This window comes from Lineus longissimus, chromosome 2 (genome assembly GCF_910592395.1).
Source record: "Lineus longissimus chromosome 2, tnLinLong1.2, whole genome shotgun sequence".
Classification (NCBI taxonomy): domain Eukaryota; kingdom Metazoa; phylum Nemertea; class Pilidiophora; order Heteronemertea; family Lineidae; genus Lineus; species Lineus longissimus.
The window spans coordinates 8296250-8347190 of NC_088309.1; the positions used below are offsets into that span (position 1 = coordinate 8296250).

Sequence of the window (50941 nt, forward strand, 5' to 3'; positions counted from 1 at the left end):
AGACAATGGCACAACCACCTGGCCATCCCTGTCCATGCCATATCCTGAATATTGGGCAGCCAGTCAGATCATTTCAGCCAATGCATGTGTCTAATAGACGATCATTCGATTCCCTCAATAAGGGGCATTGGGGAGACCGACAAGCCATCCTCAAAAAGACTGTTGGGCACAGGGAAAGGAGACATGTGACATTTGATTGTAATCTTAACTTGCTCTATTCGAGTTATGAGTGAATCAAAGACTTCTGTCCCAGAACTGTGCAGATTAGTCGCCCACCTGAAGATGACCAATTTGACACAGTTATGTACAAATTATCGCAGATACTGGTTTCAGAAAGCCATCAAGGTACTGAAGACAACGCAAGATGTCCATATGAATATGTCTATTTATTGTAATCTGTATTATAAGGTAAGTAATGTGTATGATAAACTAATGAACATCAGCACCTCTCGCGGATCTAAATACATTCGAAGAACAACACAATCAAATAATTTGGAAGTGAAATGACATAAATAAGAAGCTATTTATTCTTGAATTAAAGTAATAACGTGTCAGATTCTTTTAGGATGGCAATAGGCTAGGACATGTGTAAAATGTAACTACACTGTCTTTATTCTTATAAATATATTTTCGTCCTTACCCTGAGGACTTCCTCCCTACACCAACTGAAAGAGGTCGCTCTGTCTGACTGAAAACTTTCGGATTTTCGAATTTGACTGTAGGTGTCGGGCAGTTGGAGGCTCCACCCTGCCTCTGTTCATGACTGGTTTTTTTCTGGATGAGGATGGTCTTCCTCCATCCATTTTCAGATATGAAAATCCTAGAGGAAATCTTACGCCATCAGAGTAATCTTCGTTATTCAATCCACCTGGGAATTCTTCATTACAAGAACAAAACATTTACAAGGTAAATACAGTCTGCTTGTGACAAACAAACTTCTACATAGCACAATCAATAGTCTATATATTTTAACAATCATCCCTTTAATTTTACTGACCTTTAAAGCTAATTGCAACTTTTAATCATGCACTTTTATACTGTAAATAAAAACAATCTGCTTAATTAGTTAATAACCCAATACTAACTATAGAACGACTCTCCAAATGAAGATATATGGCTCCTCTGATTCGAATAAAGCTCAAACCACAAACTTTGGTAACATCTATTTTTGCAAATTGCATACTTTCTGTAAAATAACTTTAATTTTAATGATTTTTATTCAAGTGGCTTACAAAATTTCTTTCCCCTTTCCAACCCAAAAAATTGTGAGGAAAATAAAATATGCACGATGCTCAAAGTAAAAATAGATTTGACAAGAACATGAAGAAAGCTTCTGATCATAAGGTGTATATTTCTGCATCAGGGTTGCCCCAGCAAGAGTATATATATTCAAACTCCTATACACGTAAAATGAGGATTTGATTTTATCTTTATAGCTTTACAGATCATGCTGATGTTGGTCAACATTACAAAACAAGGTTCCATACTGGTTTATGTGACAAATGGAAGGAGTCTTTAGAGACAAAGAAATTACGCAATCATACAATATGGCGGGCCATCTTCTATCTTATTACATAATACGTGGCCAAGAGAGAACATGGAAAATAAACATCATAAATATGTCTTAAGAATCAACCACCTACACTTAGAACTAAAATATAAATACACTTGCACAAAGCCTCAAAGAAAATTCAATGCCCAAATAGTGCACGACTACAAAATGAAACACAAATTCATCAGTCTTCAGCAAACAACTTGTTTGCTTGATATTTGATAGAAATATGAGAGAAAATGAAATCTAAACTACCAACGGCAAGGTTTTCAATCAGTGCTGCACTCGAATGGAGGAATACAGTTTATTGTTCCTTCTCTACATCACACCAGAATCTTGAATCATTACACAATATGACAACGCAACTCCTGAGAAAATGTAGCCATATAGCTATAGGAATCAAAGAGGTGCAGATAATACCATGTTCTTCTGAGCTTGGAACATTTCAGATGGAAGATGGTTGTCCATTGCCAATATTTCATCACATCGGACCTTAAACGTTACTGATCACAAAACCATGAAAAAATAAGTAATTTTGCAGTGAGAGAAGACACAGCTTATTAGGTATACCTTTCCGAATCTCAAATATCATCATCAAAATGTTATTTCCATACTTAGCCTATATGACTAGGTTGGCGAGGTTTTAAGTGGACGAATGGGCCAGCAGCAGAAAAAATCCTGACGGAAAAATTCCGACTCCAAGTCCAAGGAATACAAGGACATTCCTATCAATGAGGTAGACAAACATTTATCAACAAACTGCTCCCAATGTAATAGACAGGAATATGCAAAGCAGTTTATCTAACAATAATTTGGCGGCTACTCATAGTCGAGGTAGGTTTGACCTGGAAAAACGGCAAGTGAATCTTATTCATAATCATATACTATACAGAGTGCACAATACAGAAGTGCTCAAAAACTATCTCGAATTTGGTAAAAATTGAATTTGACAAAACATTCAAGAACTTGAATCTTATAGTCTATGGAATATGCATAAAGTTCTTTATAATTATAAAGCACTATTTACTGCTGATAGGATATAACGATATAAAATAATATGAAGTTAAAGCTAAGCATATTGCATGTTAAAGCTAACGTCAACTGTGTTCAAGGACAACGACTAACTACATGTGACACTGTTTAACCTTCTCCGGTGCGAGTTCCAAGAATTCACCATTCACCATTCACCACTGTTATTTTTACTTTCTTCCACAACACCATAGTCAAATAAAATAATCTCAAAAGTCTTTTTAAACCAGATTTTTGCATTTGGAAATTCGGGCTAACTACATTGGTACCCCACATGAAAGATGGTTACACAAGGATAAAATTGTACTGGACTATTGGAATACAATTTAGAAAAATCTAGGAGTCTGGTCATCCTGTCCAGAGCCAAGCGTACTATCATATCCAAAGCCTATTCATTTGCATACTGAATCTGGTTCTACAGTTTATACATAACACATGCATTGCAGCACATGATAAATTATCAATATACATAATACAGATTTCATTCAAACATATAGGAGGAACTCTAAATGATGATAACAAACAATAAGAAACATGCTAAATACAATTTGGTCTTGCTTTCAGCAGTATATGAAATCTATACAATTGTAATGTGTAGGGCCTTGGGGGGGGGTCATTCTCGATGACAAGTGGGAGCATCCCTGTACCAGAAAATGTGTGACACACAGGGGTGTTTTGACCCGCATATGACAAATAGACCCAATCTTTCAGTAAGCACCTGATTTTCAGCTGGCGGTTACTCAAACACCAAACTCGGTCATACACTGCTGAAGATACATAAAAATCAGTATACAAATGTATGGGGTTGTGTATACAAAGGTATACCACTACCAGCGATTGGGGGTGGAATGAAAAATATGCCAGAAAAAAGGTGCTATTGTACCTGCTTGAGAGGGCCTATCAAAAACTCTGGCTGCAAGGATGCTCTGCACATGTAATTGAGAGTGCCCAGTTGCACCACCCCTGGATTCATGCCTGTGTTTTTAATATTGCACTGATGTACACCATGTCCATACGATGCATTTCCTGGTGAACAGGCATATAAGAGAAAGCCAATTAGACCCCTCAACAAAAAAATCTCAATAACCATGATCAAGGTTTCAATTATAACAACCTTCAAATAATTCAATAACACTTACATATGAACTCCCTTTCATTTAAATAATTCAAAATGTGTCTTTAAGGCTGAAGTTGTACCAGAAAAAAATGGAACTCATATGGAAACTTCCAAGGCAATAGTAATTGATTTGTTTGTATTCTTATTGACAATGGAAACAATAATCATTTCAAGATCAAATTCTGGTCAAAAATGCCCTTAGCACAATAATACAATATGAAATATATTGCCACTTGCTCATAAATAAATACATTTTAAATACATTTCTTAGCTTAAATGTAATTGTAACAAGAATTTAACAGCGCCAAATCATAATCGGCATAGTTTTACAGAGCACAGAATGGCATTAATTGAAGTGCATTAAAGCACCCCGCAAACAAGGGTATTTTGTCACAGAGACATGCCATAATTATCACCATGTGAAAAAATCTCTCATCTGCAGGTGCTGTCAACAAGATGCGGCCAACTTGCGATAAAGATCACACAAGGAGCAAATGTTTTTTCCGAAGATAAACTATCTTTTTTTACTTATCACAGTGACAATTATTGCAGGTTCCTGCAACAAAAATCTCCATTTAAGGGCACTTTAGACCTTGCACAATGGCACAAATCAGGGTTGCTTAACCATACTCTGCCTATGGTAACTAAATTCTTTGTTTTCAATTCCCTCAACAAATTACACCATGTATACCAGTATCAGCTACGAATGGGACTTGGCCAACGGAAATCATTACAATCAAAGTCAAGTGTCTCCGAACAATGGCTACAGTCGCAACACCCTAAAATCCTACAAAGATTCAAAGACTATAAGAAAAAATTTGAATGAAATTACATGGCAACATAGAAATCTAGACATAATGTGTATATTAAAATTTGGTCTACATATTCTACCTAAAGTGTAGCTTTTAAAGGGGGCAGTTAATGGCATCTGTTAAAATTTACCACTAATGGTAAGTTTAGAGAACAAAGTGGTAACTTCATGTCATCACCCATTACACTTGGTTCGGCATGAGGTCAATTGGAAAAAGCCAGCCCTTCCCCTCGAGTTCTATTTCCGGTGCTCGAGTTCTCAAGTATGTGAACAACGACAGGGCTACATGTAGCTCAGCCAGCTTTCACTCAGTTTACCTTAACCTACTACAATGTACTCGAAACTTTTTTTTAGATAAATTGTATTTGAATGCATACAGGGCTATTTTGCCTCCTCGACTGTCATACCAGTTTCAGCAGCAGGTGGACCAGGGTGCTTCTGGGAGATGTGAATATCAAGATTTTTACGAGTGACCGCCTGGTAAGAACAATGGAGGCATGGAAACACCTTCTGACGCTCATGCATCGACAAATGAACTTTGTGCTGAGTTGCCGTTTTGCTACGGTGCGGACATTTTGGGCAGGCGAAGACTTTCTCTTTTAAATGCTTGTGTTGTATATGGCCGCGAAGAGATGAGGAATACTTGAAGCTTTTGTTGCAGAATTTACAATTGTGACCACCCTCTTCGTGAACGCTGATGTGCTCGCGCAGGGCTTGCTTCGAAGGGAATTTCCGGTCGCAGATCCCACAGTTGATCTTACTCAACTCATCTGGGAGAGGTCGGTCGTGTTTGTAGTACATATGGAACGGCATGTAACGCTTGTTCGCAGTGGTGAAATCACACTCAGAGCATCCATGCATCAACGGGTTTACTTGAACTTTTTTTGGAGTTTGATCCTTCTCTTCCCTGACATTTTTTGGCAGACCCAGCATTTTGAATTTGTTTTCGCAACTCAGAGTATGTTGGCGACACAACTCTATATTTGGGTACCTGGATGCACAATAACAGCAGACATACGCTAACTTCGGCTTGCCACCATGAGACGATATTGTGGTTGCTATACCATCAAGGGGGCCCATTTCCTGACTTGCTGCATCTTGAGAATCGGTTTCTTTTTTCAGAAGCATCGAATCATTCAAGTCCGATTCTTCATTAGTCTCTTTCATACTGTAAATACGATTTTCACCACGCACTGCGTCGTACCGGCCATGCTGAATAAAATCGGCGGCCTTACTGCCATTCATCTCTCCCGTATGTCGCGTTTCTATATGCTTCGCACAAGTTAACTCAGATGGAAATCGCCAACCGCAAATGGAACAGAGGTGCGAGAAAGGACCCTGTTGCTTCTTCTCCAAACTATTCTTTCTTTTCAGGAAAGCAAGAGGCTTCTCATCCTCATCATCATCTGATGCATCTGGGTAACCCGGCTGTGGATTAATCTCATCATGGACGTTCAGCAGTTTACTGATAAAGTCCCCTACATCGGCACCGTCAGTTTTAACCTCATCGGCCTGAATCTGATCAAGAATCGAATCCAAATTTTCATAGTCCTGAGTACCGGTAACACTGTCGTCACCAGTTTCTTCCGATTTTAGTTCCGGTTTGACTTCATCGGATGACCCCTCATCCATGGCCTCACCACAACCGTCACCATCACCATCATTATCATCAGCATCCTCATCAATTACCAAATTATCATCCATGCACTCTCCCTGAGAATCTTCTCCATCCAACTCATCCTGAACCATACTTTTATTATCAAGATTACGTGACTTAGTGTTTAACTTTTCACCCTTATTGTCCCCAACTTTACGGGCTGCGACACGATTAAGTACATGCATACCAGAGGATGCTGTTGTTGTTGTTGTTGTTGCTGCTGCTCCATCCTCCATCATTTTCTGAACAGACACACTGTAACTGCAAGGCACGCGCTTGTTCAGGTTATGCTGCTCGATGAATTTCTCACACAGCATACGAACCTTGGTCATCTTCAGGAGTTTGGCCGTTTGCGCTACATCGTGAACTGTGGTGTCCTCAAGTTTCAACAGGCCGCTGTACATGTAGGTCAGGATACATTTCATGGCATTCTTCTTCACGGGCAGGTGAATAGTGATAACAGCTGAAAAAGACATATATTGTTAATCAGATACAAATTGTGACCAAAGACCGGATTTTTTTGGTGATTTCCTTCAGGGAACGCAGTGAAGCCAGGTTGACAATGATGGTGGGCGACGGTAAAAAAACAACAAACTACTTACTGTTACTTCATCAGCTGAGTACAATGACCATTGGCATAATAGAAAGATGTAGCTAATACTTCGAATCATTGCTGTGTTGCATGGAAAGAGATTCCATGGTGCTTATAATTTCCATTTTGAAGAGATCTTTTAAGGAAAAAACCACAACCAGAATAAGTCTTCTTTATACCAACCATCAGGAAGGGAAGCCAAGAGAGAAGTGAAGTATGGACTACAAGCAGCAACAACCAGTTTATGTGCCTGAAAATTAAATAATACAAACTTCAATCTTCATCAGAGACATAGTCACAACCATAAAAATCATGAAAGACAAAGTCACAACCAAAATAAACCCAGTAAATATCGCAGACAATTCACCTTAAACTTTAATACCTTAAAACTGTCTCTTCTGTCTTATCATCACAATTGCTGAAGATCATCACTGCAAGGAACATAGTCACAACCATACCACAGAGACAAAGGAACAGCCAAAGACAGACTTCCTCCAATTACCTCAAGTGTGTCTTCCTCATTTTTTATCATCACAGTTGTGAATACTTTCTGGTACAGAATCTCTCCAGGGTAGGAGCTCACCAAAGACATAGTCACAACCATAAGAATTACAAAAAGACTACTGACCTCAATTGTCTCCTCCTCAACTTTTATCATTACATCTGTGTACATCTTCTGCTTCCAGAATCTCTCAAGGTCTTTAAATATTCGATCCATGTGACTCACGTCTTTCCACGTAGTAGAGATTGGCTCGCGTTGCTGGGCAGCTTGCTGAGCGGCAATCAGTTTCTCAACGCTCTCAATTGGAAGAACCCCACCAGCTACGCTCTCAATTTTACAAATCTGAAAAATTTTGGAAGGTTATTTTCTGACAAAGTATCACTGCCAGTTGAGTACACTGCAATAACGAGATTGACAAATGGACTGTTTGGACAAGAGATTGACATTTTCATTACTTCAATAAAAAGGGAAAATGATATCCTTTTTTGAAACAGTTTCTCATCTGATAGACTGATGGACGGGAGGTCTGGCATGTCTGGAGCATGTTAAATCTTATTTCTATTCAAGGAAGGTGTCACTGCATGATTATCTTTATGTCTTTAAAAGTTCAATGAAGTTGATGCCAACATCCTCCCTTGCTTACACTGACCTGATCGAACTTTAAAATGTTATGTTTTCACCTGGGAATTGGGGAACCTGGCATGCTGAAACACCAAGATTGTAACTGCCAAAAACTATGTCTTACACTTTGCTCTGGGTTAGTCACAACTCGCTTCTCATGCAGAAGTTGTGCCACTGTCCTGTATCCTCCTGGAGTAAGGATAGTAGTTGCCACATTTCCTCTTACGTCTGTCGGCTGCTGAATCTGGATAGATGTTGTACCCGACTTTTCTGGACTGGTGACCTTTGATGCTCTAGATATCGAAAATGCTGTAGCAGGATTTGGCACATTTAACTGGACATGGGAACCAACTGAGTAGACTGTTCCCGTCTTCGAAGACGATGAGGTTTTATTGCATGTATTGGTATGGGCTATTCCACCAGCTGACAAACCAGTTGTAGAGGTGGCACTGTTCTTGACAGCAGCTGCACTTGATACTCCCATACCTTGCTCAATTTTGATAGTGACGGGCACTAGGCTAGCATTGCTTGTCTCCACAACTGAGGACATTTGGAGGCCTCCATCATCATCCGTCTTTGATATCAACGAATTGGCAATATTCACATCTGTACGGTGTAATAACGAGTTTGGTGACGTACCAAACGGCAGGCCTTTCCTCACTTTAGCTTTCACTGGGCTTACCTGCTGTGGGAGGTCAAGCAGGCCTTCAAGAGGAGAAGTCAGGACCTCTGTTGGAGGCATTCGGAAATATTCATCACTTTTAGAACTAAGCCTCCCCATTTCTGTTTTGAAGTCATTATCAGAGCGCCTCTTTCGTCTTTTGGGGGTAACATTATCCCCCTCTTGCACAAGGTTCAGAGAAAGTGTCGGGGTATACGAAGCACTGTGTGGAATATTGCTTTTTTTTCCTCCCACAAAATGGGCACTGCAGATTCTTGTGTGTGGGGTGGGTAACCAGTCCGATCCCCGGCCGATTGCGTCCAACCAGGCCTGATAACGTTCATGGGACTTTAGGGGAATTGAATAGAACGAAAGTCCAGATTTGTCCTCACGTCGGTTCCCACACCCAGGGACACAGCAGTAGTCTTTATGGCCCATTTTTTTATAATGAAATTGGGAAATATCACAAGCTGTGGGGGTTCACCGCCATCTTGAATTCTCAATCTGCTTTGTTTGGAAGGGTCAATCGCGAGGAGGCGCCACCAGCAGTTGGGGTATTTCGGTACTTTTACTCGTTTCCAGCAATAATCTGCATGTTTGTGCCAATAAATCGTATGTCATGAGAACATTGGTTGGAATGACAAATAAATGCATCGCGTTCACACAAATAAAACATGTTTTCAAGTAATTTTACTTTGCGTCGGCTGCTAAAGTACGAAAATACGGCCAGGAAATCCGCCCCTGCGTGGCCAGCTCCTCACCCAATTAAATTAAATATTAAAAAAATCTAATAAGCAGCTGGAAGCATGATAAACGAATATATTCGATTCTCCGAACATAATTGTGTTGATGAATTTTATCTTATCACCTGACATTAAAGACATTTGCGTTTTGGGCGTTCTGAAATTGGCAATAGGCTATGTTTTGGGCGGGAAATTCGAAATATGTCGTCTGCTCAATCAATGGTGTCAAAATTGATGATATGGTACATGAGAAAATACGCTCCTTACAACGCTTTCAAGTTACTTGGTCCGTTACCTCCCCTAATACCGGAGTCCGGGTTGGCGGAGTGGATCCAGGCTTGAAGGGTCAAGATGCTTTTACAGCGTCATTACAAACATCCCCCCAGATGGCGTACAAGCCAAGGTCACCAGACCTCCGAGCGAGTCCGACATTTCTCGATGTGTGGATCGATGATACAACAAATCGCGTCAAAACGTGCCTGTAGAAAGTGGTCAAATAAACTCGATTTCTGTCAAAATCATTTTCACGATGGGAAAGCTGAATGTAACGTTGTTGAGATATCTCTCCAAAGAAGACTTTAGAGTACTCACAGCTGTAAGCATAATTTTGTTTCCACTAAAATCGTGTCAGAGCCACCAGATTTCCCAAGGATAATGTAAAGGGTGTTCCATAAAAAAACACCGGGCGCGGTGTCATCTTTACTAGCTCAGGGCCGTATTTAGAGGGGGGGCAGGGGGGGCAGCTGCCCCCCCTGTGCAATAAATGTTGAAAAAAAAATTTTCAGACAGTAATAAAAAGATAAACTAATCTTAGCCATAGCTTTACCAGCATGATAGCAGCATATGGATAGCAGATGTTATCAACTCAGGTGCAACCCTTATAATCTGACCAGTCCAGTGCCCTGACCCTGGTCTTCTATGGTTATACACAATGATGCAACATTAGGTAAAGACTAGCTTGTTATTGCTTGTTAACAGTATCCTGCACAATTAAAACTATGAAAATTAACATTTTCTGTCCAAATGTGGTATTTTCGTAAAATACTTCATAAAAGTGGTCCTTTTTTAGAGTAAAAATACTATTGATTCACACTTCCAAATGCCAGGAAAATGCCATTTCAGACCTTTTATTTTCAAATTTTTCTGGGGGATTTGCGGCGCATGCAGGTCGCCTTCGGCGATCTATCCCACTGCCCCCCCTGGACAAAAAAGTTAAATACGGCCCTGTAGCTTCATGATCTTGTAAGAGTGGGAATCTGTTAGGACATGTACTACCAACGGCATCCCACAATCACATTACGTGTTATGTACGTTTAAACTGATCACTTCATCAGTAGGGCACAGTCTGGTATTGGTAATTCATTCTCATTCTGGCTCGCGCTTCTCTTCTCATTATACTGAGTGATACTCTACTGAAAGAAGCCTACCGCCCAAGGCCCAACCCCCACCCCGGCCCCGGGCCTGCCGACTCCCAATGCTTACTCACTGTGAATGGCCAAGCCTAGAAAGAATATTTTTATGGAAGGTCAATCTCCTCAATGCAAGTTATGATCACTAACAACTTGGAACATTTTGGCGCATGGCGGTGATAAAGTTTCGCTAACTTTCATATTGTTTCAGGTTGAGATGGGCATGAAGAATCATGAGTTAGTCCCAGGACCCCTTGTGGCATCTATTGCTGGACTTAAGCATGGAGGCTGCCATAAAGTGTTGAAGGAGCTTGTAAAACACTGTTTGGTGTGTTATGAAAAGGCTGGAAAAAGAGGTGAGATTTGATGAGATTTTAAATATTAATGATCATTATCAGAGATTGACTTGAGCTACCGAGTAGATCTAATTGAAATTTTAAAAAAAAATGAAGTAGAGCCAATTTAGTTTTCAGGGCTACCCCCTTAAAGTCATAGTCTTTGGGCTTAGCAGGAGGGCTTCTCAAATTTATCGACCATATTTTGGCGATGATCACTTTTGAAAACTGTCCTTCTCACCTTTTACAGCCGATGGATATCGTCTCACCAACAGTGGATATGACTATCTTGCCCTCAAGGTGCTGACACAACGAGATGTGGTTGCTGCTGTTGGTAACCAGATTGGTGTTGGCAAGGAATCAGGTACATTTTATGACCTTGCAAAATGTAATCAGGTGCCTTTTAAATCATTGGTGATCCTACCATGTATGATTTTGGAAGGATATATTCAAGTGTTCTTTTATCAAGACTATCTTTAATACAAAATTGGGTAGTGCGCATTAAGGCCAGTAGGTCTGACATATGTGACCCGTCACAGCAAAATCAGGCGCATGTCGCTCTGAGCTTGGCAGGTTGAGACGGACTGTTTGTTCATTTCTCTATTGTCTGCCTTTTGTGAAATACGAGCACACCTATTTCTTCCATTATCTCCTGGTGTCATTTAGGATCATCTTCTGTGCGACATGCGCCTGGTTTTGCTGTGACTGGTCACATATTCCAACTATTGTAAACCAGTAAAGACACTACGGCACTACTGTTTTAGAACCTTTACACCCCTACTTTCTAAAGTGGACTGCTCCATTGCATTTACTGGAAGAAGCTGTGCAGGGAAGTAAAGTACTCTTTGTTTTGCAGATTTGTACATTGTTGCTAATGATGATAATGAACAGTTTGCCCTCAAACTTCATAGACTTGGTCGCACGTCATTCCGCCAGTTGAAAAACAAGCGAGACTACCACCAGCGCAGGAAATCTTGTTCTTGGATCTATTTGTCGCGGTTGTCTGCAATGAAGGAATTTGCTTACATGAAGGTAAACTGGAGTAATATTTTTACCTATCTGTGTGACATTCACTTCTGTAAGAGAGGAGGATTGACAACTTTTATCACATAAAATTATCATTTAGTTCAGAGGTTAAAAAAATCAGCTAGTAATTATTTTACCACTATTAAATATTAAAAATCATGAGGCAACCTTTCATAAAAAAAAATTCAGCCAATGCTTTACAATCTTTGCTGTTTTGCAGGCATTATATGATAATGGTTTCCCTGTACCTAAACCTGTGGAATATAACAGGCATGCAGTGGTCATGGAGTTACTAGGTGGACACCCATTGTAAGTATACACTACCAATGGTGACAACTGTGCTAAATTTGTCAGAATTGTATTAGATGTCAAGGTCATGATCAATCTGTCTCCTCCTTCTCCCTTTACATACTGTTAATCATAACATGCTGTTGAATGATATTGTCCTGTTATACTTCAGGTGCCAGATCCATGAAGTGAAAGACCCTCCTTCACTGTACAGTGAGTTGATGGAACTGATCGTAAAGCTCGCTCGCTGTGGCCTCATTCATGGTGATTTTAACGAGTTCAATCTGATGCTGGATAACAACGACAGGGTGACCATGTTTGATTTCCCTCAAATGGTCTCAATATCACACATCAATGCTGAATGGTAAGTGTCATGGTTTTAAGGGAAGTCAAGTCTCTCTGTCATTGCTCAATAAGTATTTAAAACTTTGGGGGAAACACCTTGACCATTGGAAGATCAAATGAAGACCCAACCAGTCTCCCCCCAGAAAAATCTTAAAATCAAACCATGAAAATATCTTTGAAATTGACAAGGATTCTGAGTGTGGAGTGACATCATTTGAATCCTGGATCTGCCCCTATTGTCCCCCTATGTTGACATCATCAGCTTCATCAGTCTACACATGAATGCATGAGCAAGACTGTAAAATAAGTGGTTTATAAGTTATTCTGGACATTTAAAAACAAATGATGATCTCATAATTCCAATACTTTTCATTTCCGTTTCAGGTATTTCAACCGTGATGTTCAGTGCATCAAGGACTTCTTTGCCAAACGATTCCATTATGAGAGTGAACTATTCCCAAGCTTTTCAGACATCAAGTAAGTATTGCCTGAACTTATCTTCTAACCCATTTCTGCCCCAGAATACAGTCTCCTATGATAGTTTGGACCTTGGCTATTCTTCAAACCATAGGAATTTACACTGTACACAAATAAACCATGCCTTTTATGGAATCTTCTCTCTTGACTTGGCAATTAAATTTGGTTTTTGTTCTTGAAGGAGAGAGTCTACACTTGATAGAGAAGTGGCTGCAAGTGGCTTCACGAAAGAAATTGCAGACGAATTTGACGAGGCTATTGATGACTTTGGTTTGAGACATGGGCCTGATGCTGACGCGGAGGATGAGGAAGAGGAAGCTGGTGGTCATCTGGAGGAGGAGGAAAATGAGGAAGAGGACAATAATGTACCTGAACTTGCACAAATTCCAGATCCATCCAACGAAGGACAAATTCAGACGACAGATGCATGTATTAGTGGACTAAGTGAAATGACTTTGAGAACTGATAGTGATGAAAAGCAAACTTTAGATTCAAAAGATGTGTTGGAAAATTCAAATGGTGAGAACTCTTGTAATTCTGATGATGAAAATGACACTTTTGATCTTGATGATATCAAAATAGACAATAAGGCTTTCCGCCCTTTCCGTGATGAAGAACAGCATACGAATGCCCACTTCCTGAAACAAACATACAGTGTTGGTACGTCTCGGACGAGCGTTCCTCCAGAGGTGATCCGGGCACGGGTCAAAAGCCAGGAAAAGAGAAAGCAAGCGAGACAAACTGCGCAGAGGGCAAGGAAGCATGGTGAGGCGGCTGCTATTACAAAGGAACGGAGAGAAAATCGAGATGATATCAAACAGAGCACAGGACCTGATTGGTTCTGATTCTGAAGTTGTAACTTTGATTAATGGCACTCTTTATCAATTTCTTTAAAATCTCAATTGGGTAGTTGTAATTTTGTATTAAAATGCTGCTCTGACTCGGAGCAAGGACTTTTTGAAGGCAGCATTTTGTCTGTTTTGGGTTGAGTTGTAGCAGTACAGAGGTGCACTTCATATCTTTGGGTGCTGTGTCCCCGATGGGTTTAAAGTATTCTTCTTACACTCAGAAACAGATAGCCATTGAAGAATATGCCTTGGATTGATAAAGATTGCCATTAGTTTAGTCATTATTATAATTGCATGAAAGAATAATTAAGCTTCCCGACTTGAAATAAACTACTCTCACGGTAATACATGTACTAATAGTGTCTTCACAGTTGATTATTTCCCCCAGCTTGCTTCATGCTAGTATTGCATGTGCAGTCATCTACTTTCAGTTATGTCTTACAAAACAAGGCAAATATTTTGTTGCCTCTTTCTTGACTGTCATGATGTTATCAAGAGGTGAGAAGACTACACCACTGCCTCGCCCTGTTCTAGGTCATAAGATTCAGGACAGCACTGCTGTCTCTCACAGAAATGTGACTCAGTCACACTGTGGAAGTTGTCACAATTCGGGAGTTGTCACAATCTGGTTGGAGAAAAACTAACGATATATATTGACGTCATGTGACTACCATATGTTACGAGTTGATAACTTCAACACGATTTTGACACGGGTTACCATACACTCATCAGGATAGATAGAAAAGTAAAGGATGGTGCCTGGTTTGACAACTGGTTTACAGGAGCCACTGTCCCCTGGAAAGGTGTCCTACCCTATTGTTTCATGATACAATAGCTTATAGAGACCGCTGACCTTACAATAGAGGCTATTTCGTTAAGACACCTTCCTTTGGACAGAACTTCAGAAAACTCGCGTCTTAAAAACAGCAGGTTCGTTTCGTTTACGCGTGGGTTATAGTGTTCCACATTTTAGTGACGCCCATAGAAAAGTGCCGCCATTTCGCAAAATTAAATGTCAAAAAGAGGAAAATGACCTAATATTTGTTTATTTGTCGTTGATGATGATAAAGATATCGGTAATTTCATCGAAATTCCGAGTGATCCACATTTAACAAGTGAGTATATCCAAACGAAATTCATGTGCAATGCCCGAATGCGTCACATTGCGATACATAAATACCCACGAATTTTATCCGATAATATGGATGTGCGTGTTGGTCTGAAGATTCGTATTTTGTCCGACAATAGATATTCTTGCCCCTATCTTCTCCTAGCCGGCCAAACTGCAGAATAGCCGGGACCATTGTAGTTCTGTACATTATGTACACTCTGTCCCTCTGTTCATTATGTACATATTCCTATCATTTAGCACAGAGTGTCCGATCCCGGGTACGGTATCCTGCAGTTGCTCCGCTTACCTTATCAGTTATCAAATTTTGTTTTCTCGTCATATTTCCAGCTGATGTGCCAAAACGAAATGTAACAATGTCTTCCAATCTGAGGCAGAGGTTCTGCGTGGCCTTGACTGGCTTCTCGAATGAGGAACGGGAGAGGTTGATAGGCGTGATCAAGAAGTTGGGTGGGATGTACAACTCATGGCAGTCATGTGACCAGCAGGTGTGTACTTTATCATCAGTAGGCCATCATGTATGATGTACAACCAGTACCAGTAGTAGTTTTTCTGTTGTTTTCAGTTATTTCCTACTTACAAGATGCTTACTCAATCAGAATCACTCGTGCATGTTATGAGACAACATTTAAAAAAATCTGCTTCAACAGCTCACAACAGTTTACACAAAATATCTTTTCATGTCAAATGATCTTCCAGCAGTGAAAAATAAATTCTGGTCTAATTTTTCAGGGTTTCACACCAAGCTGCACACATGTTATCTGTTCCAAACCGACTCGCAGTGAAAAGTTTCTTGCGGCTTGTGCCACAGGTAGGTCTTGATCAGTTTTAGTATTAAACAAATCGGATGGTTTTGCAATCAGTTGTGGCCGGGAGGCTAAGTCAGCTAAAAAGTGAAGTCAGCATTTGGGTTTCATCTTTTCCGCCTCGACACCTACACTGTATTTTGACAGCTAAAAACTATTATCAGTGAAATCAAAAATATCTATATTTTTGGTGAAATTCATAAGCACCATAAAAGCTGTGGCTGGTGTTCGCACTTTGCGTCCTTGCCTATTTGAGTCATGTAACATCATGTAAATTACATAAAAGCTGGATCACATCGACCAGACTTTCAAATAGTTCTAACAACTACACGTATCTTTCATTGCAGGCAAATGGATTGTCACATCAAAATGGCTCTTGGATAGTGCCAAAAAGGGAAAATGGCTAAATGAGGATGATTATGAATGGAGTCCAAAGGTTCCCTGTCAACCAAGTCAGCAATTCCAAACGGGTATCTTAGCAGCTCCCAAAAAATGGAGAAAGACGATCGCTAGTTCAGGCGTTGGGCCATTCTCAGATTGGAAGGCTGCTGTTGTTGTGGCGGATGAGAGGAAGAGAGTTGTATATAAGAGGTAAGTGTCAGAGAGAGTTTGTCTTAGACTTAGAGCTCAAAACTGCCAGTCGGACAGTACTATCTACCTTGGTAATTGTTTTACATACGAGTCGGGACAGTTGCTGACTTAAATATATACAAAATGTATTATAACTGCATGACAGAGGACAGTTTGGTTTCATGTCATGACTTAGAGTCAGGCTTGAAAATGGTTAAGGAAAAATTTAGGTCCACTTTGGAACTGTTAAAATCAACGTTAATATTCTCTTCCCATTTTTAGACTATTGAGATATGGTGGATGCAAGGTGATAGAACTAAAAGTTCAAAATCAAAAATTCAATTTGACAGAAGTCGTCAATTCGGAGGTGCTGTACATTTTCTTGGATGAAGGAACTAAAGCCAGTGCCTCTACATTGTTTGAATGTGGTGTGATGTGCCTGCATCCAGAATTCATTGGAGATTTTCTTGTTGCGGTAGGTTGAAATTGTGAGCGGTGTTCATTTGCATCATTGGCATTGCTCAGTTAACAGAATTGATACTGAAGTTGAGGTATTTTCTATCCGTTGTCTCATCAAACACAGCGAGTCTAAAAAAATAATCCATTGTCAAAATGAAACATAGCCTGTTGTTGTAGGATGAAAGATCAAAAGTTGCTAGGGGATTAGAAAATAGAATTCATCTTAACTGTGTGTCAATGTGGATCAAGGATCCAGACATGAGTCTCCCCTCTTTTATGAAAACTACTTGTCTTCAAATTCAAACTTGGTTTATTGGTCTGTTTTATCTTATAATGTATCTTTATTCCTCAGTCACCGTCGCCTGATCCCAGTGACTACACTATTGGTTGTGCCATCACTGGGTCACAGCGTTCGATCGCCTCAACCCAGCAGTCGTCTGCACTAATCAGCTGCAGCCAATCTTCAGCGACGTCAACAACAGGTAAATATGGTCTTCGCATTAAAATGAAGAATTTGCAAGACAGAATGAGATTGAGAAGAGAGCTGAGCTCCCCCACCCTCCAAAGATAAACAGTGTTCTTGTTTTGTCATCATAACAGTTTTGCCATGCTCACTGAGCGTATGATGTTCTCTGTTTCAGATCTTTGTCTGCCTCGCTCAGAGTCACATGTTCAGGAGTTTCAACCAGAGATTATTGAAGTTTCTCGACGCGGAAGCAAACGTATGTGTGTACAGGAGAAACGTGGAGTGGATGAAGTGGATTCCTGTTGCGTGAAAGTGACGAAAAAAAAGCGATCAGGACTAACAATGAGACCTGGCACAAATTCTCAATCATCTAATTCTAGTCTGGACAACTCTGGCTCTCAGTCATCAAGTGAATTTCAAGAGTCCGCAATAACTCGGGGGAAAAGAAAACGCACCAAAGCATCTTCTTCAGTTCATGTATTGAGCAACACAAAATCTGATCCAAAGCAACAGTCATTGCTACTGACCCTGGCCCAGAAGACAACTCTGTCAACACTTATTGGAAAAAGTGTTGTGCCAAATGATTTGTCAGTATCCAATAAACCAAACGATCTGTCCGCATCGGAGAAAATTGTTGAGAAGACATTGTCAGTCATTGGGGCTGGTACGGTGCAGGGCAAGACTGTCCTGAAGAAACTGCGTGAGGGATCTCCGAGGAAAGAATCTGGGAAGTCGGCAACTCTGTCTCAAAGTCGGAAAAGTGTATCATCTGTGGTTGATTCTGAGCTGAGTGAGACACAGGCTTCACCCTTAAAATTGTCAGTGTCGACACGTAGTCGGGTGTCGCAACTTCTACAGAATGTCATAGTTGGCGTTAGTGATGTTCAACATAGTCTTGACACTGCTCCTCGTATTAAAACAGTAAGTACAGGGATAACACCAGGGAGCACTCCTAGTCCTACGAGTACTCCACCTCCGTCAAGGAGTTCTTCACCCTGTACTTTCAACAAAAGGCTTGAGGTCAAGCTTATGCGGCTGGAATCCAAGTCACCCCGGAGGTCTTCGCCGAAGTCTGTTGTTCTATCTGAACCTACGAAAGACAGTAGCAGTGTTGTTAGTAAACCTACAGAAGGCACTAGCACTAGCAGTATTGTTGGAAAACCTCCTGGCAGCAACAGACTTGAGGTCAAGCTTATGCGGCTGGAATCCCAGTCACCCCGGAGGTCTTTGCCGAAGTCTGTTGTTCTATCTGAACCTACGAAAGACAGTAGCAGTGTTGTTAGTAAACCTACAGAAGGCACTAGCACTAGCAGTATTGTTGGAAAACCTCCTGGCAGCAACAGACTTGAGGTCAAGCTTATGCGGCTGGAATCCCAGTCACCCCTGAGGTCTTTGCCGAAGTCTGTTGTTCTATCTGAACCTACGAAAGACAGTAGCAGTGTTGTTAGTAAACCTACAGAAGGCACTAGCACTAGCAGTATTGTTGGAAAATCTCCTGGCAGCAACAGCTGTGGTGTGCCAAAATATACGAACAGTGGTACTGGTGGTGCTGCAAACTCTGGTGGGGACAAGAGTAGCTCTGTTTTGCCAACATCGAGTGCCATAGATCATGAAATCACTGACAAGCTGACCTCTGATGACAGTAGAATTGATCCCAAGATAGGAGCCAAAAGAAAACTGACTGATGATGATACTGTTCTCGGTGCCTTGCAAGTCATCAAGAAGAAAAAGGTGTGTGAAAATATATCCTCAAATTCAGAGAAGAGTCCGTACTGTGTTAGTTGAATTTACTTGAAGATGCAGGCAATACAATTCACCGGTTGAGTGCTTCATGTTGATACTGCCTTTCAATGATCTCTCTGCTCAGTCTCTAGCATCCCTGTTTATAGTTCTCAGGGACTTGAACATCGTAACTGGCCTGTGATAATAGACCTCTTACATGGAAGTATTGCAACCTCTTAGTTCGGAGAACAGCTCTCCGTTATCTCACTCGTCACTGTATCCATTAGATCAACACTGTCTATCTCTGAATGTACTTGGTATTCAATCTTGAGTTGTCTTTCTCGCTGTAGATATCTGAGGTCCATTGGATGCCAACGCAGATATTCTCCCCAAAATCAGCAAAGGAGGACTTGGATGAAAAGGTTGGTTTTGGTTTAATATTAGTGATTAGAAATATTTTGGACACCAGTGCAATCATCAGACATGGTTCTCCGACAAATATGGAGCATTTCAATGGGTTTCTCTCTAGAGAGGAGGTCTTCTGCCATGACGCCAAAAGAGTATGAATTTTAGGCCTAGCTATGAAAAAAGTGCATAGACTGTAGCAGTTAGGAAACTGAGATGAGGTCTTATAAATCCCCATTTTCTTTTTCTTCAGGACTACCTTTCCGTTATGCCCATGAGCAACGCACTCTGCAACATCTTTGAAGCGGCTGTGGAGGAGAACCACTTTCTGTCATCCTTGGACATCATACTGTCGTCGATGTCGACTTCCAAATACCCAACAGCTCGAGTCATATATCATATCATCCAGGGGCTTTTGGTGAGTGTGTATGAATGAGTTTTGACAGGCTTTCCGAGAGTTGGCACACGAATAGAGTTGTTTTTGTCGATTTTTAAACAGGAATCATTCTTTATAAGGATATTTTATTTGGTCTTTAAGTTTCTGTTCTCTTGTAGCAGAAATGAATTGTCTTATCCCTTTTTGCTTGTAGGCAAGTGATGATGCGGCAAGTAGTGAGGAAGCCTTCAGTACTTTGATGAACATCCTGCACATGCACCCTCCATCAAGCAGTGCCATGAGAACCATTTACCTACAGTCTCTTCTGAACCCTGCGATAGCAGAACACCCCAAATGTGCCGAGTGGGATTTTATAAACACTGTCATGGAGTGAGTTGTTTTTAACTTAAAGAGACAGGTTTGGCATAAGATCTGTTAGTCTTGCAGGAAGATCATGACTTCTAGAATCATTGAAAAATCACCTATTTGCAAAGAGTACACTATGCCACTAGAATTGAAAAACTGTTGGCCTACCTGAACTCATTGGGCCATGCCCGAACCCCCTCACAACAGTAAAGAAAATTGTGAACTTGCTGTCAGCCTTGCGCCACATGTGGCGGCCCTCAACTTTGATATGAAAAGCTGTCTAAACTTTCAACCATTCTCATTACAGGAAGTGCCTTGGAAATTCAGAAGAGTTTGTTACTAATTATCGAATGGAAGAAAAAAAAGCACAGCCAGTTGATCCCGTTCTTCTTGAACAGAACTGTCGGTCTGTTCTGAAATTCATCGTGGCTTTCCTTGAACAGGATTATCTATCGTTCTCGCAAAGGTAACTTGGTGTGACAAGTTTTAACTTTTAGTGTTTTGACGCTCTTTTAACAGTGTCTGTTCCTTGCAGCACCTACATGTAACACTCTATTAAGTTTTAGACTGTCATGCAGTAACCTTTCGTCTCATCCATCGACCTCATGAATGTGGACGCTGGTGGAACCTCCCTTCAGGCAACCACCACTGTTTGAAGGACACTCTCCCTACATTTGTATCAAGGGCACTGATTTTGGTCACAAACTGGTCTTATGCATTTTAACTTACCTCTGTAATAAAGACAACTCTCTAGTCTAAAAGGGAAGCATTTGTCTTTCCCAAGGGTGTCCTCATAGAGAGGTTCTACCTTTCTGTACTGTATTGCCTCGCTTGGTTTTGTAACGATTGGGTGCACTTTTGCTTCCAGGGACAATTCCAAGAGACTAAAAAGAACGTTGCTGTTAGGGCAATTACTCTGGCCTGGTGGAGTTAACCTTGGGGTGGTGAACAGATCTGTTCGAGACCTACTGGATTGCTTCACTGCAGCAATCAGCCAATCCATTGGTGATGAAGGATACAAGGTAAGAAATTATCATTCGTCATTAGGTAAAGTTGTAAGAAAGGTTGGATTGCTACCATTCCTTTCTTCTATCCTGGCTTCAACCCAAGTAGTTGAGATAATTTGTTCGACAACAAAATCCTAGAGTACATGTAATCCTAGATGAGTTAACTTTCAAGTTCTCTGTGAATATTTGCATTATTTTTCAGGATGATAGTACAAGCCAGTTACAGAGTCTTGTGTTTCTGGCCTTTGAGTGTATTTGCTTGTCCGAAGGAAGAGGGACTGACACCAGATTCAGTTTTGGACCAAAGACGTCATTATTCCTGCACGAATTGACAAACAGGCTGCTGAGTAAGGCTCTTGTCTAATCTTTTACCACTTCTTCCAGCGTGTTTGTTTTTGATATTTAAAAAAATCCTGGTTCCTTATCTGACCTAAGTGTCATATGCATGCCAGTTCCACAGATGGACAGCTGATCACTCCCAAGGTATAATGCTTGAGTTGTCTTGAGTTGTGGTAAAGGTTAAGTCATTGCAACTTTGCCATCTACCTTTTGTTTCTGCCCCGACAGTGTACCTTACAATTTGCTGAGGTACTACACCAAAAGGGCCTATATCATGACAAAACGTTTTACATCAAACAAAATAATGTAGGGACTGGATGATCTTTGCTTCCAGGTGAATTTGGTGACCAGCCCGAACATTTACTGAAGGCGATCGAAACCATGAAGAGTCCCAAATTGGTAATGAGGGTGAGCCAACTGGCACTGGACACACTCGATGACAGCCTCCTTCCAGAGGATGAAGGAGATGAGCTGACGCTGGAGAAAATAGTGCAGCACTATTTCTACCTATTGCCCAAACTGGTTGGAGTAACTGCCATGACAACTCCGAAGAAGAAGAAGACTTCACCATTATCAAGTGTTGGGCAAGTGTCGATGATGTATATTAAAAGAATCTGCTTCACTGGAGGTGGCATGCTGAAATGGGTCTCCTCTTTGTATATTGAATTGAACTCTGATGAATTTTGCTCGTCGCAACAAAGGTTAAGTTTAAATTCACTCAAAAATTACAACTACTGTTACAGTTTTTTGTAAGCTATAAAACTCTTCCTCTCTTGTTCTCCTACAGAAATTCTCAGCCAACCCCAAGCTCCTCTTTCAACACTCCGCTCAGCCAGGCAAAGAGGTCCTTGTCAAATCACGCCAGCCCAAATGTGTCATCGCTGAAATTTGGCAAAAACATCAACAAGAGGAATCCAAAAGGTAGGTTGATTTGACTTGCAGTTTCATTGCAGTATAAATTCTTGAAATGTTCGTACTCGAGGGCACCACTTTTTTACTCACTGTAGCTTTTAGTAGAAGTACAGGTGTGCACAGTGCACATGTTTGAGGGTTTTTCCAGGTGTTGGACCAGCAACCCATGAACCGTTGTCAGTCAGCTATTGAAGGTTTTTTGGGTTGTTTCGTTGATCAACTTTTATTGGTGCCATTGCTGCATTGTTTTAAGACTTAAAACTCTTTTTTCCAGGTGAAACCCTACTGCATGTGGCATGCATCAAGAACAATGTTGTCAGGGTTCGTGAGCTTCTCACTATACCTGGTGAGCAACTCGCTTCTTGATATATTTTGGGTTAGGTTTAACAAGGGAATGGATCAAGCAGTGCAAGCAACATAAATGTATCTTAGCAAGAACCTTTCATGTGAAAGACTGTTTCTTAAAATTTATCAGATGAGTGTACCGGGACCGACCATGAATCGAACCCGGGACCTCGGAGGTGACAGAAGCTGATGTTTCCATTGTTCCATTCCGCCAGGCCCAGTTCTGCATGTATATAGAATGAGCCACTGTGGTGTTCTGGCTCCGATCCTAGGCCAGCTGTCCCTGTTGGCCTCAAATCCCACTGTCAGTTAAAGACCCTAGTCATGTCTTTCCTTACTCAACCAAGGTGTATAAATGGGTAACGATCAGATATGCACTATCGTTTATGCCAATTATTAGTCAAAACAGGGAATCCACTCTGTGCACACTGTATCTTCATTCCTCATCAGTATTTATGTTTCTTCCAGGTATTGATGTGAATGTCACCGACTTTGCTGGATGGACACCGCTACATGAAGCTTGTAATCATGGTCACGTGGAATGTATCAAGGAGTTGCTGGTATTCAAACCACATAAAACCATTACCAGCTATTTTGGCAAAGGTGGGTGATTTAATCAACCTTCTGCTATGGAGGTAGGGGTACACTGCAACCCTTTAAAACATTTTATTAACGTTTGTTCAGTTCATGACACACAATAGTCCCAAGTAAATATGACATAGATAAGGACGCGGGGCCTGCCTTTAGAGTGAGTTTTACATGATCCAAGGCAACTGACACCTTCAGGTAATGATTATAAAATGTCGAAATGATCCTTTTCCAACTTTGCAGAGAAAACAAATGGTATCGATATGTTGGCTGCAAATGAAGAAGGCATCACTCCCCTCCATGATGCCGTGCTAAATGATCATAAGGAAGCCGTCAGATTACTACTCTGTCATGGAGGTAAGATGGACCATAGCACTGATGTACAAATATGGGGCCAGACATTTTTCCAATTTTCATGACCTCCCCTCCCCCAATGTTCAGCAAATGACCGCCTAAAGTCTTGACCTCCTCCACCTGCAGATGCATACGTACCTTAAATATGGACTTGAGTTCTTAAGCCAAGTTAGTGAAGAGTAGGATGCATTATCTGTACGACTCCATTCAAATGTAGACAATATTACCACTTGGACTGGGAATGATGAATAAATCGATGATAGACCAAAGCAGATTCGTAGTTGATATCTCAGTCAGGACTCTGTTGAAGTAGTAGCAGACCTAACCTGAGAACGATCACCATAATACATGTATCCCTCGTCAATATTTCACAACATGTCAACAGCAAACTTTCACATTTCTTTTCATTTCAGGAGCAAAGCTGCTGAAACCTCGCACTGTCCTTGGCTTCTCTCCTGCTGATCTTGCTGAAACTGATGAGATGCGTGAACTACTGACGACAAAAGATTTCTCTTCATTGGAAAGCCCATGCAAAAGTGAGTTTCCTCAAGTGTTGACTTAGTGACGATTGACTGACCAGAGGGAGGGGGAGGCAAAGCTTACATTGACTACTGCATACGTAGTTCTGTAACTGTTAGCTTGTACCATCCCGTTAATTTTATTCAAATGATTTTTTCAGAGCGTGTATCGCTATCATTCCTATCGTCCCAGTCCCAGGACAGCTTCTCACAGCAGAGTCAGACCAGCAACCTCAGCTTCAACGACAGCAGTTTAGGCCCGTGCGATGAGGCCTATGAAGAGGTCCTCGGTCCTGCTTCATTGCGGAAGGCGTCTACCTCAACTGATTGTTATAAATACGTCCTGTTCGTCTATCATTTGCTACAGTCGTATTTGGAAGTCTATGGCATCTGCGCCATGTTTGATTACGTCCTTGAGGCGGACCCAGATCAGAAACCAGAACATGTGGAACTCTTCGACAACGTGGAAGAAGTTTTCAACGACGATAACAACAACTTACGTGTTTCTGAACATGATTCTGATAAATTAGTCATTAGTAGAACGCGATCAGGGCGCGTGGTTCAAAAGAAAACATTTGGCGATTACGTCACAGATGAGAAAAATCGTCTGGAAAAGAAACCTGACAAACTTATTGACTTTACAGTGAAGGATCTAGTAGAAACTGTGCCTGAAACAGCACAGAAAACACACTCTGGTCAAGGTGGCCAAAGTCTCAAAACTGATCGAAGAGAATTGGGAACTTGTCAGAAGGACCTTGCCATCTATGTTGATCTTGATAGTCACATTAAACAATTCAAACATCACCTTGCTACGATTTCTAACCAAACGATCGATGATGTTTGCAAAATGGTTCTGATTCAGATGAGTCTATTCGGGCACGATTACTTGGACTAAGTCGGGTGACGAGAACTGTCAAGAAAACTTGAATCCAGCAAACTCAATGGGTGATATGAATAAAGACTAGTAAATGCTTTTACTTCAGTTTTGTATAGAAAGGCCTAGTGTAAATGTACATGGAGATTTAGATAAAAGCATTTGCTAGTTTTTATTCATATCACCCAATGAGTCTTTCTGGAGTTCATGTTGTTTGTCATTTAGATGCATTTAAATTTTATCTCTATGATCATGGTCAAGCTGTAAATTGTTTGACATATATAAAAACTTTGTACATGTACATGTCATTTACTAATGTCAAGCACTGCCCATAGCAGTACCGTTTCAGGCCCCTACCAGTCTTGATTCGATTGTTATGAACTTTTTTTAGTCATAGACCTAATCACAGCCAAGAACTTCCTACATAAAAATGTGAAGTTTATAGGTCTTCCTTACAATAAATTTCACAAATTTGGTGTGTTGTGAAAAAGATGAGTCCTTCATGCATTTGATTACGACTACTGCCAACTGCCTGGTCATGTATTTTGTTAAAATTTCTCAGATTTCTATTGATTGTTATTCATATATGTAACCATGTTAACTGCCACTCTTTAGGTGCAATCTCGCGGTTTTGTGAAGTATAAAAACAAATGGAGCCTTTAAACTGCCTTCATATACATGTAGTACATGTATGTCTTTTATTAATGTGCCTTTATAAAATAAAATAGTTCAGTAACAGCATAATTGTAAGGTACTTGTATTACATGAAGAAAGTGTCCACCGACAAAGTTATTTGTAATGCAGCCCAGTATACATGAAACCCTATTGTGGGTGGACATTTTCCTGGCTGATTGGAATTGCTCATTCTAAATAACAACCAAGATGTTCAATGGACCTTCTTTCCTGTGACAAAACACTCATTTTGTAATTGTAATGAATATGTTTTTTGTACCAAGTGATTTTATTGTTTCATTAAACTAATGATTTCAAACTGCTCAAATCAAATTAGTGTTGTCTTAATCTTTATGCTACTTGCAGAAAGTATTCCCACATCTAATGGCAAAGTAGCAGTGGAATCTATCTTCAGTTGCCTCACGAAATCTACTGTAAGATTGCAGAACCATTTTGTTATTGACCGTTTGATGCCCTGCAGCTGCATCACATTACTGAGCATTCAAATCGAGAGGATAGAAGAGGATAGAACTTCCTTTTACTCTCCAGCAAGATACATGTTTTGGTCTTGGGCACGGTCTTTTAGTGCACAGACTGACAAAAAACAGACAACAACATAAACACAACAATATATTTTTGAATCAAGAAATAAATACCATAACATCAATACCAGCCAGACCAATGCCACCATTGTATGTATGAATCACACAAAAATTGAAGCTTTGTCCATGGCCTTACTACATTTTTGTACTTCTGTACATGGCTGTTGCTCTTCCATGGTTTACTTGTACAATAAGAAGACCACCAAACTGTTCACAGCCAACTACAGCTTTTTAAATCAACCTGTCACGTCACACACTGTCCTGACATGTCCAATGAGGTTGGTTTTGATGACAGTAAGTGCGAGTATTCCCAATATTCTAGGTAATTCTTCAAGTACGTTGGAAAATTCAATGTCTTTATCTGTGAGAGCCTTTTTGTACCAATGGCCTTTCGAATATTCAATCTGCACCAGTCTGTGAGCCGCCGGGGGTTGGCTGAAATTCAGGAATGGAAGTACATGTAATTATATCAGTTTAAAGGTACATGTAGCAGCCTATCGTAGGAAGCGAACCAAAACTACTCAATCAATAGCTTCAGAGATGTCTCAAAGTAAATTCCCAATAAACATAATGCTAACCTTGAAAGTGTTGAAGTAACATTTGAATCGGATGATTGTCTGGAACATGTCCTGATGCTAATAATCCACGATTATCTGTCGCATAGACATCGGCACCGAAATCAATGAGCATGCTGATAAAGGAAGTATCTTTTGCTTTTGCACTGTAGTGGAGGGGTGTCTCACACATCTTCAACGAGTTAACATTAGCACCTGAAAAAAATCGGGGTAAATGCTAGGAAAGGCTAACTGAGAAAAACATTGATGAAAAAGGAAATCTACTGGAGCAAATTAGCACATCCCATATTGGTATAAGAATATCACTCAAAACTCCTGACTGGGCTAAGGATGACATCTGAGGAGCAATATCAGAAGAAAGTTGACTGAAATGACATAACTTGGCTTGGACAGCATGATGCCATTGACGGAAAAGTAGGAGGCATGTAAGATACAATTAGACAAGCACAAGACCATTTCAAGAACTGATATTTTGACCTCACCTGCTTTTAAGATCACAAATCCAGATTTCATATGTTGTTTCCATGCAGCAATGTGAAGTGGTGTTCCGAAATGGCAATCCATTACATCAAGTTTTGCACCAGCATCGGTAAGAAGTTTGGCACATTCCCACTGGTCTAGATGTCAAGAGCAAAGAACTGTTTTAACCAAATGCATTTCAAGACCTACAAAATAAGTGGCAATGAATACAGGATGTCTCCCTACACTACAAAAGTATTTGTCAGGTTGCACAGAAAACAATAAGGCCACCCTGACCCTTGGAAGAATTAGCACTTTTCTGTAAATCTATACTCAGTCAGCTTCGTTTGGTATTCACCTCTCAACATGGCTTCATGTAGTGGAGACGTCAAGCACAATCTGGGATTGACGTCAGCACCATTAGCAAGGAGTATGCGGACACATTCTCTGCTTCCAGAGCAGCACGCATCACAAAGAGGAGTGCTACCATCTACATTCCAAGCATTGACCTGCAAGACGCGAGAAGACACAAGTTACGAGAATGAACAGTTGTCTTTTCCATATTACTGACCTACATGTATGTACAGAGTTTGACAATAAGTCGGTTTTCTCTATCAAGGACAAGAAAGACTCATCTCTAATCAGTATTACTTTTACAGTCTTCACGACACTTCTTGATACAGACCTTTAGGATGATATAAATATACACGTCTAGAGGGTACATAATATCAAGGTAGATGAGCAAATTCAAATCTCAAAATTAGAAGTTTCTTTGGAGGTAGATAGTGAAGATTTTGGATTACTTAGATATAGACTGCATTTCAATAATTTTATCCAACAGTTCGATATTTCAACATTGATCTATTTTTAGGTTGTGACATTGTTCTTCGATGGAGGAGACACCACTAGGTAGCATCAGGACATCCTGCCTACTGTCACCTTTGCGCCTTTCTCTATAAGCAGATTGACAGTGGAAGCCTTGCCAGACAGACAAGCAAAGTGTAGAGGCGTCACACTGTCATAATTTCCCATGTTCACCACACCGCCATTTGAGATGAGAACTTCTATCACTTCATTATGGCCATATGTGCTAGCTTCTAGAAGAGCTGTAGATACTGAAATAGAAATTTTAGAATGATACATTGAATTTAATGTAGACTGGATTGAATTTAGAATACAGGGGGATATAATTAGTGTCTTGTCCTCAGATTGTGACAGATTGTGACATTGTCTTCGCAGACTTTGGGAGATGCAGCCTAAAAAAGCAGCCTTTCTGATCTGTAGCATGGAATCACAAACAGGAATTCAGCCCCTAATATCGAAGACCCAGATGATCATACTCAGTTCAAGTGTCTGACCATGGGTATATAATGGCAAGACCCATTCATTAGATTCTGGAACACCCTGTAGGCCAATACAATACAGCATACTGGCTTCAGCATGTAGAAAGCTGTCATCCTTGTTTTTACTCCCTACCATCATTTTCCAGGAACCCAGACATTTTCCAAACATGTGAATGATATCTACAAATAATTCAGCACATTTACAAATCTGCGCTTTCTGAAGGGCAATATAGCAAGCAATTAGAATTATTCATCAAAAAGAACTTTTTAGTTCTTCATTATACCCACAGAGGGACATTTGCATCATCGTTGCCATCTGGCGTCGCAATTTGGAACTAAATGCTCCAGTTTGTGACGAGGGGATTTCAAATTGCTCCAAAAACACTCAAGTTTGTGCGAAAGGCATGATAAGGCATACCAATGGGTTGGTTATGTTACTGCCAAAATGATAAAGAAGCGAGTCTAGAGATAAAATGAATGCCTAAAACAGCAGATCTTCAGAGATTATGTGGAATGTCATTTTGTGTGAGCCGCATGGATGCCACACTCCCACACTGCACACGTGCATTGGCCTCCTAGTCTTGCCATGCCGCTCTCACAATCACATAGCAATAGGCTTGACACAACTAAAAATGGTAACACGACGTCTACAAGTAGGCCTACAATGATGATGATGATGATATGCCATGGCCACAGGCCATTGTGCCAGTTGTTAGTGAGTAGCCTAAGTCTACAGGCTGCAACACAACATGCTATTTAATTTAATGAAATAAATGCTTCAATTTTTACCATTAAATTCACTGCTTTTTCTTTCAGCAGATTGTCCTATAAATATGTCTCTTGAAAGCACCACCAAAAGTAAACGTCCAAGAGTTATATTACCAAGCCAACCAAATGAAAAAACAGAACATGCAGGAGAGAAAAAAGAAAACCAGGCATCCAAAACAACAGATATGAGGAAATTGGAAAAGCAGCTATGCAACTGCTACTCCTTAGGTAGTCTTTTGCTTGGGCGGCGTGAGACATACTTGGCTCTCCGATCTCCTACTGACGGAGCTGTACCATGTAGGCCTATATGACAAATTGTGACTGAACATATCCTCTTTTGTTGAACTGGACCAGCAGGTTATTCAAGTTGTTACTCTTATTATTATTGATTATTGTGCCCATCGCCAGGACAAGATCTGCAGGCTTAGGTTCCAGTGGAGCACAACCACCATTCTGTATGATAATAGTAGTATAAGTAGTGAGTTTATTATCTTCCAGTTGTGGGCTACCTATATCACCAGACAAGGTCCTTTCTAATGTGATTGTGACCTACCCTGGTGTGACAACGTAAGTTGTGCCTACTTAAGAGGAGGTGCATTTTAGGCCTGTTGTTCCATTGATGTCTCTAGTTGTGCCTATCAAGGTACATTTCAGGCCGATTGTCCTTTGATGTCTCTAGTTGTGTCCAACTAAGACAATGAACATTTTGAGCTGACAGTTCCTTTGATGTCTTGCCCAGGCTTGTGGTTATTGCCAGGCCATGCTCTCCTCCTAGGACATTACCTGATCCTCTGGATGCCACACCAGGTTCAGTTTCTGCTTCCTACACTCAAAATTTGATCTTATTCCAGAATACTCCCAGGTTTCCAAGTTTGAAGTGTCACCATTTACTGCACTCCTGAACATGCTGAAGTGCACATATGAAGCCACGCCAGAGATATTCAGGACAGTTGTGGCCCTTCTCCTTGAATACAACCCTCATCCTAAAGTGGACAACAGACAAATGGTATTATTGATTTTTGGTTGGACCTTCAGTTGATTTGTCTTAGTCCTCAGTCAGACATTTCAAAATTAACAAGTACATGTTACAAGTTATCTTTGAAATTGAAAAGACATCGTGTCTAGATCTATCAGAAATCTACCAGGACTGTTGTCTCTATAGCCTATTATAGAGGGAAGATTGTTTTAGCAGATTTTGTGATGTTTTCAGCCAGGTATTTGTTCTTTCCAAATTTGAAAAACCTGAATATCAAAAAGAAATGATGGCACTCAATGGTCTTTACCAGTATTATCACAATGTTCTTGACCATTTAATTTTTATCAAGAATTGTCACTTCTAGTTCACTCTGTCTTTGCTTCCAGACAGCTCGTTGCCTTCGAGTGCTCCTTGACAAGAATCCAGATCTTGCCGATTGTCTAATATCGATGCTGCCAGAACAGCTATCCACTCAGCAAGCCTTTTCTAATCCTCTTGCAGCTCTTCCTACTAAGGTCAAACCAGAACAGTGGTTAGTTACAACTTCCTGCATAGACTGTATCAGGTGTATCAAAGTGATCTGCTTGTCATCTAACTCCATCCTGAGGAAATCTGGGATAATTTTCGTTTCTCCTGCCCTGACTGCACAGGCCAACATGAACCCCCGGTTTCTTCAAGATGATCTAATATAACTCATGCTCCACTATCAGTATTAGCCAACTCAGACTGGCAACAATTTTTTGTGCCAAATACATGTAAATCTTTTTTGTGACATTAAGCCTAATCTTTTGGAAGATTTGGGTGCAAGTCTTCTCCGAAGACAGTCACAACTGTGGTGGAGACACCACAAAAAGCTCTCCACTCATTGCTAAAGGCTGGTAATGAGTTTATTTTTTACATCTCTTTTCAGGAAGGGTGCTGTTCAATCTCGGCAACCACATGAAAAGGAGCAGTCGCCTGCTGCTAAATATTACAACTACAGCACGCCAGCTGTCACTGCCTTCATAGCTACTCGGGGAATACCATCAAAGGTCACATCAAATGAAGGACAGCTGTTCCAACCAACCCTTTTACAACCTGTCATGGGACCGGCCAACAATCTGATGGCCATCAAAAAGGCGAATCCTCGCAGTAAAGCTCCAGTTCTCCTCTGTGGGCCATACAACATGTCTTCTAGTGCTCCCTATGGTGAACCTGCCTCTCTCCCTCCGACTCGGAAGAATATGGTCTCCCTGGTCCCAACCAAACAACCAGGGGTATGGAGTAGCAGTCTTCCTATAGGGGTATCTGTGAATACGCCACCACAGTCTACAGTCGGCGTTGGCAGCAAGCAGGTACTGGGTCTTCCATTACATGTCCCCTCCATCGTGACCACAACTAACGCAGGTTCTGTAACTAGCCCTGTCCCATTCGAACCAGAATCTATCAGAATGCGTGCCAAGAGGAAATTGGCTATGACAGAACCTCTGAAGTTGAACCAGACAGTGGAAGAACAGTCGGTAGATATTGAGAACACATCCAGTGCGGACATAAGAAGTTCTCAACAATTTCCTTACGATCAAGAAATCGTCTTCAAGGACTCGTCTCATAATCCTGTGAACGTAGAATATGCAGAAGGAAATTATTTAGCTTGTTTGGCACAGATGGTTGAGCGGCTGCCCCCTATTCCTATCCCCGAGGCAGATATCGTAGAAGACACGTGGTCATCAGATATGAACATCCCGATGTCTGGGACAAGGACTTCCAAGGGCATCTTCAAAGTCAAGACACGGTCGGATGCAGTGGCCACAGGGTTGGAGAAGTCGCCAATGGAGTGCTCGGGTGCTGAAGCTGGATCGCCAGAATGGCTGAAGTCTTCCAACTCGATGGTCAAAAATGAAAAAGTACCAGAGGAAGAAGATGAAAATCAGCATGTTGACCTGATGGAATGCTCAAGCAGGAAAAGGGAAACGTTCCAAGGAGATGATGGGGAGGACACAAACAGCATGTCTTTGATTGATGTTGACAATGTGAGTGAATACACAAGTCAATCATTGGGAAATTCTCAAGTGAGCTGCATGTCAAATGAGGATGGTGATGGGTTGCATCTTGTTGTAGATGATAGGGACACCAAGGGAGAAATTATGGACAAATCTGAGCAGGACTGTAGCAGTTCACAGGGCTCATGTCTGGTTGTTGATGGATGAATCATTGTGTCCTCATGTAGAATTTCACATCAAGTTGTTGAACTAAACAAATAATTCCAAAGGCTAAGACAAATGAACAACATACCTTTGTGCGGATATGTTGTCCTGCATGTTAACTTTTGACTTCTATAGATAATAAGAAGTATTGTTTTTTGATTAATGTAAATATGTACATTTGTTCTGTTCTACTTCAAAAATCATTATTTCAAGCCTATTTCAAAGATGTGTTATTTTGTACTATATGAAAGTACACTACAGGGATTTCAGAATTTTCGATAATGCATGTTAATTAAAGTTGTTTATGTTTATCAAGTTGCCTTTGCTTTCAATCGTTTTTCCTCTTCAGACAGAAGTTTGGATGTCCAGCAATATCATACTGACAAATGATTTGCTATCCTCCAAGCTCACTGGGAAGTCTATCACTAATGACGGGTGTTCTGTCTGATGGAAGTGGCAAAACTTCTCGGGAAGCCTGACATCAATGGGCTTTTATATTGATAATAAATGCCCACTGATTCAAGGCTTTCTGTGTGTGTATGTGGGGGGTGCGGGGTGTGTGCAAGGCAGGGGGACAATTAGATGGACGATACAACATACAAAACAAATGACTCCTCATAGAGAATATTTTATTATATTAAATTTGCTATAACAAAATAAACTTACTGTACAATCTAAGAATTAGTTCACTATTACTTAGAATTTCTAAATTCAATGCAACCAAAAATATAAATGGCCAAATCTCCGAGTCGCTCTCGGCAAGAATCAAGCCAAATATGGTTCAATGACTATAATTATATTCAAAATCACAGAATCAGTTGTGTGAAGCAAAATATTTATACACATAAGGAAATGTCTCAACAACTTCATCTTTTCTCTGTGAACTCAGTAAACTCTTCCTCATACTTATGGAAAAACCACATCTGTGTACATCGCCAGTCTATTGTGATATAATGTGTATGGTCTGCAAAAGTCAGCAGAATAGTCCTTTAAGATGAAAGGACTTCCTTTAAGATGAAAGTCCTTCCACTGAATCAACACTTGGAACAACAAAGTCCATCACATGTAAGATTCACATGATTCATCCCGATGACTTCATGTCTTCCGTTACTGGGATGTCTTCTGCGACCAGTGACTTCAGCTTTGAGAGGTGCATAAATGCCCTGAAAAAGAATTAATACCACTGTTAACACCTGCCGATATGCAGACAATCAATGCAACGGTAAGACTCCAATGCAATGTTTTTTTCTGAGATGAACCCTTTGCTCTTCTTCAAACCAAGTCTCCAGAAACCTCGCTCATTAGCACGACTTCATCACTAAAGTTTCACAAAGCCTTGGCGAGTTAATTCTGACTCCAAACTCACTTTTGTAGCACTTGGCCTCCAACCTCATTCTCGAACTCTTCTGTCGGTTCAGTTTGGTCTCTTCTGTTGAATGCTTTGGCAATGATTCGGGTTGCCTGGAAAATATGAATACATGTAGTAGCGAGCATTATTAATCTTAAAGATGGACAATTAGTACAGCAAAAGGTCCAAAGATGGCAACACTTTATCATGAATAGAATCCTGGTTGGTCAAAACTTGACAGCCTACATTGTATATCATTTCTGAGCTTAATGTGATTGGAAATAGAGGATGCATTTGATATTTTCCATTCTTCGTCTGCATGAGCAATGTATTGAGTCCACAACTAAACATGTTGTTTCCCAAGGCATAGCAAAAGCATTTGGGTGAAAAGATTCATCCATTTATGTATCAAAGACTACATGTAGTGAAAACTAAACAAACTGCTTAAGTTTAACACCAAAGTGATCTCCAATCATTTTATGAACCTCACCTTGTCCACATTTTCTGTCTGTGTTCCATCGACTATGTCAGCGGTCGATGCAACATTCTGCATGGTGAAGAGGATATTCTTCAATGCTTCCATACTGCCAGGAGAGTTGGAAGATATGTATGGTTCACTGATATACTGGAAGGAATGAAAGTTTATGAGTAAATGAATAAATGAAATTAGCTTTCATAAAGTGCTGCCTAACGGAAGACATTCATCACAAGAAAACATAAGAGCATACAAGGCGGGTTCAGATCATGAATTTACCTGTTTATGATCCAAAAGGTTTACTTTTTCTGTTGTGGTAAACGATGAGTTGAAACTGGAGAAATCCCTGGAAAAAAATGAAGAAAGACTTGAGCTAAAGTGAGTGAATATTATTGACTTTTGAGTGCATCACTCATGTTTTGTTTATGAGGTCTATCAAAGTAAGCTTTTTTTTAATCCAACTCCTTCAATCAAATCCTCATCAAACATCAGTTCTCTAACAACGTCCCCGTCCTGAAACTTACGGTGTCGTGACCTTTGCATTGAGCAAAGATTCTGTACTGGCAGTTGTGTTGCTGTTAAATGGTGAAGGTCGAAGCAGTGGGGTAGCAATTGCATCTCGGATCATTTTCTCTGAAAAAGTTATTGCGAATATATGATATTTTCCTGAATACTGGGTAACCTCAGTCTGAATAGCTTCTTCATCAAAACAAATCCCATAAGAATAAAAACAACCAAACTACAGCCAACTTTACCCAATAGTATTCAAGGGGCTGTCTTGGGCCAAGCCATCCCACGCTAACACACTTGGATGTTGAGTGGTAACTGGTTCATTGATACACTTCTCATTTAGAAGAAAAGCCCAGGGCAAAAACAGATCACGACAACTATTTTCAAACATTCAAAGCTCACACAGTTATGAATAAACCTTGTACCTGCACGTTCAGATCTTGGGCTCTTCCTTGAAGTGTGTAGTGATGTATCATCAAGAAACATGCTCTTATACTTGACAGGCGAAGATGTGCGTCCAGCTCTCGACGCTGTCAGCTTGAACTCGTCATAGGCAGACATCGACCTGGTTCGTTCCAAAGGCTTCCTAGGCACAGCAGGGCTCAGCAATTTGGAAAGCCTGAATTCTGACATACGTTCTCTCCTCGGCTCAACAGAGGACGTTCTAAGCGTCCTCGAACCTAGGTGAGTTTTTGGTGATGCGAGACGATTTGATGAATCAAACTGGCTCAACCTATTCAAGGACGGACTTGGACTGGCTCTGTTTCTTCCAACAGGAGGCTTGATAGTTACAAGATAGTCAGTGTCACTGCTGATATCAGAGACTGATCTTGCAGAAGCGAAACTAAGCCTGTCAACTGATTTTGACCTTGGTACTGAGTCTCTTGACCTTGGGGTACTAACGTCTGTTCTTCCCGACTTTCCCAGCAATGATTCATCAGAAAGAGATGCCGAACTTATCCGGTGAGGTAGTGAATTTTCCAATCGTCTTTTCAATCGATAACTATTGTGGTCATCAAATTTAACAAGTCTCTGTCGAATTTTATCCTTCTCATTCAGGGTCAGCAGTTTGTTTTTAGGATTAGTAATGCTATCATTTGCATCCCAGTATATCTTTCTCCCCGGGATACCGGTGCGCTTATCGAAGCCAGCTTTACGAACAGACGCACCATCATCAGAAACAAACGAACCAGAAATAGTGGACAGTGTATCCGACATGGCTCGATCTTTCAATTGTTTGTCAATCAGGTTCAGCACAGCAGACACATCAGACGTGTCCATATCTTGAAGCCACGTTGGTAAATTCTTCAAACCCTCCGATCCAATGATGGTCGAGTCAGTAGAATTGAGAAAAGAGTTCAGTTTCTCAGCGGCAGCAGAAGCATCCAAATCATCCACCCAGGTTGGAATCTTAGAAGGCAAGGTATCCTTTGCATCACCATCCCTAACTGATGATATATCTTTGGCAAGGTCTTCAACCCAGGAAGGTTCTGGACGGCTTGTAAGAATTTCCGTATTCGTATAGTCCTCAGCTTGTTTCAAGGGAGAGGACGGCAGGTTGAGCTTGTTGAGAGGAGAACAAGGATCTCTGGCGACAGGGACCGGCACATCAGGATGAAGTTTCGAAAATGGTGACGGGCTCCGATTCAGAGGGGAATTCAGGGAACGTCTTGCTTTCGGCCTGGATCCAGAGCGATGAGAAGCAGTCGTGCTGGGTGTGATTGATCTATCGGGCGAGTGCGACTTCTTGTCTGAGGAACCACCAGAGCTTGAGTGGCCGACTGGAGAACCCCTTGATATGCTACGCGATCCTGGGCAATCTGTCAACAGATCTGTTATAGTAGTTTCAGCATCATCGTCTTTTGGTCTTGAAGGCGTCGAAGGCAGTCGGGATACATTAGCGATTGTCATCTCAGCAACTTTAGCAGAAGATTCCTTGCCATCAGGTGATCCTGAAAATGTGAAATGTTTTAATACAATATCCCACTGGTACATGTATCTCCTTTCTGTTTGATCTGATGTGTTTACCTCTAAAGAGCATTTGCTGCTTGCCACTTCTGTTCGAGAGCAATTGGGTGATTCGATATTGGCCTAGTTGTAGACTGAATGTATGACTCCATTTGCGGCCAGGAAGGAGGCCTCCATCAAAAGCTACTTGTGTTCAAATGTCTTGTTTGCCTTGGCATACACTGAGGGGAAAGAGGGACAGGGATTCTCCATTTTAAACCACGTTCAAAGGAGACGGTATCAAACCAACTTGCCTAAGATCATGAGCAATTGTATCAGTGTTGAGAATTAAACCTACGGCCACAATATTGGCTATCAATTTTGAACTCTACTGTATTATTTAGGTAGTCTTTACCTGATTTAATCGCCTTCAACATGCGATCGTAAACATCATCAGCCCGACCTCCAAAGCTCTCCTCGACACTTCCCACACCACTGGGACTGTTCCATGACTTATCCTGGTCGAATTTATTGATATACTCATCAAGTGCTGTGGTTGCAGACCGGTACTCCTTGTCACGGAAAACGAAGGACGAGTTTGGAGATTGACACCAAGGGCTGCTGTCTGCTTGGGAAAATGGTCTTGTTGCCACGGACATCCCGGCTACTTCAGTTTAGCTATACCTGCAAGAGATTCAGATAGAAGTTTGTTAAAACGTTAAAAGTAGGACAGGGTACAATGCACAAAAAGAATTTCTTCCAGAAATTGTGATATGGTTGAAACAACCTGCCAAAAAAAAGGGTTAGCAATGACATGAATGATGAATCTTGAAATCCAGCAATACTGACAAGCCCTGGATATTTCATAGAAAACAAAGTAACTTGGGGGGAGAAATAAAATGTGCTCTAATATAGTGATTTATACTGTGCAAGTACTGTCTGCAAAAGCATTACATTCATTCCCCAGCATGATCAAGGAACATTTTTGTAGAAACCGGGTGCACATGATGTGCTACACTTCGCTATTTCAGGCCAACTGAAAGTTTCGAGTGGGAGTGGCAGAGCCCAAAACCCCAAACTTTCTGATTACAAGTCAGACGCTGTTCCACCATGCCACTACACTTTCCCTCTGCCACCAAGCTTCCCCTCACTGTCACTGCACTTCTGGCAGCCATGGGACAACTTTGGGGAGGGACAACCAAACCAGAAATTAGAGAAGCATACCTCCATCAGAATAATCCATGCACATAGAACTGAAACACACCTGACCATAGGTCCTGGGCCACATGGACTGAAGTGGTGTTTTAGCATTATGAGGGGCCATGTGTCAGGGCAGAGACCCATGACTATGATGACTTAGCGCACCATGATTATAAACCCCTACCCAGGGGCCCTAATCCATAAATCCACTCACACTCCATTAACCTTGGTCCCAGTTGACAATGCCTTGAGAGGGGGTAATGGCACACAGTGGGGTAGTAGGCAAATAATTCACAATTAGGGAGATATACTGTGGTAAAGAAATGATCAATACAAACTAACATGATATCTGATACTGGATAAGACCTCCCTCACTTTATCAGTTTTTGTTTGTTCTTTCAAAAATCACTTTGTTAAATCATATTTGACAAGACATGCAAGAGGTGAACTTACTTATCAAATTCTGCTGGGTAAACACAGATTGATGATAGGACGAGCCTAGTTTTTATTTTGGTGACAATGACTCTTCAAGACAAACTACCCAATTGATAAACTTAAATGAATGAATGAAGATATTTTAACATAAGGAGAGATATACTGATTGTGTCACACAAACAAAATCTTCAAAGATATCATAATATCAGATATACAGAAAATGTCCCCATGGACATGTGGATAGGCAGAGGCTTGAAAATACAACAAAAACATCCATAAAGCTGTAACAACAAATGCTAAATGCAAGCTAACATGGCTTAATAGACCATCGTTTGCACTGGGATTACCACTCAATTGAGTGTTAAATCCTCTACAAACCGTCAAGCGTTGTTGTCAAATAATAGTCAAACAGAGTTTAAGTTAAAATATCAGGGACAGGTTATGCTAACTTCCTTTATAACGTAACACGAAACTGTGGACTTTCTAGGATCTACCAACAGAAAGTTTGTCCAACATGTATGTTTGCACAAAATGTCCAAATAGGTTGTGTCAATAATTCCACAATCCTGACCTGCATGCAAACATCAATGAATGCACATACTTGTAACCTCTGACCATCCACTCCTCCACAGCAGTTTTCATAGCCCTCTCAATTGGAAACTCTGGAGTGATCAAAAGGGCTGTCTCGGGAGTGCTATCACTCCAAAGTGCTCATTTCATTTGGCCATATGTACTCAAGTTGTATTCACAGACCTTGCTCTGCTCTTGCCAAAGAAAAATGTGAATCAGTCTGGACGTATGCCACCAAACATATCATATTTTTTCACAGTTTTCACCATGAACTTGCAACCACTCAGAACCAAGAGACGAAAAGTTCAATCGATCGGCATTTTACTTAATATGCAGGGAACAGGTTTCAACGAGTTCTGAACAGTTACATATCGCATCACAACAAATGGGGCAATTTCAAAATCTTTACAACACAGTATGAACATTCATTGTTCACTGATCAAACTGAAGACCAAGGCATCATCTGACGAATTTCAAAACTTCACGAGAATAGTCAGTTGAAAATGCCGATCAGTCTCTGTCACAGGAGTGGACTAAGGACCGACCCACCCTCCCCATAACTGACCTGTTACCTGTCATTAACCACCCAGGCGTCCCTTGCTACATTATCTAACCCAACTTGCCTCAATAAACGGAATCGTTGAAAATGATAGTCTTGGCCAGAGCCATTCATCACTCTTCATACAGCATATGACGCCTTTTATCATGATATGAGGACTCTGACAATTGAGAATGCGTCTACCAAGCGAACCCAACACAAGAATGCAAACACGTTGACAATGCTGGTTAATCCCAAGTACAGACATGCACAATGCCACTAATCCCCTACATGGTGCTGCTTTCAAATTGGGTGTATCTCACAACGTGAAATGTCAGCTTTCTTTTTCACAAGTTAATCCCACATAAGTGCTGTATGAATTGAACGAGTAAACTAGGGATTAACCTCCAATAAAACGCATTGTAAAAGTTGTAAAATCTCGTGTAAAATATCATAAATTGATATTTATCATTCGCATTGCTTATGGGGCGCGCTTCATAGCCCAGTTTAGATGAAAAAGGACTTCATGACAATATTCTACAGAATTCAGACAAACAGCCAACTACATGTGCTACCAATGAAAATCTTACCTCTCACATCTATTTAGTATTGGAACGAAATCAAAATGGTTTGAAAAATCCAATCTTGTGAAAATATCAACCTAATTTTCTATCAAAAATTTCCACACCGATAACACTGAGAAATGTAGAAGATCGGTGATAAGAATATGATATCTGCCTTACTAAAAGGGCAAGACAGGGCCTGCTTTTTGCCAAAGCCGACCCAAATTAAGAAGGCCAATGAAAGTAAATAAAAGTAGAGCCCTGAGCTTTTTGTTGACTAATATGCTCTAAACACAATGATAGGGCAGTCGAACAATAACACGACATGGCAAATGTGAGCCATGTGCTTGAGGTTCCCCTTGGATAAGGGGCGAAGGCTTGAAAGAGATAAGATTTAAATGACCACCGATTGTTTACTCAACTGATAATTAGCTAAGAGGCAAACACCATTGTTTACTCAATTGATAAGGAGCAAAGAAACTGAAGTAAAATAGTCAATAAGTAATTGGGTAAATGGTTCATGATTAAACTCCGCCAACCAAAATATGATCAAGGACTTGCTATGACACTTACTACGCCGGACCGCTATTGCTCTTCAGTGTGTCATGACGCCGAGTGCAGCATCACAAAATTTGATGCCATGACATGACATGCATCATGATGCCATATGGCCCAAATCAGTCCAATCAGTCACAGCCGGATCCATCTTGAACCTTTCAGTAGAATACAGATGAGCTGTTCAATCAGCGCTTCAATCTGCAACCAGTGCAGATTCATGGACTTGTGTGGGGTGAGGCTTGTTGAGAGCAACGTGGACTGTGGAGTTTGAATCAGGGACCTCCTGGCTCCGAGCCGGAGTTTGAGCCATTAGTCCACAGTTGTTCTTCAGCTAGAGTTTGAGAGAATGTTTCTCGGCTTTATATTCTGCTATAACCTTCAACACAAAGAACAGTGATCTTCCTCAATTTACACATCCTATCAAGTCTTAAATTTTATAAATTGCATCACAACAAAATGTTTACATTAGCAAACAAAATCGTGTCATTGACTAAGAAAATTGAGGAAATTATGGTCTCACAAAAAATGGATGCACTTACCAAACTTGATGAATGAGATAAAATCTGGGAGACTGCCTTGGGTTAGCACATCAAGCAAAGATTGACATTGACCCAATGAGCATCTCATGGAATAACATTAAATTTTGATACAAACCAAGCATGAAATGAGAGGAACGGGCTGTCACTGGGCAGACAATTGGACAGTCTTCCCGGGGTTATGGACACCCCAGCAGGACTGGGGGCTAAACTTAAAGAGGGTTATTCAAACTGACCTCCGACCTCAGAAAAACTAGTACCATCGATGCAGAAGATCTTCAGACGCACCAACAATTATTTTAGGACCCACGGAAGTGGTAAATACTGAAGAATCCATCCATGAAGTGGGGAATCCCAAAACTTCCACATGGGGTGTGAACAATGGATAGAATGCTCTCTGGAAGAATGGCGCGGGCCACCTTTTGAAATTTGACAAAGGAAAGTATTCATAGGGGATTAACAAAACAAGTTAAATAGAGTTGAATGAATGGTTCGGTGGTGGTTCCAACCTGTCGGCTCCTCGCTGGAGTGTTACGAGCTCATTCATATGCGATATTTGACTTGTGCATCTCTATCATTTTCATATGGGATCGTCATAGGATCTTCATAATGCATTATCATACAATCTTCATTTTTAAAATGTTGTTGCCATGATATGCTTGACAGAATGGCATTGCCAATTTATGATCCTGAACATGTTCAAGTTTGGCATTCCGTTTACTTTTGAATTACTCTCACTTTTCATAATGGTAGCATGCCTAGCAGAAAACATTCGTATATTAAAAAAATTGCAACTTCTTTAACTGTCAAAACTTTGAGAATTGAGATTTTAGTGCCGATTCAAAAACCTCAAATAAGTACAGTGGAATCTTCCTTTATAGACACCTCTCTATAAAAGACCTCCTCTCTAGCAAGGACACTTGATTTGGTCCCGAATTTATCATTTTTATTGAATTTAACCCCTGTAATCAGAACACCTCTCCATTAAGGACAGCATTTGCCAATCCCAAGCCAAGGGTGTCCTCAATAGAGAGGTTCTACTGTTTACAAATTACAAGGATACTGTCCAAAGTAAGTGAAAGGGTTAATTTCTATTTAATAGATTTTTGAATTTCACCTTAATTTATGATAAGTGGTATGAATAATCCAAAGCTGCTTATTTAAATGATCACTGTCACTTATCTATTCCTTTGTGCCCTAAGAGCTGGATGAGCAAGTTGTGGCAGGGAATATAGTGCAACGTAAACAAATTCAACCAATGGCTACCGAGAGCCAGATTTAAACAAACCTGTTGTAGTGTAGATGTCTTTGTCATTCGTTTTCTTGTGGTGCAAAGTATTTTAAAGTAGTTTGTCAAAGAGATAATTGAAATGTCTTGTCTCGTTTCCCACACTCAATATGAGAAATCTTTTGTGAAATTTTGATTAGAATGGGTCAAATCCACGACTGCAATTTTAACAACACTTCTACATTTGTACGGTGATCACTTTTGATTGCTAAAGAGATGGGGTGGTTATCAGCTCGGCTTGAGTGTTGGATCTTTCCCTGTCTTGATGCTTCTGAAGTGTAAAAACTGAGGACAAAACAGGAAAGAAATTTTGTCTGTTTTTCGGTCGCCAGCTGCATCGTTCTCTGCAGCAATGTCCTTGATGATTCAGCCCCTGAAATATATTAGCAAGGAGTGCAAAAAGAAAGTTAGCTGCTCTCCTTCAAAAGAATCAAAAGAAACATCCTGAGGCTGATAAAGTGCTTTCAAGGAAGGCTTTGGAGCTAGACAGGTATTAACATAGAATGAATGACATTGTATAGATGTACAGGGTGACCCAAAGTGTTTGGAAACAAACACGTAGTTTATATAAGCGTAACGCTATCAATGCCATCTTTCATCTTACTTTCATCTATCGCATGTGTAAAATGCAAATCAAAAGTGAGTATCACATCACTTTACTGACTTTTCACATATAGTGATGCAAAACCAAAGGAGGGTCTGGATTCGTGATTTTGAAGTTTGCTGGCTTGCCTCTCTGAAGAGAACTTTTCACACATAGACCAGGAACTTACTTGTGCATGTCTCCCTATTGACCCTTATTTACCAGGCTACCAACTTTGTTGAATTTCTAATGGTCATTCAGTGTTGCATGCCTGAAAGGAGGAATTCAGCAAACTAGTTTGTTATGTAACGATGGATGGCTGCGGGAAGGGGGAAAAGAAAGGAACAAGCTTGAGGTCTTTTGGTTGGTTGTGCAGGCCTTATATTCTGGTGAAATCAACTAGATTGGATCGCTTCGCTGACTGATTCCATCATTATTTCTGTGCTGGAGAATTGAGACATTGCCAAGACTTGTCAAGCGAAGGACTGAGGGAAAGATGATACAAAATGATTTTTCGCCCAAAGTTATGGGTAAACCACAAGTGAAAGTTAGTTGCTGGTACATGTACATTCTAAAAGATGTCTTCACGATTCAACCTAGATGAGGAATGTCTGTTACACATTGGAAAACAGGCCAATCATACAGGTGCCCTTCGACATACCGTGCTATAGTACATATGGGTAAACCTGGCTCTGCTACTAGATTTGATTTTGGTTCAATAACCACAGTGAGTGCCAGAGGGTGAATTCTACCGTCACTTATTCTTCAACGCGCCAACAACTCATTTTACAAAACTTCCATTAAACTCAGCATGAGAAATTACACACGTTTCAAGACCTTTTCATTGTTGACCAAGCTGACTGGCACCATGCTGCCATCTATCCAGAAAGTTGTATTAACATCTCTACATGGTCCAGTTAACACAGAAAAGTCTGACAACTTGTCAACACGACCGAACTGCCATCTCGTGGCATGCACAAGATTACACTCGCCTTCGACCTGCCATCGAGATTCTTTCAGGCGCTGCTTATGCTGCCATCTTTTTGAAAAAGGTGGAATTCTTGCGATGAATTTATACACAGGTCACCCATGGGTAGGAAGCCAAGTGTGACGGCGTCAAAGCAGTTTGCCATAAATTTGAATAACAAAGAAGACCAAACGACCGAATATATTATAAAACTTTTTTATGAATTTATAACCCTCAGTTTTTCTTAGACTAATTATTTTAAACATAATGGAGAATTCCATGAAACTGCCAATTGTAAAGTTAGTGCTGATTTAGAAGGCCTGCTCTTTGCTCTTTGGAGGACATTGTAATATGGTGTGGCCACGATATTCTAAAATATCTCAAATGCCCTTTTGGCTGGGGTAGAAGAAATGACAGAGAGATTTTGACTTGCCGGATTTCTAGTGACCACTATGCAATCACTAGGCTCATAATCAGGAGGCCATATGTTTGACTCTTGTAAGGATCACCAGTTTCGATGTTTTTTCCTCAGCGAGCTAAGCTTCGGGCAGATGAGCGGTTAACGGCTCTAGTTATAGCCCAGCCATCTTCAACACCAGCAACAATGGCAATTTTTGTGAAAAAGTTACAATATAAAATTTTTTTTAAGGGCAATAGACTCGGGCGGGGTACCAGCCAGTTTGTCTTTAGAGTCCTATATTACCGGACCAACGACACTTTACATAATACTTGAATTGAATAATAAACAGAACCAGGACCTGGATTTTCAAAAACAGTTCAGCAAAAAAGGCATGTTCACTATATACTCGTTGAAAAACCATATGATAAATGATTACTGGTACTCTACAAGGCCTTACCTCTCACATTCCCTATCCAATCCGTACTTTTGTCGATTTCCTTGCAGTTGGTCGATTTTAAGAAACACACCAAAACTCCACCATCCTCGGCCTTCTTCAACGGTGATGTTTTACGCTCTGCAACAACCACAACGGCTGATATCCAGACTACATTGCACAAGTAGAAAAAAGAAAGCGTGCCAGATAAAAGGGGGGATGTGAATGGAAAGTCTTCATCATCATCTACGCAGTGGCCAAGATGACAAGTCAGACTTGGAAGGGCCACCCATTTCTATTAAAGTTTTATAATAAGTTCTACTATAACGAACTCCAGATTGCAAATTGCATGTCCCAAGCTTCATTGAAGAGTGCCCATGTCATAGTTGACGACTTATCATTCTCAGGGAAGAATGGGTGTCATCATTAAGGGAAAGTACCATCAGTGGAACATTCTTCTCAATTGGACTCGATAGAATAGACAGTAACTCCGGTATTGTGCACCCGTCAGCGTAAATTAGGATCATTTTGGATATCTGTTTGTCTCCAACATGCCGCTGTCATCCCATAATGTAAAGCGGAAAATAGGACAAATTTGAAAGTCTGATGCACATGACGTGATTGAATAGAAAACGACAGCATTTTCAAAGCGACAACTCTTGAGTGTACTCTAAATATTTACCTTTTTACGGCACTGTCACCGACTTTTCAACTTTGTCACGTACCAAGCTCCTAAATCAAGGCTCCAAGCCAAATACACCTGTAAGAAATAAATAAAAACTAAGCTGCTGGATTCAGTCATGCTTGGGCAATGTTTTATACTGGGTTCTCAAGGAATTGATACCGAACCAAAGGTATTGGTCGTCTCACCAAACACTGTGAAGGTGGAGCTCAAACATGGTAAAATATCGCCCAAAACTGTGGCGGCATCCAATTTTTCAGCAGCCCCGATAGTGTTTGCTGAGAAAACCAATACTTGCAGTGATGTATCAATTTCTAAACACCTTAAACTACAAAACAATAGAAGCGATTTTGTCTGATTTTTACTGCTTTCATATTCTTAGCCAAGCAGTTAAATGTTGCCAATAAAAGGCACAGTGCATCAGGTGTGAATTTTAGAATAGGTTTCAACAAGTTAATTGGTTTTGTAAGAAGTTTTTTTAAATAATAAGTCAAAAGGCAAGGCCTCAGGGAATCTGATTTTTTACTGCTTTTTATACTCTCACCAACCCAAGCAGTTACGGTTGTCCAACCATGACCGCTGCTATTAAAACAAGGCACAGTGCATTAAGGTGTGACTTAGAATAAGTTCAAACAAGTACATTGGTTTTGTCTGCAGTTTTGGAATCGAATCGTAGGTAAAAAAAGACCAGGCTTCAGTGATATCAAAATCTCCATTTTTTATAGTGATTTTAATCTAAAAACTGTAGTTTAAAAAAAAGTGGATTTGTATACTACAAGTTTAGAACTGACAGTATCTTTTTTCACCTTTTGAGAGAACTGTCATGTTCTCACACTGGTAACTTTCTGATTATGAGATAAGATAGAAATGATCGTCACTGACATGTCATGGCAGTTACATTGGTCTCGAAATACATATTCACCCAGAATAAAGACTTTCTCATAGGACGCCCCAGGATTCTGCACAGCGACAATAGAGTACCCTGTTTCAGTCAAAGGGGACTCCATTGTTGCAATACTGGTGAAGTAACTATGGGGGCTGGGGTACCATTCAATTACAAGTCAAATGAGGACCACGAAAAGTACAAATGTAAACCTATCAAAGCATTTGAAAAAGTTATCTAACACATGAAGAGCTTATCAGCCTTTGAATAATTCGATCATGGTAGTTATGTTGATGCTATCTTCGTCTTTAGAAACTTGTATGCCTGTCTGCCATTGCAAGTTTTGAATAACAATTCATGTCCAAACGTCCCATCGTGAAATCTCTCCCAAGTAATGAGTATAATTCTGGCCAGGAATTTTCAAGCATTTGAGCAGACGTTCCTTACCTGCCACGATCTCCTCACAATTATATTTCGAATTAAACAGTTACCTCTTTGAAATTTCTCAACGGATTCGAGCTTAGGTATATTCCCCGTATTCCCAAATATTGAATTTTCACTGGAACCTCTACTTACACAATGTGACTGTGAGTGCATTTACACAAGAAATTCCTATTTAACCTGATAAAACAGGAAATTCTGCCTGCATCAACACTAGAATGAAAACCACAACTGTACAAGACAAAACATCAATCCAAATAAGATTGAACCCAAGCCAGTCCTCCTGGAGACACACAGGAGAGTATGACAGTCTTACACACCTGTGGTATAAAATTCAAACTTATAAAGATTCCACATGAGGATCGAGGCATTTTAACAAAAAAAAGAAGACTTCTGGTATGATAATAATGGAATGCAAGAATGGAAGTCCACAAAATGACGGTTTGTTTTGATCTATTCCTGAGCAATTGAAGTTAATAATCACGTTTATGATATCACTTTGTGGGAGTTTGTGCAAGGACAGAAGAGCCTACTCGATAAGAGATAAGCAAGCCATAAATGGACCCAAATTTAGAAAGTTTTTCAACTGTTAACAATGCCGCATTAAGTAAGCATGTTTTTGAATGGACACTTTCCAGCCCTTAGGCTAAGCCAGGAATGGTAGGATATGAAACTTACGGATGGTGGTGTAGTACCCAACCAATGCCAAATGGACAGAAGCTTAGGCTTTGGTACAGTATCATTAAATTTGCCCGACTGAAGAATTCACAGCCACTTTTTGCTCTGATGAGAAATGCCCTTTATTTCGTTACTAATCACAAAGAATTCAACAGGAGGTGTCACATTCTTCGTGAGGACCCGGCCATTGGTAAGCAGAGCAAATCGAAGACTTGTGCAGTTGTGAAGTCGTTTCCAAAACTTAAGAGGTGAGGATCATGTTGAAGGTGTTGGTGCTTAATAAATCGATAATCTGTTGAGACACTCTTCTTGCACATTTAATTCATGTACGTACTCATAATGCACCAGGGATACGCCTGCATAACACAACATGAAAATAATGGAAGAGGTCAGGTGATCTGGATTGCTGGAAAAATTAGATTTCTTCATGTCATTTTCAAAACAATGCCAAATGGTGTGCAGTCATCCGTGGGTGCATGGTGATATGAATGAAGACATCAATGGAAAGAGCCTAGCTCCTACTTTATCATACATGCAATGAAATATCCATGGCATTAATACTTATCACATACAAGCTGTTTGTTTCAGGATTACCTTTTCATTGATCCACCCTGTAAATAAAGTGCAGTGTCAGGAGAGTGCCTCCACAATAACATCGACTACAAAAAGTTTAGGCAAAATTTAATAATTCCATGAACTTTAAAAGGAGCTTTAAGCCTTAGTTCATATCACTGCGTTCGTGAAACTCCCAAAAAGAGTTCAGTTCGAACACAAACAGTAAATAAATAAGGGTAAAACTCGCACCTTTTTTGAAAATTCGAACACCCCGCTTCCGGGTTTTGACCATTGACTGCGCATGCGTGCAATTACATTGATTGTTCTAAATTGTGGCATTTGTACTCAAAAACGGCACAGCGAAATTTCGCGCGCTTCCAGGCCAGGGCGAGGCTCGTGTTGAATTTACACAATCACGTTTTTGTGTGATGTAAGCAATCAAGATAATGCGTGACAAAGAAACAATCACGTTTTTTCGTGTTGGCCCGACTGGTAAACCACAACGATGTCATGGGGGAACATGTATTTCAATTATCTTGCTTTTTGAGCTCTGCATTTGTTTGTATTTTCATGTTGTTAGCTTGTACCTGTACTTTTTGTATGTTCTCCTATTTGGAGGTTTTGATATTAAAAATAATAATAATTGATACCCCAAACTTTAACCCATCGCATATAAGCCAACGGCTTGACCTTTTACAACTCATTATGGCTCTTATCAATCAATCTATTTTAATTTTTTAGATTGTGTGAAGTGCGGAAAAATACTCATAGGCATTAGAAAGCTATCAAATACTGCTTTCTTATACATGTATATATAGGTATACGAAGCTTTGCTTGGGTCTTATCGAATCTTTAAGCTGAACGGACCTTTCGAGACAAAATATAGCCGGTTTGTTGTTCTGTCTTTTTTTTTGTTCAAAACATATGGACACTGTCGTGGTTTTCAAGCTTTAAAAACCTGATTTTGAGGTGTAGATTTTGGACGTTTGCATTATTATAAAATAAACAGAAATTGATTGTCAATTATGCTTACCTCAGCTCCCTTCCTTGTAATAAGTGCGCCACTCTGTATGGTGCTCTTTTGGACGAAGTTTTTCGATTTTTTTTCAAGTCGTTGCTTTTGCCCTGGGATGTGGCAGAATAATTTAATGTTTTCGGAGTTTGTCCGCAACGACAAAGTTTTATGCCCAGTCGATCTTATTCTGGTTGCCTGCCGCCGTCTTGAATCGACGGAAAATCTGCCAGCGCAATTTTCTCTCGCCGCTGGTGGATCGGGGTTGTCGTTTGGTCGATTAGTTCCCTTTGGACGCCTCGGACCTTCTCTCACGCAAATCCCAACGCGATTCATTTTCATTCCTCTCGGGAAGTCCTTACTAATCCATATAATCAAAAACGGAATAAACATAACAAAGCACATCCAACAGTTGACCAACTGAAATTTCATCGCCATGGCCACATGGGTATTGTTCCTGGGGTTATTTTCAATAGAAATCCTATAACATCATCAAACAAACAATAGAAAAACAAATCATATAAGTCGTATTTCTTATAAATTTAAATGTAGAGAATAGGGGACGCGAAAGTCCCACGACGTGATAACTCCGATGACTTCGTGATACTGACTCAGATTGGCCCACGCTAATCCTACTTAATCCCCCCTCTGTCCTCCGAACCAATGACTGACGACGGACCAAGTTGTGAGGCAGGACCCCGCTCCGCCAGTTTTATACCCCGAAATATTTGAGAGCGATGTCCCGTGGCGAGGCAAATAGTTTACGCGTTAATAACCACGCCAAGGCTCAGTGGGGCGTGGGCTTCTTTTATATCCATTTAAATCATCGCGGTTTTTGCGGCGTGAAATCCAATGAGTTTAGAGAACGCAACCTCGTCCAAATATGTTATCAGACGAGACACTCGGTCTCGGGTGTAACCTGTAGAGAAGCTCGTTTCAGTTCTAAATTTCATCATATAGACTGACGTACTAATTTGTGAGATATATTTGATTGTTTGAAATATCATGAAATATATTATATAAAAGTCTGCTACACCCAAATCACGTATTATTTGATATTAACGTTTGGACGGTCATTCATCGAATCGCAAATGATGCATTTTCGGTTGCATTTCAAACAACCTTCTCCTTTTTGACAAAGATTGGCAATGGTCGATCTTTTGTTTTTTTGGAAACGAAATCTTTAAGGATACGGGTGAGCAAAGAAGGTCCTATAAAAAATTGGGTCTTCTCATCCTGCCCACTCCCAAATCCCCGCCATGATGAGCGCACACTTGTAACTAGAGCCGTGCAGACATCTGAACGTGTGTTTGCCACTACGACGGGGCTTTTTCATTATTTGTCTTCCTCGAAAGCTAGTTGTATTCAATTCATGCACCACTATCATAACGGTACTGAAGTATCCGCAACGACATCACGATGAACCCTTTTTATTCAAGAGCGAGAGGGAGATGACGGTATGAACCGCTTCCAATTCCACGACCAACCCACCACCTGGGTCCAAGGTTTGAA

General features: G+C 40.6%; 5 protein-coding genes across 11 annotated transcripts; 2 read left to right on the plus strand and 3 right to left on the minus strand.

Annotated features, from left to right (window-relative positions):
- Positions 1–1408: 1408 nt before the first annotated feature.
- On the minus strand, positions 1409–9025 carry LOC135482505 (zinc finger and BTB domain-containing protein 17-like). Its single transcript, XM_064762578.1, has 4 exons — positions 8006–9025; positions 7387–7602; positions 6942–7008; positions 1409–6629 (listed from the first exon to the last, which is right to left on the minus strand). Exons 1-4 carry the CDS (start codon positions 8978–8980, stop codon positions 4891–4893), a joined length of 2997 nt encoding a protein of 998 aa, XP_064618648.1. The 5' UTR covers positions 8981–9025; the 3' UTR covers positions 1409–4890.
- Positions 9026–9739: 714 nt separating this feature from the next.
- On the plus strand, positions 9740–14361 carry LOC135483625 (serine/threonine-protein kinase RIO2-like). The gene is made up of 8 exons (XM_064764605.1): positions 9740–9880; positions 10906–11050; positions 11280–11393; positions 11886–12061; positions 12276–12364; positions 12516–12707; positions 13073–13165; positions 13347–14361. Exons 1-8 carry the CDS (start codon positions 9815–9817, stop codon positions 14008–14010), a joined length of 1539 nt encoding a protein of 512 aa, XP_064620675.1. The 5' UTR covers positions 9740–9814; the 3' UTR covers positions 14011–14361.
- Positions 14362–15029: 668 nt separating this feature from the next.
- LOC135499324 (uncharacterized) lies at positions 15030–26346 on the plus strand. The gene is made up of 20 exons (XM_064790071.1): positions 15030–15128; positions 15473–15630; positions 15875–15953; positions 16296–16539; positions 16801–16993; positions 17330–17459; positions 17619–19174; positions 19516–19587; positions 19824–19988; positions 20161–20336; positions 20620–20778; positions 21181–21334; positions 21522–21666; positions 21993–22242; positions 22446–22579; positions 22845–22916; positions 23384–23518; positions 23747–23860; positions 24271–24393; positions 24537–26346. The coding sequence occupies exons 2-20, from the start codon at positions 15499–15501 to the stop codon at positions 25268–25270; spliced, it is 4767 nt and encodes a 1588-aa protein (XP_064646141.1). The 5' UTR covers positions 15030–15128; positions 15473–15498; the 3' UTR covers positions 25271–26346.
- Positions 26347–26538: 192 nt separating this feature from the next.
- Positions 26539–29140, minus strand: LOC135482506 (ankyrin repeat and SOCS box protein 13-like). Of its 2 annotated transcripts, XM_064762580.1 has the most exons (6): positions 29034–29140; positions 28497–28672; positions 27916–28066; positions 27581–27715; positions 27102–27293; positions 26539–26958 (listed from the first exon to the last, which is right to left on the minus strand). In XM_064762580.1, exons 1-6 carry the CDS (start codon positions 29056–29058, stop codon positions 26768–26770), a joined length of 870 nt encoding a protein of 289 aa, XP_064618650.1. In that variant the 5' UTR covers positions 29059–29140; the 3' UTR covers positions 26539–26767. The 2 variants fall into 2 exon arrangements, with proteins under 2 accessions (XP_064618650.1, XP_064618649.1); XM_064762579.1 differs by having other exon boundaries at positions 28497–29121.
- Positions 29141–33446: 4306 nt separating this feature from the next.
- On the minus strand, positions 33447–50105 carry LOC135482508 (uncharacterized). Of its 6 annotated transcripts, none has more exons than XM_064762581.1 (11): positions 49451–50105; positions 45861–45938; positions 45203–45349; positions 43569–43649; positions 37523–37791; positions 35586–37112; positions 35175–35283; positions 34930–34996; positions 34666–34800; positions 34194–34288; positions 33447–33990 (listed from the first exon to the last, which is right to left on the minus strand). In XM_064762581.1, exons 5-11 carry the CDS (start codon positions 37764–37766, stop codon positions 33909–33911), a joined length of 2259 nt encoding a protein of 752 aa, XP_064618651.1. In that variant the 5' UTR covers positions 37767–37791; positions 43569–43649; positions 45203–45349; positions 45861–45938; positions 49451–50105; the 3' UTR covers positions 33447–33908. The 6 variants fall into 6 exon arrangements, with proteins under 6 accessions (XP_064618651.1, XP_064618652.1, XP_064618653.1 ...); XM_064762582.1 differs by lacking the exon at positions 49451–50105 and adding an exon at positions 47320–47465; XM_064762583.1 differs by lacking the exon at positions 49451–50105 and adding an exon at positions 47191–47304.
- Positions 50106–50941: the final 836 nt, after the last annotated feature.

What these genes read in the sequence shown, in the direction of transcription:
- LOC135483625 (XM_064764605.1), top strand. Translation starts at nt 9,815, where the DNA reads ATGGGAAAGCTGAATGTAACGTTGTTGAGATATCTCTCCAAAGAAGAC. An exon ending in TGGTGTTGGCAAGGAATCAG is followed by an intron (nt 11,394 to 11,885) that starts GTACATTTTATG and finishes TTTGTTTTGCAG; the next exon opens with ATTTGTACATTGTTGCTAAT. An exon ending in TTACTAGGTGGACACCCATT is followed by an intron (nt 12,365 to 12,515) that starts GTAAGTATACAC and finishes GTTATACTTCAG; the next exon opens with GTGCCAGATCCATGAAGTGA.
- LOC135499324 (XM_064790071.1), top strand. Translation starts at nt 15,499, where the DNA reads ATGTCTTCCAATCTGAGGCAGAGGTTCTGCGTGGCCTTGACTGGCTTC. An exon ending in TCTTGCGGCTTGTGCCACAG is followed by an intron (nt 15,954 to 16,295) that starts GTAGGTCTTGAT and finishes CTTTCATTGCAG; the next exon opens with GCAAATGGATTGTCACATCA. An exon ending in TATCTATCGTTCTCGCAAAG is followed by an intron (nt 20,779 to 21,180) that starts GTAACTTGGTGT and finishes TTTTGCTTCCAG; the next exon opens with GGACAATTCCAAGAGACTAA.
- LOC135482506 (XM_064762579.1), bottom strand. Translation starts at nt 28,844, where the DNA reads ATGCTACAGATCAGAAAGGCTGCTTTTTTAGGCTGCATCTCCCAAAGT. An exon ending in TTATAGAGAAAGGCGCAAAG is followed by an intron (nt 28,067 to 28,496) that starts GTGACAGTAGGC and finishes CGCGTCTTGCAG; the next exon opens with GTCAATGCTTGGAATGTAGA. An exon ending in ACATGAAGCCATGTTGAGAG is followed by an intron (nt 27,716 to 27,915) that starts GTGAATACCAAA and finishes CTTGACATCTAG; the next exon opens with ACCAGTGGGAATGTGCCAAA.
- LOC135482508 (XM_064762581.1), bottom strand. Translation starts at nt 37,766, where the DNA reads ATGTCCGTGGCAACAAGACCATTTTCCCAAGCAGACAGCAGCCCTTGG. An exon ending in AGACAGAAAATGTGGACAAG is followed by an intron (nt 34,289 to 34,665) that starts GTGAGGTTCATA and finishes CATATTTTCCAG; the next exon opens with GCAACCCGAATCATTGCCAA. An exon ending in GGAGGCCAAGTGCTACAAAA is followed by an intron (nt 33,991 to 34,193) that starts GTGAGTTTGGAG and finishes ATTCTTTTTCAG; the next exon opens with GGCATTTATGCACCTCTCAA.
- LOC135482505 (XM_064762578.1), bottom strand. Translation starts at nt 8,980, where the DNA reads ATGGGCCATAAAGACTACTGCTGTGTCCCTGGGTGTGGGAACCGACGT. An exon ending in TTGAGGAGGAGACAATTGAG is followed by an intron (nt 7,009 to 7,386) that starts GTCAGTAGTCTT and finishes TTTAATTTTCAG; the next exon opens with GCACATAAACTGGTTGTTGC. An exon ending in CTTGGCTTCCCTTCCTGATG is followed by an intron (nt 6,630 to 6,941) that starts GTTGGTATAAAG and finishes TGTCTTTTTCAG; the next exon opens with CTGTTATCACTATTCACCTG.